Consider the following 72089-nt stretch of genomic DNA (forward strand, 5'->3'; position numbering starts at 1 on the left):
TTTGGAATGATGCTATTAAATTCTAATCTAATCATATTAGGGGCAGAGGAGGAATTGCTCTCCTTGTCAACCCCAAGAGGGGGAATCACATTACTGATAATGGTGTTTCTCCTTGCTAGAGAGCTGTCTGGTTTATTATGAAACATGATAGTAATATGGTTGGATTTTGTTCTATATATGCCTCCAATGATCCTAAAGAGAGAGCTTCTCTCTAGAATTGGTTGACTACTCTCCCTAATATCCCCTAGTTATTTGGTGGGGATTTTAATATGATTGATTCTCAAAGTGATAAAGTGGGGGGCAACCCTTTTTATTGGAAAGATAACAAAAAATCTCACTGGCTCAAGTTTATTAATTCTAAAAATCTCTTCGATCCTCTTGCTAGCAATAAATATTTTAGCCCAGGAATTTGGCACACTTGGTGCAATTTCTAGCAAGGCCACTCACAGATCTATTCCAAATTGGACCACTTTTATGGCAATAAGGATTCTCTCTCCTTTCTTCCTGATAGCCAAGGAAATATTGTCCTTGTTTAGGCTACTGCTCTTTCTAACCACCATCCCATTTTCACTCGTATCAATTTTAACTTTGCTCCAGTTTGTAATAAGGCTTCCTATCATAAATTTATTTTGAATACCAAGCTTCTTCTGGATGAGGATGTTCTTGTTGCCATCCAGATTATTAGGAACATTAATAATGTTAACCTCATTGGGCATTCCATGATTGATAGATGGAAGGCTAATCTTCCTACTTGGAAATGTCTCCCCCAGACTACCAGTCAAAAGAAGGCTAAGGACTATAGGTTCATCGAAAAATGTCTTTGTTCTGATATGTAAATTGTTGAAAATAATGTTCAGGCTGATTCTTCCAATCTTGATCTTATGTCTCAGGTTATATCTGCTAAGGATGCTCTAAGAAAGCACCAACAAACCAAAATTCAAGGAGCTAAGGTTAGGTCTCGGGCCCATTGGTTTTAGCATGGGGACCGTGGTTCCAAATTCTTCTTTAATCTTCTTAAACAAAAGCATGTCAAAGAATCTTTTGAAAAGCTTTCAATTTACAACCAGGAAGTGTCGGATCCTATTGTCATTAATCAGGCTTTTGCTGATTATTATAGAAATCTTTTCACTTCTGAAGATTCGTTGGATGCAAAGGACTTTAGAAATAAATGTAAGCCTCTTATTCCCAAAAGGTTGAATCTTGATGATATTTCCAGCTTATCCAAAAATATCTCCCTGGATGAGATTGAAGTTGCTATCAAAGCCCTTAAGGATGACAAGGCCCTAGGTCTTGATGGGCTCCCTATTGAATTTCACAAGGTTAATATCAGTTGGATTAGCAAAGATATGCATGATTTGTATACTGAGGCCATATCCTTGGACTCCTTGGGCTTTGAGATTAATAGTGGTATTATTGAACTCCTTCCCAAAGATGGGGATAAAGCTCTTATTAAAAATTGGAGGCCTATCACTCTCCTCGATGTCTCTTATAAAATCTTAGCCAATATTTTAGCCCTCTAGCTCATGCACATTCTTCCCAAGTTTGTGTGCTACTCAGACTGGCTTCATTAAGGGTAGATACATCTTGGAGAACTTTATTACTGGTTGGGAAGCTATGGAAAGGGCTAAGTGTTCTCATTAGACTTCTGCTATGCTCCTTCTCGACTTTGAGAAAGCTTATGATATGGTCGAATGGAAATTTATCCTTATGATGCTGGAAGCTTTTAGTTTCCCCCCTTATTTCTGCAATGCTGTTTAGATTCTACTTAAAGATGTCTTTGCTCAAGTGGAAATCAATGGTTCTTGCTCCGATCCCTTTCCTCTTGGCCGGTCCATCAAGCAAGGCTATCCTTTGGCCCCTACTTTATTTTTTATTGCTGATGAAGCTTTGTTTTATATCCTTAGAGATAACATGTTGTCCCTTGAAGTTAGAGGGCTCTATCTTCCCAATAATGATGAGCTCATAAACAGTCATTTTGTTGATGATACTGCTTTATTTTTTGAGATCAGTAATAAGATTTTTAAAGCTTTGCAAACTAAGTTGGATTTGTTCTGTACCATTTCTGGTGTTTGTATCTCCCAAGCCAAGTCCATCTTCTTGGGATGGGATGAGCAGCCCCCTAACTGGCTCACTCAGTATAACTTCCAATGGGGAGGCCCTAGTAAGATTGTCAAGTACCTTGGTATTCCTTGTTTTGTTGAACCCTCTCTTAAAGATATGTGGTCTTGGATTAAGGAAAAAAATGATAAGAAGCTTAACAAATGGCATAACATGTCTTTATCTCTTGCTGGTAGAATCCAGGTTTGCCAAAAGATGTTGTCTTCTTATAGTATTTATTCTTCTTCTGCTTGGATGTTCAATAATTACCAAATTTTAGAAATACAGAAGGCTGTCAGACTTTTTTTATAGTCTAATGGTAAAGGTAATAGAAAGATGCATGCAGTCAAGTGGGACTGGTGTCATACTAAAAAAATCCTTGGGGGGCTAGGACTTAAAGAACTTAAGATTCAAGGTATTGCCCTATCTACCAAATGGATCTTTCACTCTCTAGAGGGTAATAATCCTTGGAAGGTGGCTGTTAGACATAACATTGAGAGAGGTTGTCCTAAAAAAGCTAGAACTTGGAAAAATCTCCCCTTTTGTGATCTTATTGTTGGTAACTTCTTGGTTATTGTTCAAGGCTCTATTGTTTTCAAATCTATCTGGAGAGCTTAGGATCATGTTTGGAAATTTATCACCAATAAGGAGTTTCATAGTGACATGCAACTCCATGGGGAAAGGTCCATTTGGTGGAACTTACACCTGAATGGTAAGCCCCTAACCCTCTCCTAAGGATGCTCTACCAGATTGTGGGTTAGAAAAGGTATTTCCCAGCTGGTTGACATCTTCGAGTAGGATAAACTCATTCAATGGGATGAGCTCAAAACTAAGTTTAATATCCCTGATTCTCACAAGAAGACTTATAATATGATTTCTCAAGCTTCTAAAAACCTTCCTTCTGTTTATCATGTGGATTCCCATAGACACTTAAAATGTAAGTGGTTGAATGGGATCATCATGGCTAACCTCAAAACCAAAAACATATACAGGATTATTGATATTATTCATCACATTAACACGGTATGGTATTCCTCTCTTGATGCCAAGGTCTGGAAAAATTACCTTGATATTCTTTGGAAAAGCCCTGTTGAGCCTAAAATTAGATGTTTTAAATGGTTAGTTCTACTTGATACATTCCCCATTAAAAAAGATGGTCATAATGCTGACATTTGTAACTTATGCAGGCTGCCCGAAACTAGTAGACACATTCTTTTTTATTGTTTATTTGCTAAAGAGATCCAGAATATGTTTGGTATCTTTTTATCCTATTAATGTGAATATTCTTGATATTGTTACTAGTCATATCAATGGTCTTAATAAGGATGCCAATTTTTTTTGGAATATGTTGTCCTCTAACATCCTCTAGAAGATCTAGAAGTGCAAGAATGAGGAAAGGTATCAAGGTAAGCCGAGAGTTATTACTAATTTTTTTTGAAAACTCACACATTTTGAAATCTTTCTGCAAGTCCATACCACCATGATGATTGAAAAAGAGAAGCTGAGAAGATTTCTTAAGGACGGGCCCGCCACCTCCTTCTTCTACGAGTTAAAGCATGGCTTCGAGTGGACGAGAACCCTTGATGATCTCCATATTTTTGAACAAACCTACAAAAGATTGAACAAAGAAATCAGGAAAAATGTCAATACTAGGAAGGAGGAGTTGTTTATGTTGACTCAGATCTAGGAGCGCAAAAGTATTGTGTGGATGGAAGGCTCGCTTGGGTGGACTGCTTGGGTTGATACCCACTATGATGTCCTACATTAGCTTTTCAGTTACTTCTTTTTGAGTTGTTTGTAATTATGATACTTTGATCTCAGGTTGAGGCTTTGCCTCTTTGTTGCTACTCAGTGAACTTTTTGTAATATTTTTGATCTCTCTATAGTTAATATTTATAAAAAAAAAAGAGTTCAATTATTTAATTTAATGAAAATTTTATAAAGAAAATTCAACATTTAATTGTATTTAATTAATTGAGAAATTAATTAAATATTCTAATTAATTTTAAAAGATTTTATTAAAGTTATAATTTTGGCATATTTATATTATTTTAATTTAATAATAATTTATTTAGGAGTTCCATTATAATAATAAAATCTAAATAATATTATTAGTTGAATTAATAAATATATTATTAAAAACGTCTCATGATCTAATTAAAGAGAGATAGAATTGATTTAATAAAGTTTATTTTAATTAAAGTACAAAATTTGGTACATGAAATTAAAATATAATAAAGTAATTAAGAAAAGTGGTTCACGTGATTGCACAATTGAAGCCCTAATTTGGGAAAAAACTCTTTATTAGAAAATTAGAGTTCATTTCTCCATACTAAGGTCTTGAGGAGCCATTTTCCGAAAAGAGGGTTTTGAAGGAAAAAGGGAATCGCTTGCGAATTTTGTGCGTTCATTGTTTTAGCATCAGATCCAGGTAGAATCTCGTGATTTTTATGCAATAGATTCGTTCTTAAATATATTTGTCTTCTCTATGTTTGATTGAAATCGTTCCAAACTATATTCGGGTTGAAACCCTTTTGTATGAATTTGGTTGTTCTTCATTTTCAAAAACCTCTATAAATAAATTGAAATTAGAAACCCTTGTTTATTAACTTGGAGATTCATATTTGAAATTGTTAAAATCGCGACAAGGGTTTCAGAAAGATTACTAGAAGTTAAATTGACAGATTTGATAGGTTGTGTTTGTTTTCATATCAAATCTATTACGAAAATTATCATATATATGTGTGTGTGTGTGTGTGTGTGTATATGTGTGTGTGTGTGTGTGTGTGTGTATATATATATATATATATATATATATATATATATATATGTATATATATATATATATATATGTATATATATATATATATATATGTATATATATATATATATATGTATATATATATATATATATATGTATATATATATATATATATATGTATATATATATATATATATATACACATTTGTATACATATCTATCTATCTATCTATATATATATATATATATATATATATATATATATATATATATATATATATATATATATATATATATATATATATATGTATGTACTTGTTGCGTTAACATCAATACCTGCTGCTGATGCAACATTACTTTATTGCGGCAACCATTAAGGCCAGGCTAGCGAGCCTTTAAACTCGTTTTTTTTTTTTTTTAATTTAAAAAAAAATTAATTTAATAAATGTGTAAAATATAGTTTTTATTAATTAATTTAATTAATATGTTTTAAATTATGTTTAATAAATGTTATTAAATATAGTTTTGTTAATTAATTTAATTAGTATGTTTTAAATTATACTTAATTAATTAAATTAATATTAGATGTTATTTAATATTTTTAAATAAACTTTTATTAGATTTTTAAGTAATGATTATGGTTATTAATAATTTGATAATAATTTAATAATTATTATTTAATTTGATTTATAGTTTTAATAAAGACATTGATTTTGTGAGTTAGTGTCAATTGTGTGTTCGGATTTAAAAAGGGAAAAAGGGTTCAATTATAAGAGATAAATCTATAAACTTTGTTAAGTCAAAAACTTATAACGAAATGTAAACTTGAACCTTACTGTTAAATCAAAACTGTATGTTTTCAAAACCAAACAAAAACTATGAAATTGCACTGCCAATTGTATGATTTCTTTTGTGTTGGGTTGGGGGTTGACTTTCAATATTGACCAGTTCAGGATGTTTACCAGAGGCTTTGGGGTTTTGTTTTGTGAGGATGTTTTGTATACGGTCTTTTATACTTGACCATGGTGATGTGTCACATGTTTTCTATGTTGAGTTTCGATCATTGTTTGTTAATGTTTTTCAATTGCTTGTATAGAACTGAGGTGAATAGTGTGTTTTCTTGATGTAACCTTTGAGTTTTCAATTGGTTTTCTTTTGGATGCTTTCTAGTTTATTGTATAGAACTGAGGTGAATGGTGTGACTTTCTTGTTGTAACCTTTGAGTTTTCAATCAGTTATTTTCTAGTGCTTTCCAAATGCTTGCATAGGACTGAGGCGATGATTGTGATTTGTCTTATGGTGCTTTCCAGTTGCTTGTATAGGATTGAGGTGAATGTTATGATTTGTCTTTAGGTGGTTTTTAGTCACTTGTAAAGGATTGAGATGAATATTGTGTTTTATCTATAGGTGCTCTCCAATCACTTGTAAAGGGCCGAGGTGAAAATTATGATCTTTGAGTTGTACCTTTTATGAGCCTAGGGTAGGTAATCTATGTGTACATTGGGAAGTGGCTTGCAATGGAGGTCTGAGCCCAAAGTGGTTGCTTGGGTAAACCATTGTAAGTTGTTTTAATAAGCGATAACATTTCATTAAATGAGTTTAAAATAACCAATAAGAGTCATTATTTTTCCTCGCCTATGCATTGAGTGCTAGTACAAGCTAGGATGGGAGTAGAGAGGATGCTTGGTTGTGACCGTGCTTCATTAGTATGCCTTGTCTATACGAAAGGATACTGGTGTGGCATAGAAACACTAGGGGGTCGGAGTCTAGGGTGGTTGCAAGGGTAACCGTAGAGTTGGCTCATGCAATGACACTTGCCCACTTACATAGTAGATTTCCTACATGTCTTTGTTGCCTATGAGATTAGAGGATACTTGTGTCTTTATATCCTTTGAGATAGTTTGCTTTTAGGTGTTTCTTTGACCTAGATGTTGGTTATGACTTGTGGTTTGATATCCGTTTGGGACTTGAGTTTATCTCCTCAGCATAGTGGGAGTGGGCCATTTAGGTTACCATGAGGTTGGGTAGTAGTGCATTTTTCTTATGCCATTTAGATCCAACAGCTGGATGTTGTTGTTGGATGTTCTTGTGTAGTTGTTCCTTTCTATCTGATCTTATACTTTTATTGGATGATTATACTCTATTGTATTGTATTTGATTTCAGAGATCTTACGAGATGATGCATTTATTTTATGATGAATATTCTTTGAGCTTTTCATACCTTGTGACTTGTACCATGGATGATTATGCATTTTGTTTATGCCAAGTGACATCCTTTGTAATTGTATATTATTTAATTAGATTTATACTTGTGATTATTCCATGATGTGGTTAGATTTAATATTAATTAAACTTAAATGTGATTCAATATCATGGGACCCTTAAGAGATGTAATATGTTTTATGATGGTTGTATGCATGTGAGTTATTGCTTCCACTATAGTATCTCTTGTTGCTTATTATCTTTCAAAAAAAAATTGTTTGACAAACTTAGTGAAACTTTAGGTTAATTTATTTTGGGTTCCTTGGTGGAGCACTACACTTGGTGTTTGTTCACCACAACCTTCACTTGAAGCTAAATAAAGATCAAGGTAGGAATTTTATTTTCTTGCAGTCAATTGAAGATGTGTTTCATTTGTTAGCAAAGACCAATTTCTACATAGAAAAAACTTGGAAGTATTGAGGATAACTTCCCAATTGATCTTGACAAGATACATCCACAAATTGAGTGGACTGTTGTGGCTCAAAGAGATTATAATGAAGTTGATAATAATGTCATTGAGCTTAAAGATCTTGAAATCATGGAAGAGGCCAAGTTTTCTCAAAGTGTTCTTGAAGGACTTAGGGACTTTCTAGAAGAAGAATCAACAAGGCCTCATGCTAACTAGCATGCCATTACTTACTTTTGAGTTTTCTGAACATTGTACTTAAACTATATGTTGACTTTGTACAAAGTCACAAACTATATTGTAATTGACATTTTGACAATTGTCTTTATTTAGTTATCTTTTATGTTATTATGATTTGTTTTGTACAATCAAATCAACAATATCTATATAACTAACGGAAATCTCCTCTATAATTTATTAGTTGAACTCTACATTTTATTTGCTCTGAAAATATCTATGATGTAGAAATGCTCCTTAATTTTAAAAGAAAAGTTACTTTTTATAGTTGAAGTTTTTACATTTTTTTAAAATCCAATTTTTTCCCAATTTTTTCAAAAAATCTTACTCTGCTAGTTTGCCACTTTTTTCCAAAATAATTTATATTTCTATAATTTATTCAATAAAGAGCGCATGAAACAAGTTTTAAACTCTTAAAAATCTCTAAATTATTAGAGGCAATTTGTATTAGTTTAAAAGAAATTTATACACATAATTGCAACAGATATATTTGTATGTTGATTATATAGTTTACAATAGGCGAAAAATAGAGGAATTGCATTGCAAGATAACCCCAAAAAAGTGGGTTGCTGAAATGGAAAAACATTTAATTTGTCTTCTTCATTCGATGTAGGTTTTGTTTACACCCAAATAAAAAAGATTGCATGGTTGAAGGATTTTTAAGTTACGTTCAAGAAAATTTATATCAATTTTTAAAAAAAAGAATACACAAATCATTTAGTATCTAGAAAGATTGGAAACTAAAGATTCTTTGGGCACACATGGGTAAACTATTTGCACACCTAGGAAGGGGCAAAGACATAATGTGTAACTCTTAACATGAATGTTGATGGTATTCCTTTGGGGGAGTATCATAAGCATTTGAGAGACTGTTAACATGATTGACATGTTGCATTCATGATTATGTTTGTCATTGATGTCAACATAGTATTGTTTCTATTAAAACTGCCAAAGTAGCGAACATGGAACGAGGTCGTGTGGACTGTGTATTGATGATCAGGTCAAGCATAGTTAAAGATGTATTCTACATTGTGTCTTGGTTTTATGGACAAGTGCGCGAATAGGGAATCGAAGACATACGAAAGTTATTCATGAATTACAAAAGACAATAAGCATATAGAGTACCTGATAAGTGGTTTATGATGATAGGATTGTATCTCTTAACTGGGATAGAATTGAGATGAGCGCAGTTAGACAGTGACAATAGACAACTTGATGATGTCATCAGTGAGTGTGCATAGTCAGAAGTCGCACATATGAAAAGTTGTAAAGACTGTGAGGCGACAATGCTGTGTAATTGTAAAATAATTGTATTATTTTAATGAGGTCCTATTATTATTAATTGGGAAAGCATCAAGGCCAACTCCATGAATTATTTTGAAGATATGGTATAAAGGAACCTTATTTTCCTTGTGGTGAATTGTGCAATTGAGAGTATAAAGTGTGAATTGTGAAGTTGATAAATGCATGTAGGTGATCCAAAGGATTATTTGGATGCAAAGTTGGTGACCTAGTATTGGAATTAGAAGAGGTTTTGGTCTAGTCAAGAGGACAAAGGAGTTTGAGTTATTTCATTTCTATTATTTTGTAAGGAATAATTTATAGATCAGTTGGATAGTGAGTTCAATGATCTTGCCCTTGAAGTTGTTTGGACAGTGGGTCCATTTGCCTTCTACAACTCTTAACAGGTTTGGGATCTCCTAACAGGGATTCAAAGTCTCCTAACAAGGATTGATATGTATTGAGTGTATTAAATTGGCTCCTAATAGAGTCCATCTTACAAGAAAGTTTTTTATTAATATATCATTTTGTGGGTACCATTCCCATCGGGGTTTTCCCTCTGATAAAGGGTTTCCCTAGTTAACATATCTGGTGTTATTGTGTATGTATATATTTTTATGGTTGTTGATTATATTGTTTACATGGTTAAGGATTAATAAAGTTGATAAATATTTTAATAGTAGGATAATTGATTCACTCCCCCTGCCCCCCCACCCCCGTAGTTATCTTGGTGGACTTTACTTTCTAACAATTGGTATCAGAGCCTCAGGTCCTCGAAGAAAAAACTTAATAGCTTAAGGAGATCAATGGCGGATTAGTTCAGAAAAGAAAGTCCTAAATGTGATACAACTAATTTTGATATTCAGAAGATGGAGTTCCTTGGTGAGATATCAAAATCATGTACAGAACAAAACATTGAGTTTCCAGATTCTAAATATTTTTGTTGTATACAAAAGAATAAACCTACTAATGCAAGCCCAAGTAAAGACAGATCTACATCCGAAGGAGACACGAAGATCGAAGAAGGAATTGCTTTGCTTATGAAAAGAGTCAGAAGGTATGAAAATTTTCATTTGTTGGACATCTAAAGAATTTGGTCATTTTTTTATCCAGATGTCCTATAAGAGAGTAAGGAAAACTAAAAAGAATTCGCTTTCTAGTGATGATGAAGAATTTAAAACATGGAAAGATTCTTGAATGACAATGATGATAAAGATAATGAGCTTGAATTGGTTGAGAAAGAGGAAGTATTAGAAAAAACAACTTTAGTAACTATTATTGATGATTATAATGAAGAGGCTTATCCGAAGACAATCAAGAGAATGTTGAAGTTTTCTTTGAGACTAACAATGATTTGCAGAATGATATTCAAATTGTTGATCAATGAGAAGAACCAAGATTTGAACCTGGAGAAGAAGTAAGAATTGTAACATCAACACCTAAAGCGAACAAGAATTTGACAAAGAATCACCCTCCTGATCAGATTATTGGAAGCAAAGATAAAGGAGTTATAACAAGAAACAAAGTACATGAAGAATTGTGTTTGATTTCTCAAGTTGAACCAAAGAGTGTAGATGAAGCATGCAAGGATGATCATTGGATTCAAGCAATGAAGGAAGAACAAAATCAGATTGTGAAGAATGAAACATGGGAATTGGTTCCTAGACCTAAAGACAAGAATTTTATAGGAACTAAATGAGTTTTCAGAAATAAGATGAATGAACAAGGTGAGGTTGTGAGGAATAAAGCAAGATTGGTATGCAAAGGATATTCAGAGCAAGAAAGCATAGATTATGAAGAGACATTTGCCCATGTTGCCAAATTTGAAGTAGTTAGAATGTTCTTGGCTTATGCAGAAAATAAGAAGTTTAAAGTGTATTAGATGGATGTAAAGTCAACATTTCTGAATGGAGAACTTGAAGAAGTCTCCATTGAGCAGCCTGAAGGATTTCCTTTGACAGAAGTAAAGGACATGGTATGCAGATTGAAGAAAGCATTGTATGGTCTAAAGCAAACACCTAAAACCCAGTGCGCAAGGTAGGATAAGTATTTGACAAAGTTGGAATTTGCTAAAGGTACGACAAATAACAATTTGTATTTGAAAGAAATTGAGAATGGACTGTTGATTATTGTAATATTTGTGGATGGCATAATCTTTGGAGGTAATGGTGAAATAAGTGACAAATTTGCTAATGAAATGAAGAATGAATTTGAGATGAGTATGATTGGTGAGATGAAATTTTTCTTAGGTTTATAGATTGTACAGAATAGTGATGGTATTTTCCTATCACAAACTAAGTATCTAAATGACTTGTTGAAAAGATTTGGCTTGAAAATTTGTAAGCCTGTTGGTACACCCATGATAACTGGTCGCAAGTTATCTAACAAAGATGAGACACCTACTATAAGCAGAAGAAGTACAAATCTATGATTGGAGATTTGCAATATTTGACTCACACCAAACCAGATATAACAAATGTAGTTGGTATAGTAGCAAGATTTCAAACAGATCCTAGAGAACCACATTATGCAACAGTAAAGAGAATATTCATATATTTGAAGGGTACACCTAATTTTGGATTGTGGTATGACAGATCAAATGATTTTACTTTGTGTGCATATATTGATGCAGATTGGGTAGGTAGTATGGATGACAAAAAGAGCAACAGTGATGGAGCATTTTTCCTTGGAGGAAGATTGGTTTAAGCAAGAAACAAGATTGTATTTCACAGAGTACAATAGAAGCAAGGTATGTAGCAACAACAAACAATTGTAACAAGATTGTGTGGATGAAACAGATGCTAAAGAGCATTGGGATATGAATAAGATGTTGAAGAGCATTGGGATATGAATCTCAAAACTTGTTATCATACATTGTGATAACGTAAGTACACTGTGTATGTCTAAGAATCATGTGTTGCATTCTAAGACTAAGCATATGTCTATTAAGTATCATATTTTGAGAGAGAGTTAAAGAGAGAGATAAGATTAGAATATGTGACTACAAAAGAATAGATTGCAGATATATTTACAAAGCCTTTTCCTAAAGATACATTTGAGTATTTGCAAGGTATGCTTGGGATTATGCCATTGCCTATTTTTGAGTAGATGATGCAAAAAAAAAATGCATTAGTCTAGCGGTACAAAGCACCATTGTTTATTGATGCTTCCTATATGGGGGAGTATTTGTGATGAGCAGAGTCAACAAGGACTCTTGATAGTTGGTATAGAACAATGTCTTTGGACACTTGAGCTAATTGAAGACTTGGAGTAGATGATTGATATAATTAAGCCTCTATCATTGATGTCAACGGGGGAGATGATAAAATGAAAAACATCTTCTAGTAGTATGTGGGAGATGTGTGTATGGGGGATAATTGTTCATGGATTTATTGATGTCAATGGGGAGAAGTGTGAAAATTGATGTCCATCCATGAGGAAACATAGAGGAAGAGTTGTCCCTACGAACTTGAATGTGAACAACCAATGTCGATTCTAAGAATGAGAAAGCACAAACAAAACAATGTTCCAATGAGTTTTAGATTCGATTGATGAAAATGATTTGAAAAGAAGAGAATAGCAACAAAAGAAACAGAGTTTGATATGGTACTCTCATCTATGTTGCCATCAATGCCAAATGGGAAAATTGTTAGCATGAATATTGATGGTATTCATTTGGAGGAGCATCCTAAGTATTAGAGAGACTGTTAACATGATTGACATGTTGCATTCATAACTGTATTTGTCATTGATGTCAACATAACATTGTTTCTATAAAAATTGGCATAGTAGATAGAGAACGGAGTTATATAGACTGTGTATTGATGATTAGGTCAAGCGCAATTGAGGATGTATCCTACATTGTGTCCTGATTCTATGGACAAGCACGCGTATAGGGAATCAAAGACATGTCGAAGTTATTCATGAATTACAAAAGACAGTAAGAAAATCGAGTACCTGATAAGTGGTTTCTAATGATTGGATTGTATCTCTTAACTGGGATAGAATCAAGATTAGCACAGTTAGACAGTGATTGTAAACAACCTGATGATGTCATCAGTAAGTGCACAAAATAAAAAATCGCACATGTAAAAACTTGTAAAGTCTATGACTCGACAGTGTTGTGTAATTGTAAAATAATTGTATCATTTTGATGAGGTGCTTTTATAATTAATTGGGAAAGCATCAAGGCTGACTCAAGGAATTATTTTGAAGATATGGTATAAAGGAAAGTTATTTTCCTTGTGAATTGTGCAATTGAGAGTATAAAGTGCGAATTGTACAAATGATATGCAAAACTGATAGATGTGTGTAAGCGATCCAAGAGATTATTTGAAATCAAAGTTGATGCTCTGGTATTGAGATCAAAAGAGGTTTTGGTCCAATCAAGAGGACAAAGAAGTTTGAGTTATTTCATTTCTATTATTCTGCAAGGAATAATACACAAATCAATTGGATAGTGAATTAGATGATCTTGCCCCTCAAGTTGTTTGGACAGTGGGTCCATTTGCTTCTACAACTCCTAACAAAGTCGGGATCTCCTCACATGAATTCAAAGTCTCCTAATAGGGACTAATATGTACTGAATGTATTTCATTGACCCCTAACAAAATCCATCCTCTTACAATGAACTTTTATATTAGCACATCATTGGGTACCATCCCCACCGGAGTTTTTCCTCTGATTAAGCGTTTCCCTAGTTATCATATCTGGTGTTATTGTGTATGGATATCTTCTTATGGTTGTTAATTATATTGTTCACATAGTTAAGGATAATAAGGTTGATCAAAGTTTTAATAGTAGGATAACTGATTCATCTCCCCGCCCTCCCCCCATCCCTCCCTCCCAGTTATCTTGGTGGACTTTACTTTCTAACAGTAACTATGTATCCAATAACTCCAATGTACAAGCTTTTATTCCAAAAAAACAAATAAGATTGTACTACATAACTTTTGTTTGATTGCTAGCTTCTGTTCAACATTACTGTTTTTGAAGTCCATCATTTGATCATGTTCCACATAACAAATTTCATATGGTGTTCATATATTACTCCTTGATCTGCGAAGTGTAGAATAGTAAAATGAAGCCAAATCACTGTTTTGATACCATTGTCATTCAATCCTTTGATGCTCTTTCAGTCATAAGTAGTTACAATATTGTACTGTTAAGATATGTATATATATATATATATATATATATATATTGATAGTTCATACCTGGTCATAGGACAATCTCTGTAAATTATGTTTGTGCTTTAAAAATATGGGAGAACATAAAAAGTCTACAAGCATTCATCATTTCAAAGAGGAACAATCTCAGGAACACATTTGCATGCTCAGAACTGATACGAACCTAGTTGAGTGAACAAAAAAATGCATTTCAGAACCAATAAATCAAGACAGATAAGCAAAACTATTATATGATTGATGATATGTAAAGTAGTGTATTGTAAGCTTATTATCCGGCTCCAACTGCCAACAAATACAGAAAGCTATCCTTAAGCTGCCAGAAGATTTGAAGGCTTGGACCCCTCAAGTGTGATAGAAAGCTACATCTTTACATCTACTGATCTACATATAGTACACTGCTTCTAGTCAACATCATACAGAATCACCATTTGATATCTTCCAGGTTTAGCCATTGACACTTCCATACTCATCTATTTTCTCCATTTCGGTTTGGATGATGATAGCTTCCTCATATTGAAGGAAATACTTCTCAATTTTCTATTCAAGGGCCATCACAAATTCACTCAACAATTTACAAAATTTCACGTGCCAGCAGTTCCATTAAATCAAGCATCAACAGAATCATTTAAGGGTGTTGAAGAGTTCAATCAGTCAACTGGCTTCTTCCACTTCCATTCGGCAAATGGGAACTGCTGAGTACTCTGTCTGGAAGAATTTGTATAACCACTCCGAGGGTTGTTGCATTCACACCTGTGGCAAGCTAAATTCTTTTTATAATTTATATAACCACACCTGCACATGAATGGGCTTACATCAGTATGTATTCGTTGCAATATTAACAAGAATTAACTGTGCTGAGAATAAGCAAAGTTTGTTGATTCAGTGCCATATAGAAGGGTAAAAAATTAGCCAGCATCTCGTGCACCACACATGAAATAATTCATAACTTGAAACCACATTGAGAAACTTACCCCGGGCATTCCCATTCCCCTTGATGCAGCTTTGGTTTAGGTCGAATCTCATCACATTGTAGGCATTGACTATTTTTGGCAAAGTTCATGAAATCACACCTATAAATTTTGTGCAATGAATAAGCTAAAATCAGTTAGAAGGCACAAAAGGATACTTCCATGAACCACCAAAACCAAAGCCCAGAAAAGGACTGACCTTGGGCATTGCCAATCTCCTCTCAGCTTTGCAATATCATCGCGTCCCAACTTTTTTCGAGGAAAAGGTTGAGATTTTTTCACTTTGGATGCGGGCCCCACAAAGGTAGGCTTGGGGAGATCTGGATCAAGTGGAGTTGCAGATAATTCAACTACCTGCTTTAATAATTTACGAGCAGATGCTTTCACATTTTTTCTCATTTGTATCTTGTGTTTAGAAGAACCAATCAGAGGATGGTATGCACAAGTCATTAAAACCTGCATCACATCTACTGTGCGTGCAGTGTCCTCTCTGCGTGGCATTACATAAGCCTGCTCACAGGAAGCTCTTAGAGTGCATGCACTACACACCTGATGAGGTGAGAACAAAATGATAAGGTCTACCATTAATGCTAGCCAAAAGGCCAATAGTTGTAGCACATTTAATAAAAATAACGAAGACAATACCTAAACAAAAATGGTGTTCCACTGATAAGGAAGTTGATTTAACTGTATTAGGAACTCTAATAAGTGTCTAAAGAATAATGGAGTTTCCTTGATAAGAAAGCTGATTTAACTGTAATAGGAACTCTAATAAGTTGACTTACATCCCCTTCATTCAGATTAACATATGCTCTCAGGCGCTTCGCAGAATTAACAACCTTTCCATCTAAACTAGGGCAACCAGAACCAACAATAACCTGAATATCTCGTCGTGACAGGGACCTGCAGAAAGAGCATCACTTACTGATTTTAATATATACATATATGAAATCAAAGGGTGTAAACATAATCAAACTTGATAAGAGATAAAATTAAAGCATTGCTACACAAATCCAAATGTATCAACTTTGAGTCTGATCCAGTGAAAACTCAGTGTATGAAAAAATCTTTTTCATTATCATCGAAGACAATACTAAATTCAAATTCCAAACATATTATGCAAACACATCCCAAATCCTTGATCAGCTCAGACCCATTGCACTTTGCAATGTGATGTACATGATTATCTCAGAGGCTATGGCTTCAATACTGAGATTGTTTTTGAACAGCGTCATTTCTGAAGAGCAAAGTGGGTTCCTGAAGGACAGACAAATCTTAGACAGCATTGTCATTGCTTATCAGGCCATTCATTCAGTCCATTGTAGAAAAAGCAATGGGATGACCACTAAGCTGGATATGAACAAGGCTTATGACAAGTTCCTTTGGGATACTTCCCTCATGGTGAAGAGGAAGTTTGCTTTTGCGAGTCTTGGTGCAGATGATTTGAAGTTGCATTTCTTCTCCCACTTTTGCAGTCCTTGTGAATGGTGTTCTCACTGATTTCATTAATGCCAAAAGAGAACTACATCAAGGAGACCCACTGTCCCCTTTTCTTTTCCTCATCGTAGCAGAAGTTCTGAGCAGATATTTCAAAAAGGGGGTTACGGAAGGCAACCTTGATGGGCTTGGAAGAAGTGAAGAGAAGCTTTTTATGGAGAGGATGTGATGAGCCGTTCAAATATATTTAGTTAAATAAGACAATGTTTGCAGGCCGAATGTGCAGGGTCGTTTGGGAATTAGAAAGTGCAAGGATATGAATCAGGCATTGGGAATTGGATTACTGTGGAGAGTCTATCATGACAAAGATAAGTTGTGAAGCCAAGTCAGACAGACTAAGTATTTGATGAACAATGTCGACAATTTGTTCACTTGTAAGCTGACTGGAGGTTCAAGTATTTGAAATTTTCTGCGAAACTAGTGCAATTTCTTGAGTCCGGATATGAACTGGAGATGGGGCAGAGGTGACAAGGCTAAATTTTGGAGAACCAATGGATAGAAGATGGGGCTTTCAATGAGCACCAATGTTTTGTCCCCCTGATGACACATTTTGAGGAAGTTGAGGGGACTCGGGTTGAGGACTACATTGTCAGGCTCCCTCCAAACAGGTATTGGAAAAGGCTGAAAGCAACTATTGCTGAATTACGATTTGCATGTGATGAGATTCAGGAGAGATTGGCCAAGTGGCTTCTGGTGGGGGGAGGTGAATGAGGACAGTGGTATGGAGATGGTCAAGGACACTTTATCAAATATTTCTCTAATGCTGGCTCCAAAGGAAATCCAATGATCTGGAACAAGTTCTGCAAAACCAAGATAAATACTTTTTTATGGATAGCTTGGAAAATAAGAGCCCTAAATTGGGATAGACTTCAGGTATTGTGCAAGAAAGGCCCTTCCAGATGTGTTGTATAAATTTTGAGAGGAAAACAGTGATCACCTTTTCCTTCATTGCAAGGTCGAATGGCAGATTTGGAGCCATTTCTGGGCTAAATGGGGATTCAAGTGGGGTGGTGATTCAGAAAAATGTGGCCAAACTTTTGGAGTTGTGGGATGCCAATTTCGCTAGTTTGGGCCTAAACGTAATATAGAATGTGGCTGCGGCAATCATTGTGGAGAATCTTTGGCTTGAAAGGAACCCTCAATTAAGGCAAAGAGATGATTGGATATGGGATAGGGTGGTTAACACCATTAAAGCATTTGGAGAGATTCATAAGAAAGATGATTAGAATGTAGAGGAAGGAGAATTGGGCTGGACAGACTCGTGGACCAATTTTAGGGGCTCCATGATGGCTCCCTCTCTGACGAAAGGCAGCAATAAGACATACAAGTAGGAAAAGCCGGAGCATAGGTGGGTGAAGCTGAAATCCAATGGAGCTGCTAAAGGGAATCCTGGAAAAGCTGCAGGTGGCAGAGTTTTAAAGATGCATGGGGGAAGCTGCTAGGTCTATATGCTCAGGACTTCAAAATGGACACTAACAACTTGGCTGAGGTTAGGGCCCTGCTGTGGAGATTAATGATACTAGAGAAAACAGGTGGAGAAAGCTCTGGATTGATGGGAATTCCAAATTAGCCATTAGGGCCTTAAAAGGGGGTGCAGTTGAAAAATGGAGATTGTAAATTATCTTAGATGAAGCTAAAAGTCTAACTGGTGCTCTGAAGGAGGTTGAACTTTCTCAGATTAGGAGAATGGGTAACAGAATCACTGATTGCACAGTTAATGAAGGAGTCTTTCTCAAGAAATTCTCAGGTATGTACTCCACAAGGTTGGAGGGGTTCCCATGGCATCCTTGTTGTTGATGGCCAAGGGCATTGCTGCATTAGCCCCCCATTAATCGGGCTTGGATTTCGTCTTTTTCCTCCCTGTTGATGGGCTCTGTGTAGTGTTGTTTGTGCTGGCAGCATTGGTTCTTTCAACTTCTTTCTTGCTGCTTGGTTGTTTATAGTCTGTGGCACTCAGTTTTTTTGACCTATGTAGGGTTTTTCCCCTGGCTTCTTGTTTATACATAAAAGAAACATATTATGCAATCATATAATGTGGAGTTTAACAAGCCAGGAGCAGTCAAAGAAGACTACTAATAGTTCAATATCAATAAATAATTAATGTTATTAAAAATAGATTTAATACGATGCCAAATTTAATTTAATAATTCAAATGAAAAGAAAGCACCCTAATACATTGCTTGGTGATGAATCACACAACAATCAGAAAGTTCAAGGCATCAAAAAGCTACATAAACTTCTAAAGTTCCTTCTAGTTTTTTCTTTAGTAACTATTGACTCACTGACAGCTCCTTCATGACTTTCAAAATTGTGATTATCCAGCAGTAAAATTAAAAAATCAGACAGTTCAAGGCATCAAAAAGCTACATAAAATTGTAAAGTTCCTTCTAGTTTTTTTCTTAAATACCTATTGACACAATGACAAATCCTTCACGATTTTTAAGATTATAATCCCCCAGCAGTAAAATTTGGCTTTGTTTTCTGCACAAGAAAAGATGCTTTTGTTTTCTGTTTCTGGAATCCAATTCTGAAACATAATTTTTTTTCTAGAACATTTCTAGAATCAAATTTTGAACTTTTAAATTATCCAACTCGCGAACTATATCTGAGCTCATGTTTATTTGAAGCTTCTTCTCTTGCCTCAGCCACTGGCCCTCAATTAGGCATAAATAAAATTTCCCCAAACTCCATAGCAATGCACCCCCATGAGAGCAGAGATAGGTAGAGATGTCTAGACATCACCATAAGGACATCTTGATCTTAATTACTGGAACAAGAAAGCACAAATATGAGTTCCCACAAAAGGCAGGGGGAGGTTTGAAAATCCAAGATTAGAGTAGTTTGTGGTGGTGTGGACATCATGCAAATACAACTGTAGTGCACTTGCCAAATATTTATACTCAAATTGTAATGTCCCCATTTTTAGCAGGTTCCTGCAATTGGCCAGGTTAGTTCACCATCGCAACCCTCGTGAGTTGACAGTGGGATTTGAGGGTCTCAATTGTGTGGTTATAGGCTTTCCAACAACGTGTGGTGTGTTTGGCTTCGTTTGAGGGACTTACTATTTATAGTAAGTCAATCTGTTGGTTCCAATGAGCTCTGTTGAGTTAGAGGAGTTGGAGGATGCTCTCAGTTTTTATTTCGGGCTTTTGGTTTGAGCTCCAAGAATCTTGGAGGGGGAGTCTATTTATAGTAAGTCACCCGATTAGGTTCATTCATCATCTCTCATCATTAGGATCACTTTGGTGTTGTCAAATTTCGATTCCAATGCTTTTTCAACTATTTTCACAAGACGGGTGAATTATTATTATTCATCTAAATACGCTGAGGTTGCTATTTTTGTTGGTTTTTTTTATGGTCGCCTCAGTATCATAGCTCGTTGGAATCGAGACGAAAAGTTTTAAATAATGGGAACAAGAAACAGTGGCCTCACATGTCAGAATTTTAAGTTGTGGTGGAAAAGGTCATTTTCAGAGCCAAAAGCAATTAATAAATTAGTTTATAATAACAATTATATTTTAATGTTGTATGTGGGAAGCTTCCTAAGTGAAGTTCATTTGGGAAACTTTGTGCCATTTGGAGATTATAAATATGAGCCCATTTGATGAGTAAAACATCCAATTGATTATTTGCTTTTGTTGCCTGTGAAGAGTTTCTGTGTTTGCAGATTTATTTGCTCTTGCTGAAGTATAAGGGTTTGGAATTAAAAAGTGCCCGGTAATTCACAGCTAAGGTATTGCGAATTAGTTCTGAAAATTGTTTGAATTAAATTATAGTATTTCCCAACTGTTATTATTGTACCTAAGAATTTCATTGTGGCTAGAGAACTTGTGATTTAGAATGCCATTATTGTCTACTGTTTGGCATGGTTATAACAGGAATGTACTGTAGCTGTCATCCCTGTATTTTGCAGTGATTTCAGACTTTGTAGAAGGCTGCAAACAATTATTGGAGGGCAGCAATCAGGTTTTAGAGCACCTGTGATTGTTCTGAGAGGCGGTTGGGTATCATTGGAGGCTGTCGTCCCTTTCCTAAGACAACATTAGGCATCAATACAGGCCTGGAAGCAACAATCAAAGACCTGCAATCATTAATTAGTTGCCTGCGAACTCAATTTGGGTACTGTGTTTCATGTGAAAATCTCATATTTATTGCAATCAGTGTTGAAGAATGTTGGATTAATCACAGGTTCCACACTATGTAATTTTAAATGTCCATTGAGTTCATATAAATAATGTTGCAATAGCATTTTGATTTCAGAACTGGTTGATTAATGAATTGTTAAAATTTAGCATTGTCTTTTCTTTACCAATATTTATATTCAAATATTCAAAACAAGGAATGTCCCTTTAACACTATAGCTCAAAGGGAGTTGGCATAAAGTGGGAATGTTTGCCAAGTGTTTGACAAATTGTCAAACTATTAATTTAGTACAAGAAATTGGTGTTATAAAGTTATAGCCAGCAAAGGGTTATTACAGTGGTATCAAAGCTTACTTGCAAAGTGTTTGATGAAATGTCAAACTGAATTATAAAAGAATTTGGTGTTTGTTAAAGTTATAACTAGTTGGGGTTATTACACAAACGAAGTAAATATGTTCACTCTACAACACAAAAAATTACTCTTAAAGGTAGGACAACACTTTATAACTTTAATTGGTGTTTTAAAGCATAAAGTTGTTGAATTTATACGGATTGTATGCAGATGTAATTGCATTGTCATTTTGGTATATGCTTTTCAAATGCATTAATCTCCTCTTATATATATATATATATATATATATATATATATATATATATATTTTTATATTTATTGTGAATGACACATGGATATACATGTCTCCTCATGAGACATGTCTATCCATTGTAATTAATAAAATAACAAATTATATAATATCTCATTTATTAAATATATATAATTAATATACATACATACATACATATATCTGCTAAAATCTCATAGGTTTAACCAGCTGAAGCTACCAAACATCAACACTCCCTCTTAGCTAGGGAGGATAACCAAGAATATGAACAACATATTACCTCAATGTAAAAAAAGATATCTGGAATGTCAACTCATTTGACTTCCTAGTTTATTGAATGCCAACTCATTTGGCAAATGTCAACTCATTTAACATTTGAAAGTCAACCCATTTGACTTTGAATATCAACTCATTTGATATATGAATGTCAACTCATTTGACTTTGAATATCAACTCATTTGGTATTTAAATGTTAATAGAATTTACTATTTAAAGGTTGGATAGCACTTTAAAAATTCCTTTGGTATTTTGATACACATGAAGTTTTGTACAGAAGTGCCTTTAAATTTGGATTTCTATTTTATCGAGGTTTATTTCAATGTAAGGAGAAAAGCATATAACTTGGCCTTGCAAAGTTTACAAGAGCAACTTTTCTATTTTTTTTTTTAGTTGAATTTTATTGAAACAAGTAGAAAGGGATTAATAAAGTGAAGTGTGTGCATCTAAGGAGTTTATTCTTAATTTTTTCCTGGTATTTGAGACTTCATAATTGGAAATATAAGGGCTACTGTAATTAGGTGAAATATTATTGAAATCCAATAACCTATTCTTCTTTCTATTAATCATGAACATACACATCATATAATGCTTGTATTCTCAAAGCCATCCATGCTACACCGAACATGGCTCTCAAGGATTTTGAAACTCGTATTATGGAAGTCCACACTTCGAGAGAAGGAAGAGGACTAGTGTATAGAAAATCAAAATGGATAGCCAAGCAAATAGTTCATGAGTTTGTGGTTCTTGGGAATTATAACCTTATGAGGATCATAAGACAGCTTAATAGAGCAATATGTGCAGCACATCATGGATGATTGTCCCAATAATGAGTTTGAGGAGGCGAAATCTGGGAACTCGTGAATTCAGCCTGAGTGAGACACCTTTATGAGGTATACGAGGCAACTTGTTTGATTTCTTGGTGTAAGAACTATTTTCGGAGAAAAGCTTTCAACAAATATGTGTTTCTGTTTGGTTAAGATATAATACATGGGGAATGTTGGAATATCACATCTTAGTATAGTAAATATAGGTTAGATAATTTTATATAACAAATAATTGTTAATATAAAAATAATAGAAATGTTTGCTATGTGGTCGTTAGTTGGATAGAGAAACTTTGTACAGGAAAGCAATTTATATTTTCAGGAAATTGAAGGGTTTTGATGTTGTTTCTTCTCATTCCAAGCATTTTGAAACTGATCTTTCTGAAGAAGGGGGACTCCAAAGCTGATTAAAAGACAAGGAACATCAAGTGAAAGGGTTAGACTCTTGCTCTAGCTTCTGTATGTGGGTTTTCCATGAAGTTATGATCGTCTACAGACTACAGGTGTAGAAGCTCATTATTCATGTTGTATGGGTTTCAATAAGTCCCTGAGAAAAAAAATACACTTGAAAAAGACTGGAAAATAATGGCCTGGGGAATTTTTACTCACTATTCTGGAATTTTTTTTTCATTCACCAATTTCTTAAGGTGTATCTCTATGTTACAGTCCATTTGACAATGTTTGCTACTGCTGTACTAAACTTGTTTTTCATATGTTCTTGCTTTAAGGAATGACAAATTGAGCTGATCAAGCAATTTGAGCTAGGATTTCAGCATATAGATGTGCTTGTTTGATTGGCATAATCATTCTGTGCTTGAGAATTGTTCAAAAACTACCTATGCTACTGCTGTACTAAACTTGTTTTTCTTATGTTCTTGCTTTAAGGAATGACAAATTGAGCTGATCAAGCAATTTGAGCCAGGATTTCAGCGTATAGATGTGCTTGTTTGATTGGCATAATCATTCTGTGCTTGAGAATTGTTCAAAAACTACCTATAACATTTTACAGATCACGATTACTTCCAGCAGTCCCTTTGCCACATCCCCATTGTGGCAACGGGCCTGAATGGTACATTTATAATTTTCAAATTTAACAAACATTTTGGCAGAAACTCATCCCATTTTCTCTTTCTGGTTAGAGCACTTTGCATATGTGCATATGTATTACTTAATCAGCTCTTAATATGTCACATTCTTCTACAAGTTTCGTTACTGTGTCACTTCCAGCAGTCCCCTTACCACATCCCCATTGTGGCAATGGGCCTCAATGGTACATTTATAATTTTCAAATTTAACAAACATTTTGGCAGAAACTCATCCCATTTTCTCTTTCTGGTTAGAGCACTTTGCATATGTGCATAGGTATTACTTAATCAGCTCTTAATGTGTCACATTCTTCTACAAGTTTCCTAGAATTATACCTAAACGAAGCACTTCCATATTCGTCTTCTTGAAATAAAGCAGGAGTTCTATATACAAAGTTCCTAATGCTCATTATTGTGATTTTACAATATTTTTGTTTACCAACATTTAATTAACTGAACCTCACTGAACTCAATCTTTGATCAGACTAAAAAACAACTTAAGCGAAAAGGGGAAGAAAATAGAAGATAAATAAAAAGAGAGATGGCAACAGAACTTATCTTGGGAAAACCATTTCGAGAAAAAGATTCAGCCTCAATTCAGATCTCAATATATTAACTTTGAACCCCTGTACCACAGGAATGCCTCCCCCATGAGAATCCCCACATTTCGAAGACAGAATTGTCTCCAAGACAAGGGGATTTGGAAAGGATATCCCCTCACTGCCCCAACACTTGTGCTGCCATCCTTGAGAAGTCTCCCTCTTAAAGGAGGCGATTTTGGAACCCAAGGGACATTGGAATGTCTTAGGGACTCCTAGGAGTATCTTGACCATCTCAAGGAGGCTTGTCTCCCTCAACCAATCAACCAAATAAGTTGTTCAAAATATATATATTAGAACTCCATGCTGAGGGCAGAACCCTGAGGCCTGTGGACCACATCCAAACCCCAGAAAATCTATAAATCTGCCATCTGGCCTCATTTCAAATTAAAAAAACAAATCAACAAGAAGCTGATAGCAATGAGTGTGAGTGAGAGCAGCAAGCCTGCAAGTGTAAGGTAAAACAGCGAGAGTGAAAAGCAAGAGGGTTGATGATAGGTAAGAAGAGGAGTGATGTCAAGTTGCCAACTCAAAGGACTGAAACCAGCATTTTTTAAGAAAAGGTAGGATTCTAAGATTTTTTTTTTTTTTAATAATTCCAAGATTTATGTTCATAGAATCCACAGAAATGGTTGTAGGTTGTCATTTATGTTGAAAGGATCCATAGAAGTGGTTACCTGTTGTCATTTATGCTCATAAAATCCATAGTCATAGTCATAGCAGCAAAAATCATTTGGAGAAAATTTGCCAAACCAAAAGTATAAGATTTTTCAAGAACTCCAAAAAAGTCCGATTTAAAAAAGAAAGCAAAAAAATGTGGGGAAAAAAACTACTTTTTCAAAATTTAAGGGCATTTCCACAGCATAGAGATATAGGCAGCAAATAAAATAGAGTTAAAGCCATGAAATGCAGAAAAAAGATTTGTTGTTTGAATTGGTATGGCTGATTGCATTACATTGCACAAAGCATAAAAGAATTGTTGTTTGAATTTGTATGGCTGATTACATTGCATTGCACAAAGCATACTTCATAGTGCATATGATAATTAGATGGTTTATAGTTGACAAAATCTCAATTACAATATAGTTTGATGAAGTCACCCTATAAACTAAGTACAAAATTCCAAAAACATCAAATGAAGCAGATGACTCTTTCTACTACAGATAGAGCTATGCTAGAAGGCTGCATGTCTTGATGGAGCTCCTAGTGCACAGCCTCTCCTAAGTCATCCAACCTCATGACTATCCCAGTTGTCCTCCAAGATCTCGAAATCCTCAAGTTCAAGAAAGTCATTAAAAAGCTAGTTTTCCTTTTCTAAACAGACATCATAAATTACAAAACAGGAATCAACTAATTCATATTTATGATTTAATAGTACTCATCATTTCTAGAACTATGTTAAGAGTGAAAGTTGAATTATATGACAAAGGAAGAAATTGCAAAATTCAACTTAATTGGTTTTGAACCAAATAGCTCAAAATAGTGTAGTAGGAAATGCTTTTGAAACAAAAAATATTACATCTCAAAAGATCATAAATGATATTGAAATGTCATTGATAACTATTTTAGCAGATTTCTTTCCATTAGATAATAAAGATCTACAAGAACAAACGAAGAGAGAAACAATTTGAGCCACAACTTTAGCTACTACTAGATAAATTTCCCTTAATTTTTGCATATAAGAGGTGTTGATGTGAGTTCTGTGCCACTGCAACAAACAGGGTGAAACACTTAATGTTCTAGTATGAAACACCAAAAATATTAAACCCTCTCTTGAATAAGAAAGATCATATGCTAACAATGTATATGGATTGTGTGATCAAATGATACAGCCCCAGTGTTCCTTCTTATTGTGGACTCAACCTCTTCCAACCAAACAAATTGCAAAGGGAAAGGGTCTACAGAATTTAATCTAATTCTAGAATGAAGAGATTATGGTTATCTTTATGACTCTACTAGACTTAGTTTGGCCATTGAAAACAACTAGGCTGGAGTGTTCTACTAAGGTAAAGGTAAGATGTTCAAACTATTGCCATTCCACTAACACCATGCATAGATGCATATCAATGCGCAAGCAATAATCAAAAGAAAGCTTGTGAATATGCCATTCGACCACGCAAGGCAAACTTACAATCAGCAAGCAACTAGTGATTTGGTCTAAGCAAGTTCACTAAAGAAGCATCCAAAATATCTTCCATTCAATTGAATACTACTTCTAACGAACATGAAACAAAAGCCAAATCTAAGTGAGGAAATGCAAAAACCATGCAATATTCTACTGCAACATAAGTAAATCCACCATGAAGACCAACAATGAATTAGCAATTACTTTTACAGCATTATAGCAACAATTTCTCCAAGTCTCTTCTTTTAAAAATGAGAGGAGTGGGGTTTATATAGGAGCCCCAATTACAACGAACAATCGGGATTGATTAAAAACCAATGGCTTAGATTAATCCTTGACAAACCCAAATTAGGGCAACCGCAAATAGTCAACAAAAACAATGCACCAACATGTGGGTCAATGGGAGAATTACATTGATTTGAAATACATATCCACTTGAAATGCACTCTAAATGTACACTTGGAGTAATCTGATTGGAGGAGGGTAAGTACATGCCACTTTAGCATGATTATTTAATCCTTGTCTCAATTCCATCTTTCAACTTCACCTCCTTTAGGAAACCTCCCCATTGAACCCATCCCTGAACTTGGTCCTAATACCTTGACTTCCTAAAAACTATTTGTCTCTCCATGTTTATCATAAACTTGCAAATTTTTATGTCCTTAGATGTTTGATGATGACAATCTTTCTCATTTGTCAACTTTTCCTTGCATAATTAGATAATCTTCGTGGAGTGAAGTCATTTCCCACTGTTTGGGGCTTCATTGATACCTTTATCCGTTACTTCCTTGGCGTAGAATCCTTTAGCCTTGAACCCTTTTATGTATAGGGACTTCTTGAGGGGAAAATTGACTCTCCTAAGGACAAATTGGAGTCCCTATCAACTTGTCCTTGAATTGAATTTTGTTTGATCATTATAAAAAAATGATGGCAACAGGGACAAGTTGATATCCTTGTAAGATAGTCCTTATTCTTCAAGCACTTAACCAAGTGGAAAGTCGACTTTTATAGGGACGCGTGAATGTCTTTGCAGCCTAGTCCCTCTTTTGCACACCTTAGTCTTTGAGTGGAAGATCGACTTGTCTAGGGACACATGAATGCCCTTGTATCCTTGTCCCTATTCACATTCCTATGCTGACCTTGGCGTTGGAATCAACCTTGCATATGGAGAGACTTTAACTTCAAACATCCCTTGGCTTACTTGCTTGATCATTATCATCATGTTACACCTCCATTGCAGAAGTCTTGTACCCTTTGTACTTTACACCTCCAATTCCTTCTTTTGCTCGAGTTTCTTTGCCCTTATATCTTTGATATTGCATCAGCCTCTTCTTGTCCTTGTGCAACCTCCTTATGTCCTCGTGCTAATTAATTCTTTGAAGGAACTTGTCCTCTTCATCATCTTTGAATTCCTCTTATCCTTTAACTTGTCCATGGACTCCTTGTTTTAAATCCAGACTTGTTCTCATGGCTGTCCTTGATGAAGGATTGATTGATCTTGAATCATCTAAGGCTTCCTCTTTTTCCTTGTTGGGGAATTATCCATGTTGTAATTGCATTGTTGAACCCTCCTTTCCTCATCCACTTCCCTGCATCATCTTGAAGTATTGTCCTCCTTTGAAATCAGTCGCTTTGGTTAATACTCCTCCATTGCTATCCTGGGCCTTGAGCCTGAACTTGTCCTCCACCTTTTGCTTACTTCCTTGTAACTATCCCCGCCTTCTATCCGAGGGCGATCCTGTTTGAAGCTAGAAGCCAGCATGGTATAAGGAAATCCAATTCAGTAACTAACTTCAGATATCCTATTCCCTTGATTTCATCATTAATTTGGATTTCATGACTTGGAAAAAATCAAGCACGAAGGCTGCAAATGAAATCTAGAACCAGATATAAAACCTTGAAATTCTGAGGACAAGTATGACAATTGAGTCTGAGGACTTGTCGGAAGATAAGTTTGACAACAATTAAGAGCATAAATCTAGTCCTTTGTTGCTATAATGTTTGAAAGAATCAGAAATTTAAAGTCACGAAATTTGTGAAATGTTTTGAGGATACATTTCTGAAGAAAAAGTTTGAGGACTAGATCTGCAAACAAGCTGTAACCAGATTGTTAAGGCACTAAAATCATGACTAAAAAAACTCCTTCAAATTCCCCAAAACAAGAATCAGACCATTTCATTATGTATAAATTCTGATTTTTCTGAAGACGTCCTGCAACCAGTTCACCTGGCTTTCTTTTCTATCTGAAAATGAAGGGACTCTTACCTCAAATGCCTCTTTTTGACTCTGCAAAGTATTTGACTGGGGATTAAATTGATTTTAATTTTTTTCTGACTTTTGCTTCAATTCTGCCCAGGGTCAGCAGACTTTTGCTTCAATTCTGCCTATGCCTTGAAGGATGATTGGCTAGCTTTGATTTTTTCTCTTGCAACATCTTGCCTATGGCATCATTGACTTCATATTGCCACCTCCAATGATAGCTGCCTTGATACTTGACTGTAGGCGCACTTATCTCAGATTGCCTCTTGCTAGCTTTTTTTTTTATTACTTCCACCACCATTCCAAATCGCCTGGCTCTCTTTGCTCTTCTTTGACCTTGGGGTTGGGTAAACTTATCTTATTTTATTTCTTGCTGCTGCTGTTAGACTTTTTTAAGGAGTTTTCCGTATGAATTGTACGCACACAGCCAATGTAAGCTAACAGTTTTTTGCCTCTCAAAGGCTTGGGTTTGTGCAAATTGGTTTTCACCTCATTTCTCTTGAATTTTGCTGAATTTATTTTCAAATCCACAATCCTTGTGACATTCATTGTTAATACAAGCCCAGCCTGAGCGGAAACTTAAACTAATCAAATTCATGTCATTTTATTTCCAGCTTAGTGGAAATTCAAGCTTGGCAAGGTGAGCTTCCATTGAATTTTGATCTTCCACTTTAAACTTGTTTCATGTCTTCAAAAGGGCATTCAATCATCTTACGGACAGAGGGGATTCCCTTTAAAAAAGCATTTTCTTGTTCTTCTTGTCCCACCAAGGGTAAACTCGCTTCATGTAGGGATAATCAGATTCTTATAAATTTGCCTTGTCTTCCATATTCATCTCTTAAGGGACATTCGATACTCATAGGGACAGCTGGTGTCCTTGCCAATTCACCAGATTCACTCCAAATGGGGAAAACCGACCCATTCAAGGACTTGTCCTTGATTGCCTCAGTCAAAGTCTGAGGGGAAAATCGCTGTGTACAGGGATAGATCAAATTCCCACACTTTATTTTCTTATTGATTCACATTATCTTCAAAGGGGAAAATCAACCTATATATGGACTAGTGGAGATTTCATGGGTACAAGGACATCTTGGAGTCCTTATTCTTCAAGTTGAGAACATTGTCTTTCAAGGACAAAATGGAAATCTCACAAGGCCAAGGTCAAGTGGAAAAATTGCATCCTCTAAGGACTTCCCCCAATTCAGGCCCAAAAATATTCAAGCACTGAACTAGTGAAAAAACTACCTTCACAAGGACAAAGGGAAACTCCTTTTCCACAAGGACTTTCCACTCCACTCTCCAAGAAGGTGCATTCTCATGGAGTGAAGAGGTGCAACAAGCTTTTGAAAGGCTTCAAGTATGAGCTCTTCCACATTTTGGCAATTCTTGATTTCTGATTACTATGTGAGTTAGAAGTGATGCTTCTGGAGAAGGTGTTGGAGCAGTGTTAATGCAAAACAAACATCCTAAAGCTTTTGAAAGTAGAAACTAAAACCAACTGAAAAAAATTATTCCATATATGATAAGGAAATGCTAGCAATCATGCATGCCCTAGAAAAATTCATGACAATACCTAGATTGTGGGAGGTTCATTGTAAAAACCAATCCTACTAGCCTAAGATTCTTCCTAAACCAGAAGGATTTAGATGATAGACAACAAAATTGGGCGAGCAAATTGCAAGCCTATATTTTGACATCAAGTACATTAAAGGGGAAAACAATGTTGTAGTTGATGCCCTTCCATAAAGTTCCCACTTATGCTTCATGATGGATGTCTCCACTGAATAGAAAAAATCTATAATTGCAGATTTTGCTAAGGACACATTATCAAATGATATATTAGAAGGAAAGATACAAGATGAAAAGTACCAAGTATTAAATGATCTCATCCTCTATGAGAATAGAATTTATATGAGAGATTATGAAAGCTTATCATGACAACCCTTTGGTAGGACAAGGGTACTACAAAACTTACAAACATATTAGGAAGAGATTCTCGTGGAAGAGACTCGAGGGAGACATTCTTAAACATATTAGAGAATGCATGGTGTGTCAAAGGAATAAGGAAGAACATACATATCCAACTGGCCTCCTTCAACCCCTCCATGTTACCTAACCTAAAATGGAAAAATATTTTCATGGATTTCATAAAGACTTCCGAAGGTGCAAAGTAAAGAGAGTATATACATTGCGGTGGAATTGTTTGACCAAGTATGCACATTTCATTGAGCTCCTCAAGTAGCAAATATTTTCTTCAAAGAAAGTTTCAAGCTTCATGGTCTACCCAAATAAAACAACAGTGATAGGGCAGAAAATTCCTGTGTTCTAGCAAGAACTTTTCAAACTAGAAGGAACAAAACTCACTACAAGTATAAGTTCTCCCCCACAAACTGATGGGCAGATGGAGATTGGCAATAAATGGTTAAAGGGATATCTAAAGAAACTATATCACTTGAAAGAAAAATGCATGGAACAAATTGTTATGCCTCAAGGAATATTGCTATAACACTACCCATCACATGTCAATGGGAACGAGCCCCTTTGAAGGGTATGAGGCAACCTCATTTGAAGAAATAATCCTCATTGAAAGTTGCATGCCAAAAGCTAAAAACTTAGTGCAACAAAATACATTATGAAGAGAGTTAAAGCTAATTTGCACCAAGAAAACATCAATCAAGGTAAGCTTGCACCAAGCAAACACAAATCAAGGTAAGCAATTCCATTGTTTCCAATTTGAGTATTGTTTCCCAAATTAAGTAAACTTTATTGTATTTCTATTTAACATGACGTTCTCATACATTTAGTCTATTTGAATTCGGTAGAAATGGTTGCATAACAAGAAGGCCAATCAACCTTTTGAGTTCACAAGAGGTACCTAACATCAAGTATGCATCCATAGGGGATTAGGCCTTGTGCGTTGGAAGGCGTAAGAGTGATCTTGGGCGTGGTGGAGGGACATAGTCTAAATACTTTTATCAAGCATACCACCCATCATGGGTTAAGCCTCGTGAGCTAGGAGGTTGCTTAGTGCTCCGAGGCTTGATCAAGAAGGATGGAGTGCCTTCAAGGTGGACTAAGGGACAAAGTCGGCCATTTGCAAAGTTTCAATCTAATTCCTAATATGGTTATGATAAGAATATGCTTTGAATAATTATAAAAGCCATCTATTATATATGCATTTACATGTTGTTGGATTCCTAACCCTTACCAAAATAGTTGGCCTCATGGATTACATTTCAAATGTTCACTAACATAATTGCAAGACCTAAACTAGGATTTATCTTATTAAAGACATTTCAATTGTTAAATTTATAATCTTAACTATAACTATATTACATTTCTTATTTTTATTGAACTTGTTGTTTTAGGGAAAAATATAAGAATATCCCCAAAGGGTACATAACTTTTGTGTATCCTCTACTTTTGCCTTCATGCATCCTGAATTAAGAAAAATGAAAGTGAAGTCCTTGTTTGACAAATTTTTAAAAAGAAAAGGTTTCTATTTGTTTATCCTCTGCTTTTGCACTTCGTGTGACCTAAAGTAAGGAAAAACAAAAAGGAAATCTTTGTGTCTTAGTGTTATGGTGAATTGATGTTGTATTAAACAACAGAGATGAAGATTGACAAAGACAGAGTTTCTAAAAGAAATAATTGTGAACTAAAGAAAAAAATAGAAACTACCTAATAAACTAAAGACTAACTAAGTTGACCATTAAAAAAACATTACAATATTCTAATACCCTTCCTTATATATCATCATTAACTTCAATGTTTTTTGGTCACAAATTCTTTACGACATTCTACAGTTGTTGAGACCCTCCTTGGATCTACAAAACGTTAATAACCAAGAGGCCATCCAATACGATGTTTGGTAAGAAAGGTATTATTCCCTGTAGCCAAAGACACCGAGATAACACTGAAACTACAATTCTAAGAAAAATTGCCAAAGCCTTTTGCAGATGAGCACTACACCCCAAAATAGACTGCAAGATGATTCACTAAGAACTTTTGTAGATGAGCACTATGACTTAAAAGAACTAGCAACAAGTCACAATTTTTAAGGTGAATATTTGAGTAAAAACAAAAACCAGAACCCAAAACATGGATCAAAGAACAAAAAGCTTCCATTTTGAAGCAAAAACAATAAAACACAACAAATAATTTTGATAAAAAAATATATTAAAATTCAACAAATAAATTTTGAGGAAAAAATTATTAAAATCCAATAGATAAGGGGAAAAATCATGAAAACCCTCTTAAAAAGTTTTTAAGGGAAAAAATTATGAAAACCCATCAAAACATTTATAAGGGAAAAAATTTATGAAAACCCATAGATAATTGTTGAGAAAAGAATTATGAAAATCCAATAGATAATTTTTCAACAAGAAAAAATGGGGTTCACCACTTAGTGCAATGGCTATAAGGTAGTGGTGGTGTTGTCCCCACCTAGGTTTAGACCTCCATTGGGCCATTGTGATCATGAACCCATGCCTTCGCTGATCCAATGTGCTCGCGAGATTAGGCCTCATGTTTGTGATAAGAGGGTGAGGCCCCCCAATTTGTGACATCACTGGTTCATAGCACTAGATCAAAAGCATTTCACGTAGACGCAAAGAGCATATTGTGTCAAGGTCACCAATCATGTTAAAAAGTTTACCAATCACTTAATTCAAAAAAAATTGATAAAAACAAATTATTATTTTTGAAGGGAAAATTTATGAAAACCCATCCAAAACATTTAAGGGGAAAAATATGAAAACCCATCAGATAAACCTTTATGCGACAAAACACAAGACTTCATGTGGTAAAATAGCACATGCAAGAACATACAACTTACAAAATGCACACGTAAGCAATATGCAACTCACAAAATGCATGTGCAAGAACATGCAACAAACATGTAAGTACAAGCAACCTTCGAAAATTAGAGACTTTTGCTCAAACCAAAAAATGCAAGATCAAAATCCTCAACCAAACTCGCAATTTATAGCAACATTCTATGAAGACAAACTACAAAATTTTCACTAAATACCTCTAGTTTATTTTTATTTTAAAAAATCAAAAAGCAAATCTCTAGAATAAGATCCAGAAATTCCATCAACCTATTCTAATACCAAGTTTTGGTAAATTAATATTATATTAAACAAAGGAGATGGAAGATCCTTATATAGATTTACATAGACAATGTTTTTAGAAACAGGAAATACTGAGAGAGTGAGGATGAATCACTATTCCACAAACTTTTTCCCAACTATGGATATCTTTAACAATCTTCAAGCATGCATATAAGATAAAACTGAAAAGTAAACATAACAGTAACACAATGCAACTCATAACACCATTATTTGTTAACTAGGGGAACCTTGGCTAAGGGAAAACCTCGATGGGGATGTTACCCACAAAATGATCCACTAAACAAAAGTATCTTGTGAAAGATATTGACCGTGTTAGGAGGCGATTACATTTGTATAGTGTGTATGTCCTTGTTAGAGGACTAGACCTTGTTAGAAACCTCAACCCTGTTAGGAGTTGGTATTACAATTACAAATGTAGCAAGCTGAGCCCACTGCTCAAACATGCGCATACAATAATCCAATCTTTGTACAAAATGGATGGATACAAAAACCTTTCTAACTGTGCTGATATCTTCAATATTTGAGTTGTCTTTTGTAGGTCTCTTCACAAAACTTTGCATTTATTGTCTTTGCTCTGCTATAACATAAAGCTTGCATCATACAATAATCATAATACAATAACATAGTCATCACACAACTTCGCATACAAAACCCTTTCCTTTATACCCAATTGTACCATCCAATCGGCCTTCAACCTTCTTGCACACTTCCCAAAACATAAAATCACTTCATGCTAAGTTAAGGTTAACATTTAGGATGTTGCCCAATAATAGCTAAGTAATTATTTTGGTCAACCAAAATAATTCTTTAACACAATTAATCATTCTCTCAACTCTGTCCCAATCTATCTGTGCAAACATGTAACCAATAATTCGTTGATATTGTTGTCTGTACAAGTCATAATGACTTGCCCTCTTAGATATAGAATCCTCTAACCCTGTACTACCTTTTGACAAGTGTGTATGTGCCAAAATATTGTCAATGAAGTGCGCTAACCAAAAAGGTGTCTCTGCTAGTAGTTAATCTTCATATCACTTGGACAATTTTCTAAGTCTTCATACCAAAAACATGTCTTCATATCTTGTTGATTTAATATAGGTTATATGTTGTCATAAATGAAAAAACTAAAGTATATCTGTACTATCCTCTTAGCCAAATTGCCAACAATCTCCACCTTTGGCATTGATGGCAACATATAGGGAAAATTGGCTAAGTCCCAAAAATCTCCAAAATTACAAAATTTGAAAAGTTCTTCACATGACTATACAAAATTTCAAAATGTGGATCATTTACATTTATATTCCATCTTTTACACTATACCCCACCTTAGTTTATGCTCTACCTTATATCTCCTTATGCATACATACAATTTTCCATACATACTACATACACTCCACCTTTGACATCAATGACAAAGGTGAGTCAAAAACTATATATAGGTCAAAATTTTGAATCTACCTCCCATTTACCATGTTAATGGACTGGTTAACAATGCAATGCAATCAACAAAGTTGCTCTAATACTAATTGTTAAATATACGAAATACCGAGAGAAAGGGGGAGGGGTGAATTAGTATTCCACAACTTTTGCCCAACTATGGAAATCTTTAACAATGTTCAAGTGTGCATATAAGATAAACCTGAAAAGAAAACATAACAATAACACAATGCAACTCATAACACCATTATTTGTTAACCAAGGAAACCTAAGCCAAGGGAAAACCCCAGTAGGGATGGTACCCACAAAATGATCCACTAAACAAAAGTATCTTGGGAAAGATATTGACCCTCTTAGGAGTTTACTACATCCATATAGTGTATTTGTCCTTGTTAGAGGACTAGGCCTTGTTAGAAGCCTCAACCTTGTTAGGAGTTGGTATAACAATTACAAATGTAGCAGGTTGAGCCCACTGCTCAAACATGCATACACAATAATACAATCTTTATACAAAAGGTATAGATACAAAAGCCTTTATGACTATACTGATATATTCAATATTTGATTTGTTATTGGTAGCTCTCTTCACAAAACTTTGCATGTATTGTCTTTGCTCTGCTATAACATAAAGTTTGCATCATACAATAATCATAATACAATGACATAGTCATCACACAACTTCGCATACAAAATTCTTTCCTTTATACCCAATTGTACCATCAAGTCAACCTTCAACCTTCTTGCACGCTTCCCAAAACATAAAATCACTTCATGCTAGGTTAGGGTTAACATCTAGGATGTCGTTCCATAATAGTTAATTAATTATTTTGGTCAACCAAAATTATTCCTTAACACAATTAATCATTCTCTCAATTCTGTCTTGTTCTGTCTGTGCAAACCTGTAACTAATAAATCGTTGATATCTCTATCAGTAAAAGTCATAATGACTTGCACTCTCAAATTTAGAATCCTCGTACCCTTTACTACCTTCTGTCAAGTGCAGGTGTGCCAAAATGCTGTCAGTGAAGTGCGCTAACCAAAAAGGTGTCTCTAATGGCAATTAACCTTCATATCACTTAGACAATTTTCTAGGACTTCGTACCAAAAACATCTCTTCATATCTTGCTGACTTTTCATATAGGTTATATGTTGCCATAAATGACAACACTAAAGCATATCCATACTATCCTCTTAGCCAAATTGCCAACAAATGTTTCTAAAAGAAACAATAGACAATGCTTTTGAAAGAAACAATCATGAATTAAAGACTAAGATGACAACTAAACAAACATTACAAGGTTTTGGAAGTGCATTAACCAAAAAGGTGTCTCTACTAGCAATTAATCTTCATATCACTTAGACAATTTTCTAAGTCTTCATACCAAAAACATGTCTTCATATCTTGCTGACTTAATATAGGTTATAAGTTGCCATAAATGACAACACTAAAGCATATCCATACTATCCTCTTAGCCAAATTGCCAACAAATGTTTCTAAAAGAAACAATCGTGAACTAAAGATGAAAAACAGAAACTACCTAATAAACTAACGACTCACTAAGACGACCATTAATCAAACATTACAATTTTCTAATACTTAGTCCCTTGTATTATGCATAGTAAGAATTTTAATTTGAAACCATAAACTTATAAATTTTAAGTTGTTTCTACTGCTTCTGAACCTGGCTGATTATGACCTACTCCTTCAATTTCATCTTTCAAAACAGTATTTCCTTCCCAAATCACAATAAACTAACAAATTTGACCTCCCATGCTATCGAGTATTTTCGTTGCTTTCCAAACTTATAATTGAGCAACAATCCTAATGAATTTTGACATGCATTTTGCATCAGTTGAGCAGGAGTTACCTTTCGAACAGGCGTGGTCTTTGAAAAGGCCTGCATCTTTCTGATTTTGTGGAAACAGAAAAGCAGATTTCAATTATTGTCCAGAACAGTAAATTTCTCTTAGGGAAGTCCATTTTATACCCAGTTGCAGCAGGAACTGAGCAATTACTACTGTTAGGTACTGTAAGAGATAATGTAAATGGAAGATTGGATGCAGCAAAAGGAATTTGAGCTTCTGCATTGTGTGTCTATAGATTGTGAAGTGGAGCCCATTTGATCATAAGAATGTAATAATTTCCCATTAAAAAGGAAGAATCAAAACGAGTACCATAAAAGGTTCCAAACTGTAAAATTATACCCAAAGATGGAATCATCTTTGGAATTGAATCTATCATTCTCTTCTTCTTTGCTGCATCTGGATAAAACAGAATCTGCAAAAACATGATTGCTTTCCTTTACAACAGCTGGATGTAAATGTAACTCTGGACGGTTGTCCTCATCATGATTCCTATGCTATCCAAATTGAGAAAAAAAATGAAACAGCAGTCAACTAATCACCAAGGGTTGCAAGATCTTGCATTGCTGTTATAACATTTAAAGGTATTTTATACAAATATATAGATTATTTACCATTGTAACAAAGAAGGAATCAAATGCATTCAAGTTTACATAAGTAAAATATATATCATATTGAGAATCAGTATAGCAAGTTAAATAATGACGATAATCATACACTAGAACAGCTTTACTCACCGCACGCATTCAGTTTCAACAGACAACAGCCTTCCATTGGAGTCTAAAATTCCAAAATATATGTTGGAAATATTAATCTTCACTTGGATGTATTTAATTGGGATATTCCAAGGATCCCTAAATGTAGTTTGTCCTATTGTACACATGTGGAGGACATGTCATTACTTGTCCTTTAGTCCACATGTGAGGACAACTCATTTTTATAATTCCTTTATTAAGGAATTTAGTTTATCCTCCTTAAGAGGATTGCGACACTTTGCACACACCTATTATGAATGTGGCATTCATAGAAATGGGAGTTACACATGCTAACACATGCAACTCCTTTCTCATCTCTTTAAAAGAGATGCTCCTCTCTCTTTCTTCTTTACACATCACTTTGATGTTATTGTATTGAGCTATTTTGCTCCACCTCTCTCTCTCTCTCTTCTCTAGGCATTTGCCTTCATTCATAATACTCACAAGGGGTTTTCTTTGCTTTCCCCTTATAAATCTTTGTCTCCATTGTTGAACTATCTTGGTGTATGCTCTTGGATTTTGCTTATCTCATGGTAACATTGTTTCACACTTAACTTACTTGGATTGTTTTCGTTCCTTGCTCTATTTTATCGTTTCTTACAATATACAACAGAAAAACATTAAAAATATGAAGCAGCTTAATAGGAGTCTCGATAAATGAAATTCTGCATTAATACAAATCTTATGGACATGCTACAAGCTCTGGGAGAGTTTAAGGACTGATCACAGACATTGAAATAATTACAGGATAATGTACATAAATAGCTTTTGAACCTTGTTAGTACTTTTTGGCTGATTTAGATATATATATGTGTTGAATATGTTGTCATTAATGTCAAAGGTTCATGATCAAGGTCCTATAAATTTTGGAGGATTGCTCAAAGTAATGGGGAATTCGAATGAGCTGGCAGGTTGTCTGGTTGACCTGCCTGGTTGTCTAATTGAGCTACTTGCTTGCTTGCTTGGGTTAGTTGGGTCTGTTTAAGCTGCCTATTTGTCTACTTCACCTGCTGACGTGTGTCAGGTCAACTTGTCATGACACCTGCTATGTCACCATTGAATATTCCAGAAGCGTGATTTATTTAAACAAGTGGAGTCAAATTAATATTCATTTGGTGCAATAAGACATCATGGATGACTTCAGAATTTAATAATTATGTGGTAACTGTGTCAGATTTTTGTAACACCTCTACTTAAAAATTGACTTGAGCGCACATGAGTGGAGATGGCTTCACATCTCTATAATGCCTTGCCTTGTATTAATAAGCAGTTGTAACTGCTTCCAAACTTAGGATTGATGTGGTTCACCTCCCTGGAATTAACTATGCATTAAATATTCTTAACGCCTGGGCACTGAAATTCATTAAGAGCAGAAATACGTGATTATAAAAAAAAAATACTTTGTTTCTTTTTTAAGGAAAGGATACTTTTAATTTTCATGAGGAGCAAAGTTTTTAAGGGAAGCATGATGAATCACGTACAGGTGTGGGGGTTGATGGTAATGGAGACAGCATGCATTTTGTAGTGAGCAGTGTCAATTACTCACTGATGACTGGAATAAAAGAAGGTGAGTAGCTGTACAGTAAAAGGAAAAATGTTATACAAGAAGAAATCATGGAACAGGTGTGATAACTTTTCTTCAGAATTGTAACTTCGTAAAGGAATTTTAGATAGACTTCGGAGAGCCGATAAGAGTTTTTTCTTGGGTTTTAAAGTTTTTTTATGTGCTGACGAAGACATATAAGTTGAGTATTAGAAAAAGCCAACTATTGGTCTCATGCAAACCAGCATTTTTGGGAGATTATATCCAGTGACGTTTTGAAATGAAGAGCTGTGTATTTTCATTGGTGCTATGTGTATTAGTAGATGCCTGAGTTTTTGGCATATTTGGTATAAAAGGACAGAAATCACAGAGGAAGTTGGTATATTGAAGGTGTGTATTACGTTTTTGAATGCAGCTCTTAAGGGATATATTATTATACTTGGAGCTGTGTGTCTGGTGAGTGGTGATTGTATTGAGTAGGCTATGTGTTCCAGTGTATTTGTGAGTTGGTGCTCAAACTGAAGTTGGTGCCCTGACTGACTGGAGGCAGTGCTCCAGTTGTTTGGAATTGGTGCTTCGACGAGAGTTGGTGCTTGCTTATGTAATCTGAGTTGGTGCCCATTTTGTTAATGAAAGCTATCATGTACCTGGTTTTTTAACCAAAAGGGTTTTCCACAAAAACATTGGTGTTGCATCTTAATGGTTGCTCTCTTTATGTTTTATATGGTTTGATGCATTTAAAAGTTTTAATGTTCTGAAATACTGATTCAAACCACATTCCTGATGCCCCACCTCTCTCAGTATTTCTTGTGTACTCTTCAATTTGTTGCAGCTCATAAATAGCCTAAGAAATGTTAGTTTCCAAGGAAATAGGTTTCAGCTCCATATCTTGTAATGTAGATTATGGCCATGTCTCCAATAGAACTTGTGGCATGTTTATTACCCTTTTTCTTATGAAGTTCTCATTAGACACTTTTCCATTTTTCATGTTTCTCTGATCACTGATAACTTTGCAGTGCCAATGAACAAACTAAAAGCTCAACACTGCATTTTTGTTTAAGGACTGACCTAATCCTGTATCTTGATATTCATCCTCATACGTGCATGATCTTATTTTTGTTAGAGTTATCCTTTTAGCAATTATACTTATCTATGAAGTTTTAGTCTCAAGGTAATAGCAGGCAGTTATGAGACAGTAACCTAGATACAAAGAAATGTGACCATTACCAAGGCTGTGATGGATATATACAAGTGATTTGTGCCTTACTGTGTTTCCAAATATTATGACTGGGGCTTAATTTTTGTTCCAAACTGCATAGAAGGAGATACAAATTATTGCATTCAAATTGTGTAAGGAAACTCAAGTGCAGAAACAGCTTCCTACACTTATCCCTTAAGGAGAGTATTGCGCAAATTCCTATTAAATCCTTACAATTTCAGATTCGATATTATGTAAACAATAATATTGCAATCAACCATGAATACAAAAAATAAATAGAGAAAGAAAATACATAAACACAAAGATATGCCGGTGGGGCTTTTGGTAAAACAACCCCACCCCTCCAAAACCTGCACAATGTATTATCTTCAACAAAAAGTTACAACACACTTGCAATGCAAGTTCTTTCAGGACATGGAAGACAAATCCAATAACAACATATACTACCAACAATACAACTTTTCTCCCACTCTTATCTACAACCCTAAAAACGCTTATATCATGCGCTTTCCATTTTAGGGCAACTTCCAAAGAACAATTGTATTAGGGTTTTTACCATTCTCCAGAAAAGTAGGAACCCAAAAAAAATTTGGGCCGATGCTGCAAATCCCGCGCACTAGATGGAGACTCAAGTGTACAGTACTCAATGATCAATTGCCACATGTCTTCATGTCTTCACCCATCATCATATCTTCCAAAGATAGCTCTTACGCATCCTAGGAATCCATCATGACCGTTTCAGCCATGATCTCCTTACACACAATTCAGGATGCCGACACATACAAGTGGAATGACACATCAACATGCCAACTAAACATGTAGACTCACACTTAATTACATTATTTGCAAAAAATACATTTACAAAACAAATAATAAGAATAGGAATTATCCAAGGTTGAGACACCTTATTCCTAACAAATTGTAGTTTATGTGATTTGTTCCATTGAAGCCTTAGTTCTGAATCTCTATCAATTTTATATGCATACACTTTGTTTGTTGCTTGTGCATGATTGTGAGTAAATCTGCTTGTTTCAAACATCCAAAAAGTACCTGAATCTCTATCAAATTTTTCGTTAGTTACTCTGGTTCGCTGGTATGGCCTCTGGACCAGGTTTGAGTTCAAACCAGTACCTGGTTCGAGTCCAATTCACCAAAAATTCGATCACGGTTCAATTTTCAGCAACATGGTTCGAACTAGTCCCAAGTAAAAACGAACTTGAGCGAATTGGCCATAAACAAATCAAATTTGCAGTGACCTGTGTCGAACTAGGCCCCATGGACAGCGTTTAAGTCATTTTTTGGGACATTTTTGTAATTTTGAGTTCCTAAACCCTAAAAAGTGAATGTAAATGGCTTATGTTGGCTTCTAACACTCATTTGTGGTGTGCAAATAGGTTAGTTTGTCTTGAGCATGAGCAAATAGGTGGTCTTAGCTCTCCTGTCGAGTCAATTAATGTTGAAGAACTAGAGGAGGAGGAGGAGAAGAAGATGATGATGAAGAAGAAGATGTATATTAATACATTTTTAATCCATTAGTTGAGACTTGAACTTGAAACAATGATACTAGAACTTGCTGTTATGATTCATGAATCATGATTTAATTTTAATGTTTTGAATCTTTGATGTTCAACTTGAAATATATGATGGTATGATCACGATTCATGATGCTATGATTACAAGTTTAAAGTTTATGTCTATGATGTTTTAGTTGTTTAAATGATTAAATCATATGATTGTATGATACTATGTAACATTTTAATTTTAACTTATGCTTCTGGGCTTCATAAATATGTACATATATATTTTTTACATGTTTTTATCCGAACGAACCCAAACCCCTTTCTAGAATATTGTTGTACCAGCGAATTGGTTCTTCGAACTCGCACTTTGATTTGAACTCGAACCAGTAACTAAGATTTTTTCTATACATACACTTTGTTTGTTGTCCATGATTGTGAGTAAATCTGCTTGTTTCAAAAACTCAAAAAGAAACCACCAAACAGTAAACTCCAAATTCAAACTAACAAACCTTGAAGCCAAAATATCATACTCCAAACCTGGCATGCAAAATTCTAAAGGCCAGACATGACGCCCTAAATATAAAATTTAACCGCACCAATGAAATCCAAATGTCACTAGAACCCATAAATATTAGTAAATGAATATGTCTCGCCGCCAAAAGAAGCTTAAGATTAGGATAATGGTGTACCCTTAAGCAAACTGGTTCTTCTAGTTTGGTTAAGAATCATTTCAAGATTCTTGATTTGGTTGTTCATCTTATTAACATAGATGGAAAAATCGCCGAGTACTCGGCGAGTTTCAAACACTTAACAAGTTTTACAGCTCGGCAAGTTTTTCGCCACTTAACTCACAAAACAAAAAACTTGGCTGGAGACCAAAAAATGGCCGATTACTCACTGAGTAATCGGCAGTTTTTTTACAAAAAACTCGTGGTTTGCCTAGCCTGCGGCCTATGATGACTTAAAAGGGCAAAAAGTCATTTTTTTCTCATTGTTTGTTGCATTTGTGTTCTCTAGAGCCTTGAGGTGTGGAGAGAAGAAGGTTTCGAGGCATTCTTAGCTAATTGCAAGTGATTCAAGGCAGATTTGAGTGGATTTTAAAGGATTCTAACCGATTTCAGAAAACAAATTTCTTTCAAGGTATATTCATTTTATCATAGTTTGAAAACTTTTTATAGTTTTAACAAATGTTCTATTGTTTTTGTTGTTGTTTGTAAATGATTTCAAATCATTTAAAAGCATTTTAACTCTATGTTTGAATCATTTGAAAGTCATTAAGCTCTATGTTTCACAATTTTTTTTTAGTAATATGTAAGATTTTCTAAAAACAAACCCTAATTGTTCTAACTTTGTTTATTCATTTTTCTATAAATTTATGTGTAGGGCAGCAGTCAAGCATTAAAAAAAATGACAAACCCGCAAGAAAAGTGGCCACAAACACCATGCCCATCTGAATATATAGGCACTCGGCCTAAAAGTGCAAGAGATAAGGCATGGCGGTATGCCTATGAAACTTCAAATGATGTTGGGAAGGTGATATGCATTCCATGTGAAAGACTTATTTTTGGAGGCATAAACCGCTTCAAATACCACCTTGCAGGCATAAAGAAACATGATTCAAATTCTTATCTCAAGGTAATTGAAGAAGAAAACAAGATTCATCAATGAACTACTTGCAGTTGTTGAAGAGAAAAAATTGAATAGGGAGAGAGCGAAATTAGCTATGAGGGCAGCCATAGTTGAATCTCAAGGAGCTCCTTTTGATATGCAAGAAGAAGAAGAAGCACTTGAGAACATACTAGGATCTCTTCGTGGCCCACGTATCTGCAAACAAAATGCCTCTTTTGCCGGTTCCACTTCTTCTACAGGTCCTAGTTCTTCATCACCATCCGCATCAGGGATAGAGAGTTATTTTGTGCTCAGGAACACAGCTGGATCACAACCATCATTAGAGGGCACTGGATGGTTCAAGGAGGTGCAAGCAAACTAATATTGCAGCAGTTGATTTTTGGTTTTTCAACAATATCTCAATGTATACGGCTGATAGTCCCTATTGGGTCAATATGGTGAATGCAATTTCAATATCAAGCAAAAGGTACAAGCTACCTAATCGCAAGGATATGAGTGGAAGGTTAGTATTTTATTATTTAGTAATTCTAAATAATTGTGATTCACTTCAATTCATTGTTATATTTTAAACCTTAATTGTTATTTCCTATTTTTCACTAACACTTTACTACACCTAAATTTTGTAGGTTGCTTGACAATGCGGTTGGTAGGGCAAGAGTACTGATAGACGACCAAAAGAAAGAGTGGAAGAAGTATGGCTGCACCATTTTATCTGATGGGTGGGCAAATGGAAGAAGTAGAACTATTATTAATTTCTTGGTTGTTTGCAAAGATGATGTGGTGTTTTGGAAATCTGTTGGCGCCTCCAACAAAGTGAAAAATGCACACACATTGGCTTTAATGTTGGAGAATGTTGTCATGGAGGTGGAAGTAGAGAATGTGGTGCAAATAATCACAGATAATGCAGCAGCATATGTGGCAGCAGGTAAATTTAATTTTTTATGTTCAATATGAATCATGAATCTAATGCTATGGTATTATTCAATTTAGATTTGATGTAAATACTAAATATGGAAAGTTTGTAACTAATTATTGATTTTTTGCTAATCTTTTAGGTAGAATCCTCCAAGAGAGGCATCCCACACTTTTTTGGTCACCTTGTGTTTTGGAGGACATAGGAAAACTTGATTGGGTGAGTCCAGTTGTGGAAGATGCTAGGCGAGTCACCAAATATATCTATAATCACCCATGGGTTCTCAGTTTGATGAGTAAGACCACTAAAGATAAAGATTTGGTGAGACCCGCTATGACAAGGTTTGCAACGATGTTCTTGACGTTGCAAAGTATTCTTGACCACATATTGGCTCTGAAACAAATGTTTGTGTGTGCTGATTGGGTTGCTTCATCTTACTCAAAGAAGCCCGAAGGAGAGGCTATGGCACAGATAGTCTTTGATGATAATTTTTTTGCAAAGGCTAAGGAGATTGTGGAGGTAACTTCAAGAATCAAAACATTATATTTTTAGTTGATTCAAGTTTCATTACTATGTTATTAACTAATTTGTAATTTTCAAATTTCAAAAGTAGATGTCTATGCCCCCGGTTAGAGTCTTGCGCATATGTGATGGGCAGCAATCCCCAATGGGAGGTCTTTATGAGGCCATGCATAGGGCCAAAGAGGCTGTTAGAAATTACTATCATGGGGACAAACTCATATTTGACCCCATTTGGCAAATAATTGATAGGAGGTGGAACAATATGCTCCACCAACCCATTCATGCAACAGGCTACTTCCTCAACCCCATATTCAGGTACTAAGATTGTCCTTGAAGTTGAGATTTTACTAAGACTTTATTTTACTTTACTTTTTAAGGTTGTGTAGTAAGACTTGATATCATTTTCTATTTGTTTTAGGGCTGATGATTCCTACTCAAATCCTAATGGAGAGGTCATGGAAGGTCTCTCTAAATGCACTGAGAGAATGATATCCAATGAAGCGGAGAGAGACCTTATTGTGACCGAACAACAAGTCTATGTGGAATCGAGAGGTAATTTGTTCTCTTCTATGCTAGCAAAGAGAGCAAGATCTACTCAAGCACCAAGTAAAGCGTCAAATTTTAAAACTTTTGCAAATTGATAAGTTGTGTTTCTGATTATCTTTTTCCATTGCTTTATAACTTTTTATATTTTGTTTTGCAGATTCTGGTTGAGCAAGTTGGGGTGGCAATACCCCCAATTTAAAGAATTTTGCTCTCAGAGTCCTATGCCAACCTTGTAGCTCATCCCATTGTGAGTGCAATTGGAGCTTATTTGAGTCCATCCACACAAAGAAAAGAAACAGAATGACTCAAAAACGACTTAATGACCTTGTTTATGTGCACTATAATCTTAAGTTGCGCAAAAAAAAGGCACAGAGTTCAGCACTACCTGGTCCACTTGATCTAGATGAGATAGATCCTTATTCTGATTGGACAACACAGGAGCCAGGTCCATTGTTTACACCAAATGAGATCACTGATTTGGAGAGGCAGGCCATGGAGGGGGATGCTGGCACTGATTTTCATTTCACAATGGATGACATTGAGGACAAGGAAGATGATGATTCAAGCTCAGAGGACAAGGCATTACCAGTGCCACATATAGGAGGAAATACATCCTCTTCCAGGATGCCGAGCCAGTCAGTAGGGACGTCGAGCGAGGAGGCACAACCACAGAGTTCACAGTCACGCAGCTCACGCCCTATCCCAGTGTAGGGCACTTCTTCAAGGATTAGACCCCCTCGCTTTCCTGCTAGCGCAGCTGGAAAGAGGAAAATGTGATTGTATTGATGTATTTAGACTTTTAGTATTTACTTCTAGTTTGACAAATTGAAACTATTTACTATTTTGCTTCCTGCCATGAGCATTCCGCATGAGAATGCAATTTTGTACGCACTATGCATTTATATATATCTAAACTCTGCTTGTTTCTTTTGTATTCTCTTTAATTAACTTATTAGATGCATCTTCTCCTTAAATTTTGCAAAATAAATGTATTTTTAATTAAATTTCAGCGGTTTTTTTAGGTTCCCGAGTTTTTTTTTAAATCGTGGAGTTTTTCCCGATTAAACTTTTGGGGGGGCTTGGCAAGTTTTTGCCTTTGGCAAGTTTTCCAACTATTCATCATTCTTATCAATTCAATCTAATTATATCAGATGTTAAATCAAATGAGCTTATGCATTATATCATCATGGTGTTATATGTAAATAAATATATATTTTAATGTTACATGAAATGAGCTTATGCGAGAAATCATCGGGCTTACTTGTTTTGGTCACCCAAGGTTCCGTGCAACCTAGCCCAACACCCATTTTGGGGCGAGTTAAGGCGAGGCTAGTCCCTGGAGATGGACCAACCAGCCCACAAGCTAGGCCCATCAAGTCAACCCAGACCTCGAATTGAGCCCAAGATGAATAAGGAATAAACCCACCACCCAAGCCAACTCTGCTGGCATTGGAATTATATGATGGAGACCTGTGTTCACATATCCATGAGAAATGTTTAAATATACCATTATTGACTGGTGAATCCGATAAATAACCATGCAAGGCATACAAATTTGAATGTTAGAATAAGGCTAGTTAGTCTGTCCAATTCCACCAAATGTAAATCTGCTTCACTAAAATAATTGAATGCAAAATCAAGTAAATTACCATAGCCAATTTGTTTAAAATATATAAATGTTGACGGTGAATGAAATGAATTACAATATTCAGCAGGGCACCCAATCCAATAAGAACAGGTGCAAGTCCTAAATGAATTTGGCAGAGAAAATTGTACGTTCTAAAAATATACAAATATCAAAAATTAAACCATACTTAATTCCATTGAGAAAGCATTTAAGCCAGAAGAATCCCAAAAGTGATTTTCCCAATAAAAAAAAATTTAAGAGAAAAATAGAGAAGATAAGTGATATCTAGTCATTTTTTTACCTAAAAATGTCGAAGCGTTCGTGCCCAAATCGTCGACAAGCACTTCTGAGAGCCTTCAAAACCTTCTTATCCTCTTTGCTCCCATCACGCACATCATCAACAACATCATCCGCATTGTCATCCTCTTCGATGGCATTGAAATAACTCCCCTTCGCCAGGCGGTCCACCAGATCAATCCACTCTGCCCATGGATGATACACTTCCACTTGTCTCCGCAAAACCCCTGCCTTATCATTTTCTTGTTTCATGCTCTGTGCACATTCTGCTGAATCAATCGCTATACCTCTTTCAGGATCCTTCCTCTCACTCTGGTTAATTGTGTTTAAGACAGAGCTAAGTCTGGGGCCCAACCCTTCAAATTGATTGAGTCTGTAAGAAAATTGGCAGTTGGTATGAAAGAAGGAACGGAATTGTTCAGGGAGATGAAAGCGTGAAGTGAGAGAGATAGTACCAGAGTGGAGATACAGAAATCTGGCAAAACCCATCCCATGGAGAAAACCAATTTTAGGAGATTTCAAAATAGGTTTTTCAGTATCTACAAATAGTCCTGGAGATGATGTAGCCGTGAGTAGCGCCTCTCTTCAATGGTGAATAGTGTTAGTGTGGGTATTTTAATTTATCAAAATTCCTCCTTTCATTCATTTCTTTTTTATTTCTTCTAATTTAGAATCAATTATAATATTTTATGAATATATGTTAATCAAAAAGTAGAATTAATAAAAATGGCGCTCTGCTCTGTTTTGTGAAAAATCGAACCTTTCCCTACCTGCGAAGTCTTGAAGAAAATTCTTGCGAAAACATGGAAACGCAAGAGGACTCGGGTCGATTTGGCAGCAGAAGAAACCACAAAGCACATATGATCAGAGATATTTAGTAAACACAGCAAATAGATTTGATATTTTTAAAAATGATGCAGAGGAACCTCGCAGCTAGAGATGTTGCAGGGGCAATAAAGACCATGAGATTTATGTCCAAAATCCTTCTCTGCAGAACTCTCTGATCAGCTCTGAGGTATACAAAAATTCGATTCACCAGATATTTTTGGTAGATCAACTAGATAATCAAATTCGTATTTTTAATTTAATGAGATATGCTCACCCGGAGAGATACAAGGCTATGGTTTCAGATCCAACTCAACCGGTTTCACCCCAGGCAGGAATTTTTTCACCCAAATCTGCCTCTCCAGGATCCTACATCCCCCCTCATCGTAGAATCCATAAGTCATGTTATCCTATGAACCCTAGCCCATCTCCTAGGTCATCTCTGCGCTGTGCAAAGGATGAACCTGTCAAAATTTCAAGCATAGCTATCGAATCCTCATAGGACAAATGCTTAAAGAAAGGCATTTTTGCTATATGGAATGGTCCACAGGGAGATTTCCCTTTGTTGCTCGACTGGCTGGAGGAGTCTTGCGAGAGCCAGGTAAGTATTTCCACTTTCTCAGATAACACACTTTTTTTGCAATGTTTAGATGTGTCTATCAAAAAAGAGTTTTTATTATGGTTTGAATGTTTTTTTAATGGTCATTGTGTTAAATTTATAGATTGGTCACATAATTTTAAATTAGAAAATTTAGATTGCAAGTTGCCCTCTTGGTTTGTCCTGCCATCCCTCCCTCCGAAGCTTTGTCATGAAGACATTATTAAAGCCATAGGGTCGGAGGTAGGAAAGGTCAGAGGTATTGATGCTTCTTTCTAGTGTTGTAACAATGTCAAGGTGTTAATTAGTATGAAGTTTAATCACCCATTGGAATTTAATAAAAAATTTATAACTAGTAAAACATCTTATGATATCAAGTTTTAGACATATAAAAAGAAAATAGTTGACATTTAAAGATTTGATGAATTTCATAAAATCATGCCCAAGATCCTCCCCCTTACCTTGGATATCAGCAGTTAATTTTCTTGGTTGAGAGCAATGAAGAACAAAATACTGGAAGATCAGATCTCTCCAACAGGATTCCAAAATCAGGTCAATCAAAAAGAAAGGACAGTTCATAAAGTTTCAGACAAGGTTTTACCTAATAACAGAAGACTTAAATCTGTTATAGTTTCTACTCCTAAAAAGGACTCAGATCTGGGGTTGGAAGGAAATCGCTCTAAGAGACAGAGAGGAAAAAAGAAAAAGGATGCAGTGGAACATGACAAGGAGAATTATAAGTCTAATCCCTCAACAAAACAGTTGGTAATTAGAGACAAAGATTCCCCAAAAAGGAGTGTAACAATGTCCACTATAATCATAAACCAAGATCCAAAGCAAGACACAGAAATACTTGAGGTTCCTGCAGAGTACAAAGGAAGTAGTAATATGGAAGATGGAAATGAAGAGAGTCATTGGGAAACAAAAACTATAAAGGGGTCTCCTGCACATATGTATCAGAAGGAGCTTGAAGAGAATAAGGAAAATGAACGACAAGAAGAGATACAAAATAGCACTACAGAATCAGTGAAGTATCAAGACACGGATGAAGCAGAAAATAGCATGTTTTTCTCTTCACCCAAGGGTAGGATAGAAAAAGCAGTTTCAAGAACAAAAAAATAGGAACATCAGCAGTTAAATACTGAAATACTCCCTGAAGTAGAGTTAACCACTCTGATACTTGATAGAACCAAAAGAACTTCAAAATTTTGGCAAACTCCAGATGGGCTTCCCTTCTCGCCTTTCAGCCTAGTGGAGGTTCAGTCACAAACATGGATTGATGGCAAGAGTCCAAAAGCCTCGATTGTAAAATACATTCAGAACTTTTTAAATGAGGATCTAGAATTTAAACCAGAGACTGAAGTGTTAGAGGTTGAAGATAACAGGCTTGAGCAATTAGCAGAGGAGCTCATTCAAGTCTTTAACTTTGATAACCTAGATAAGAGTACTACATCTCAAAAAGAGAAGATGATATAAAAAATTATCAAATTGGGAGGAGATGACTATACAGCTGAGGATCTCCAAAGGGATATCATAGAAATCCAGATGAAGGACAGTGTAATGAAGCAAGACAAACAGAGTGGGATTAAATCAAAAGGCAAGCAGGAAATGGATAGGACAAACATGGGAGAGTCGACAGAAATAGAGAATAAAGAATTTGAGGAGGACAGTCTCGGGAATAAGATTTGCAAGGAATTGGAAATGGAAGAGTTTGACAGAATAGAGGAAGGTGTTGCATTAACAGAACAAGAACTGGGTATTTTTCAGCAAGAGCTTGGTATACAAATGAATCAAGAAGGTATAACCTTTCCAAATTATGGCAAGCCTAAAGGAAAAAGCGGTAGGAGATCTCTGAAGGAACTACGTGAAATTGAAGGCCTAGCTAGAGAACAGAGGAAAATTGATGAGCTTCTTAACATAGGGAACGGGAAGTGCCTTCCTAAGGTAGTATGAGGATAACATCTTGGAATGCTAGGGGCCTTAATGCTCCTAGTAAAAAAAGGTTATTTAAAACAATATTTAAAAAACTTTAATTCAGAAATAATTTTAATCCAAGAAACAAAAATTAATAAGGTAGAAGGAGCTAAATTTAGTAAGATGTTGGGGTTGTGGGGTTCAATCTTCATAGAGACAATAGGTGCTTCGGGTGGCTTAGGAATTATTTGGAACTCAAGGAAAGTAACACTAACATATCTAGTAAATAATAATAATTGGTTGTGTGTCAGTATACAGAGCCTAAAATCAGATATGAAATTCATTCTTATCAATGTGTATGGTCCTAACAGTATTATAGGGAAAAAAATTGTTTGGGATGAATTAAGTACGATTATTTCAAAGCACAAAGATAGTCCGATTATATTAGGAGGTGATTTTAATTCGATTCTGAGTTTAGATGAGAAAGTAGGGGGTATTGAACACCTGTCGCTCTCATCTATAGAATTCAAAATATGGATTGACAAACTTAGTTTATTAGAAATTCCATCAAGTAATGGAATATTTACGTGGAATAATAGAAGAAAGGATAAAGATTATATTGCAGAAAAGTTAGATAGATTCTTTATTGTAGGTAATCTCTCTTCCTATAACAAGGATTTTCAATCCTCCATTCTGCCCTTTGCAGGATCAGATCATTTCTCTATTTGTTTGGAGATTTCAGAACCATCTAAACCTCCCAGAAATCCTTTTAAGTGTGAGAAGATGTGGTTTCAAGATCCGAGATTTCTGGAATTGGTGAAGACATGGTGGACTCAAGCAAATTTCGTTGGGTCCAAAATGTTCATTTTCGTTTCCAAACTCAAATTACTAAAAGAAAATATTTTGAGGTGGAACAGAGAACACTTCAACAATATTTTTAAAGAAAAATTGGAAACTGAAGAAAAACTGAAAAACCTGAATCAGGAAATTATAAAATATGGTATGAATTATGAGAAATACACTTTAGAAAAAGATCTCCTCATGAAACAAGAAGCCATTTTATCCAAAGAAGAAACATTCTGGAGACAAAAATCTAGAGAGAAATGGCTGGATGAGGGAGATCGAAAGACAAAGTTTTTTCATAATTCAACTATTATGGACCAATCTCTAAAGAAAATTACTAATATCTTGACTCCGCAGGATTTACGCACAGAAAACCCACTTGAAATAGCAGACATGATAGTCTCTCATTTTAAGAATTTACTTAATAATTATGAAGGGTCTAATAAGGAGGCACGGTCCCGAATGCTCAAATTTATTCCAAAATTGGTCACTGCAAAAGATAACAAAAATCTAAATAAACCAATAACTCTGGAAGAGGTAAGGATTGTGGTCTTTAATATGAGTCCAGATAAATCTCCAGGCCCTGATGGGTTTCAAGCCTTCTTTTTTCAAAAATCTTGGGATATACTAGGGGAAGATTTATGGAGAGCAATTGAAGTGTCAAGGAATGGTGGATCCTTACTGGCTGAAATCAACTATTCCTTCTTCACACTCATCCCTAAGAAGGACTGCCCGGAACATCCTGGAGACTTCCGTCCTATAGCCCTATGCAACTCTATATATAAAATATTTTCAAAAGTTATAGCTAATAGACTCAAGGTCATCATGCCAAAATTGATTTCTGAAGAACAAACAAGCTTTGTTCCAGGAAGATCTAATTTGGATGGTATAATCATAATTCAGGAAGTCATCCACTCGGCTATCATAGATAAAGAAGCATGTATGTTAATGAAGTTAGACATACAAAAGGCTTATGATATGGTCAATTGGCGTTTTCTCTATAAAGTCTTAGAAGCATTTGGTTTTTCTCAACAATGGGTAAACCTAATATTTAAATTTATTTCTACTCCGAAGATTTCGGTTCTCATAAATGGGACGCCTGAAGGTTTTTTTGATATTTCCAAGGGTATTAGACAGGGAGACCCACTATCTCCCTCTCCCTTCATTCTAATGGCTGAAGCTTTCGGGAGAGTAGTCTCCTTCGCTTATCAGGAAAGGAAGATCTCTGGTATTTCGGTTACCAGGAATCTTCCTAATATTACACACCAACAGTATGTAGATGACACCATTTTACCTGGCAAGAGCTCCGTCCAAGAGGCCATGGGTTTTAAAAGCATAATTTAGAAATACATGGATGCTTCAGGTCAGAAGGTTAATAAAGAAAAATCTAAAATTTTCTTCCTAAACACTGCTCTTGAAATGGAAAATAGGATATGTGGAATTTTGGGTTACAAAAAGGGAATGTTCCCATGCAAATATTTGGGTATCTCCTTGGAAAAGAACTCGAGGTACACCAAAGTTTGGATGGACACGATCGATAAGGTGGATAAGTGGATTGGTAGCTAGAAGAATAAGTGGCTCTCTAAGGCTGGGAAGATTACCAAGATTCGAGCAGTCCTTTCAGCCACTCCAATTTTTCCCATGGCATGTCTTCCTCTCAATAATTGGATGTCCAAGAATTTTGAATCAAAACTTAGAAATTTCTTGTGGAAGGATAAGGAAAATGACAAGAAACTTGCTCTTATTAAGTGGGACAATCTATGCAAACCCAAGGAATGTGGGGGTTTAGGAATTAAGAAACCGTAATGGCAAAATGAGGCTTTAGGAGCTAAACTTGTATGGAGGCTATACCAAGAAAATGAACACAAATGGGCCAAAATTTTGTATTATAAATATCTAGATCCAACGAACCCAGAATCGGTGTTCAGGATGGAAAAATTACCTAAAGGGTCGAAGTGTTGGAATTTCATGTCAAAATGCTGGGAAATCATTAGCAAATATCTAACTTGGGATGTGGCAGCAGGGAATAAAGCCTTGTTCTGGGAAGATTCTTGGGATGGGCAACCTCCTATTCATTCATCCCCCAACTTAGAGAACCTTATTACTAAGTTGAAATCATTGTGGGGTAATAAGGTAAAAGACTATAAAGTTAAAGAGATGTCGGATGGAGAATTGCGATGGAGATGGCGCTCTATCGATGATTTAGAACTTGAATCGGATTCAGTTGCAGCCTTTGAAAAGATCATCTCGAATAGGAAAATTAAACAATCTGAAAGGTCGGATAACCTCATCTGGGTTGGATCAAAGGATGTAATTTACAGTGTGAAGCTTGGGTATCAATCTATTATTCATTCGTAGCAGTGGAACTATGTGGAGATCCCTTTAAAATTGTGTTGGGATCTAGCTTTCCTTCCCAAGGCGGGTTTCTTTTTATGGATGGCCCTTCAGAATAGAGTTCTGATCGCGGACAGATTAGCTAGATTTGGTATAATGGGTCCCAATTGGTGTGTCATGTGTAAACAAAGCAATGAAGATGTAGACCATCTCTTCCTAAATTGCCCTTTTGCTCAAAATTGCTGGGAATGGATTAAATCCTAACTTAAGTGGTCAACCCCCTTTCAAAATTCCCTTAAGGGGCTCCTTATCTCCTGGCCCACACATTTGGTTTGTGGGGTATACAGCAAACTTTGGAATATTTTCCCATCCCTAGTGGCATGGGAACTATGGAAAGAAAGAAATCATCGTATTTTCCAAAATAAAGAGTGGAATTTAGACAGTTTTCTGCTAAAACTTGAAGTATCTATAATAGAAGTTATGAATGCTAATCTAAGGAAATCATCTCATGAAGAAGGCTCTTTCTCATTTTGGGATGGTATAATGAAGAAACAATGGTCCAATTTGATCAACCCTCCACTGGTATATGCAGCCAGCAATAAGGAGGCAAGGGCCAACTATAAATGGGCTCCTCCTCCCCCAGGATGGCATAAACTGAATTTCGATGGTGTTGCGAGAGGGAATCCCGGTATAGCTGGTGTAGGTTGTATCATCAATAATGAGGATAGTCGGTGGATAGCAAAGTTAGCCTCTCCTCTTCCTCTAGTTTCAAATAATGTGGCAGAATTTGAAGCGTTGGGGAAAGGTCTGCAACTCTATCATAATTTAGGTCTTTCTAAAGTCGTCATCGAAGGTGATTCTCAAGTAGTCCTGAATGCCATTAGAAAAAAAAGACTCCTAATTGGGCCTTGAATTCAAGACTCCAAGAAATATTGCTATTATTGGAAAATTTTGAGGATATCCTGATCATCCACATTTACCAAGAAGGCAATACGATAGCTGACGGACTTGCAAACAGGGGTGTTGATGGAGAATCGCTCTTGATATACAACTTAGAGTCTCCTCCTCCTTTGTAGTTCCTAGAGAGTTTTTCATATATATTCACTCATATTTTCTATTATAAATATGTATATACAGATATAAATGCATATTTACATAAGTATGCATACACATATAGATATATATATATATATATATATATATATATATATATGTCTGTATATATAGATATAGATATTCTTAGATATTACCAGAATTTGTATTTATAAATATTCGAAATTATGTATATTTAAATATAATATCTAATAATTAAGTAAGAAAGAAAAAGATAGAAAGGAGAATAATTTAAGATACATTTGAATATTTCATTCTTTAATCCTTATTATTAGTATTCTATAAAACCTATAATTATTAAAATTACTAATAGTATAATTATTAAAAATACTAATATGAGGAGGTGGTCTGATTTAGTATAAAGACTATACCTAGTAAGTATCGCATTAGGCATATCTAATTTGGTTAGATAAAGAGATTATCTACCAAATTGAGCCTTATCCTAACCCACCATTTATTTGGTATTGTTGTTTCGTGCTTTCCAGTTGTCATCCAGATTAAGATCTTGTCAATTGCTATCATTACAAATTTAGGTTCCAAGAAGATATCATAATTAGCTATGATTATGAGATTAGGCTGGAGGGAGTTTGGAATATGCCACTTGGCTCATGAAGTACAGATTCTGCAATATGTGATCAGATACTCAATGTTAAATGTGAGCAGCTGAGGTCATTGCCAAACTGAAGCTTTATTCTCGGTTAAGGGTCACATAGGATAGGCCAAATAATGATGGGTTTCCTTTGTTAAATGGAAATGAAGTTTTGAGCGGGATCATTGATTGAGAGTGATAGATTTTTACCGCCTTTGTGTGATTGTTGGTTGTTACGATGGAAACTAATGTGAATGTCTATCATGTGATAGAGAACATGACGATGGCCTTTCTCGGGAAGGTAAAATCAGAAAGATGGAGTCATCTCCTGAGAAATGCAGACGATATGACACGTTTTGTTGTGAGTAGGGCGATAGGGGAAGATGCTTTTAACTATAGGGCGACCTGGAGAACCAATAGTTCTATAATTGGATCATTCATTGGGGTGATGGTAAGGGCGAAGATTGATAGAGAAGAGATTGTTAGGCTTTGTGTAGACATTTTCAATCCTATCTGGAGGAGAGGGTTAGAGAAGGTTGTTCTCAGTATTGATGACAAGGGCAGAATCCCTTACCCTGAGAAATACATGGGCCTTCCCCTGGGTGCGGAGGAGTTAAGGACTGCCCCTCGACGGCAGTGTCTAATGGTTAGGGATAATCTGGCCTTTTTTAGGGCATGGCCATGAATGGAAGCTAGTGTGAATTTCCTTCTGGGTTGGCATGGGATTAGGGCAGAAGAGAATCTGGAGTGGGTGGTCAAGTACATCAATATGTTTAAATCATATGTGAGCTCGGGAGTAGTTTTTAACGACCTCAATGCCTTGGAATTCTGCATCCTCAACGCAGAAAAATTGAGTAGACTCAAGGTCGATTATGTACTCCCTGCCAACGTGGTCATGGATGACCCGGACTCTATTCCAAAGGTGATTATGGTCTCATGGAAATAGTAGAATATGTTTATAAGTTTTGGTTTCCAGCATTAGACTATTGTTTTGCTCCTAGATAATCAGGGCTTATATAATAGGCCTACAGGTTTGCTTAGGGTTCTTATATCTGTTTAATACAGGGTGATATGTTTATCTCTGTTATAGCAACATATAGTATTGTATTATAAATATTTGACAATATAGTATTGTACTGTAAATATCTGACAATAGAAATATATTTCTAAATGGTTTGGTGTTATGAAGGACCAGAACTTTAGCCCTGCATAATTAGATAATTTAAGGAAGAGATTTAAGAAATATAGTGGCTGGTACAACAATATCTATTTAAGGAATGCTCTGTCAGTGATAGTTACATAACAGAGATGGGATGTGTTATCAAGAAATGGTATTTTCTCTTTTAAGTAAACAAAGGAATTTGATCTTTATTTGTATAGCCGGGAACCTTGATGGTGTGTCCCAGAATCTCTTTAGAGTGTCATTGTATGCTATCTCTGTTTGCTCCAAGGAGTCAAGACTCTGGTTTTCTTTCCTTATTTGATTCAAGGATGTTGGGTCGATATATAATGTTGTAGACTTTCAGTTACTAGCTTTGACTAGATTGCATTAGATGGGAAGTTTCGTTAATTCTTAATAAGGTTTGAAGATTTGTCAGGAAGATTATGAAATCTGAGTGTATGGTTAATTTTAATGTACATTGCCGTTTGGTGTTTTTATATTTACACTTAAACATTGTGAATACCCGGGCTTCCTTCTCGGTCTGTTAAACTATCTCGGATCTAAACTGATAATCCTAATTTTACAGAATAGGGGATTCGTAGTAAGATCTGCCTTAGTGACATAATATTGATTTCAAGATATTAGTGAATAATCTCGTGACCAAAAATTATATTCGTTCCATTGTATGTAGACCTAATCATGACTATTTTGATAGATCTGAGGGGCTGGCATTTTTAGGAATAGCTCACATTCAGGATGTATATAAGGTAGAAGTTGGTTAATGTGTAGACTGAAAAGACAAAAATTAAAGATCGACCCTTGACTTATAAGGGATTTAAGAGTACTGGTCTTTGTCTAAATTCGTTGTTCATAGAACACTCATGTTTGATAAATATCTCCAATTTAGTTTAAACAAAGGATCAATTAATTAATCAGTTTGATTAATAGACTATAATAAGATCTGATAAATAGACTGCTTAATAATAATTCTAGGTTTTATAAGGATAATAATATTTATGTTTCTATTGAAAATATTTTCATTTGCATACTAACCATCCTTGTGTCTTGAAGAAAGATTTTCTAGACAGGTATCTGACATTGGATCTTTCCACTTTTAGACAGAAGGAAATTACTCTGAGACAAATTTCCATGGGAATGCCCATATGTATTTTTATGTAATTTTTTGTAAATTCATGTAATTTATGAGATCCGGGGTATTGCCCCTATGGAAATGTAATAATATAGGACATTAGTCCCGGGCAAGACTGGAGGTTTTCTTCTTCGTTCTTTCCTACTAGTGCCCATTTGAACAGAGTAACGCATTGTATCTTTTATTTTACCTTTATTTTAATATAAGATCCAAGGCCTTGGCCATTTATCGATCAAAAAATAAATAAAAAATTATATTATTTTAAAATTAAAATAATTTTAATCTCAAAGTTTTTGAAATTAATGTAAGTATGTATATATATTCTATGTTTTTAATATCTTTTATGGGACGAAATTATGTCTAATGTAAGTATGTATATATATTCTATATTTTTTAATATCTTTTATGGGAAGAAATTATGTCTAAATTGTAAATAGAATATGATATATTGCATAAGTATTTTACACCATCTGTAATGACATTACGAGCATGTTTCAAGATTAACTAAGATTATATGCATCAAGCTTATATAGCATTATTTGGATTTCTTCACCATATTTGTCCATGTGGGATTATGGGAGGAAAGAAATTGTAAGTTATTTTAAGGTAAAAAGATGAATTGAGAGGTATTATACATGTTGTTAATAGTATAATATTATTGTGTTGTTCAAAGTGGTCTAGTTCACCGACTAGGATGATGAAATTAGGTGAAGATGTTTTGGGTTAAAAATATATTCCTATGTTGGAAGTTGGGGAGAGAAAAGTAAGACTAGCAAAGCTTAGTGTGCTTAGTCTCCTAAAGCCAATTGGTTTCAACTAAAATTTAATGGAGCATCTGGAAGTAATCTTGAAGTGTCTTGTCCCCATTTCAATTAGTATCTTAATAATAATTAAATATAACAAATTATTTAATAACTAATGATAAAAAAAGTAAAGCATTAAAATTAATAATAATGCTAAATAAATAAATAAAAATATTAAAATAGATAGTTAAATAAATTTAAAAATATAACATAATATTTCAATATCATATATTATACTATATTTTTTAATAAATAATAAATATTAAAATGTACACAAATATACATATCTTATCAGAATATAAATATTATATTTATATTAGGTATATAATTATTTGGTGAGTATATATATTCATTTCAAATATGAAATATGTGTGTGATTCAAAAATATCATAGTATAAAATTGAACAATGAAATATAAAATTATAGTTACCATACACGTGCACGCACACACGTCTATATGTATATATATGGGAATGAACTAGTAATCATGGGGGGGGGGGGTCCAATAACCATGACTTTTTTGTCATGTTGACCCTTTCAATTAATAATATTAAAGGATTCCAAAAAATGATAACACATGTACCAATATTTGACCATGCATGTACTAATAACTAATCATTTTTTAGCTATTTTAGTTGGTGATTGGCTCATTTGTGTACCATTGTTGGTGTTGGTGTAAATAATTATTTACTATTTACACTTACTTAAGTTTACTTAGGTTAATGCATTATTTTAATATTTATTTATTAGTCACCTAGAGTATGTGCACTCTTGTGAGTTGTCATGTTGACAACACAGGAGTTCACACCTCTTTTATGCACATGATATCAGAGCTTGAAATTTTTTTCTTCACATAGTTGTTTGAGACCATCTTCTTGCTTCAACACCTCACCTTGAATCCAGAGTATCATAGAAATTGGGAGCGTCTAGAACCAAATCTGACCTCGCCATTGCATCTGGAATGTTGATTCGATGAAAATCGGCTATAAAGTTGCCTACCCTAGGCCAAAGTCGATTGCAAGGCAATTTTTTTTTGCAAACCGGTACTTGAAGGACTGATTTGCAAAATTGGTATGATCATTTCAGATTTGTACATTTAATTTTTAGATCTGCATTTTTTTTATCTACATCTCTACTATTTTTTTCGGATTTGCATTATTTTCCAAAAAAAATTTGGCCATAGGAGAAATTTTTTGCAGGTGAAGTTGGTGCTTGCTGGTGCAAATTAGATATTTGCATCACATTCAGAAGGTCAAAAAACCCCCAAATCAGATTTTGTTTCATCCAAATTGGACATCTGAGGCAAAATCTAGAGCCATTTGATTTTTCGAGGCGCGATGACGGGCAATTCAAAAAAAAAATAGCAACAACAATTTTCAAATAGCTATATCTCCCTCATATGGACTCCTTTTTGCGAGCAATTTTTTTGTTTTGGGTTAGGATTTCGTGATCTATACATTGGTGCAAGTGGTTTGAGATCTATGTTCCTGGATTTTTCTACAACTTGCAAATCCTAATTTTTACCACTTCAAATGCTTAGTATGGGCTCATCTGAACACATAGTGATGTATCAGGACATGATATGATATATTGATCATACTCCTTTTTGGTTTGCAGTTGTGCTTGTGTTTGAGTTCTTTTTTCTTGGGTGAATTTTTCCCTAAGAAAAATTCTTACATGGTATCAGAGCTATACCAAATTCTTATAGTTGGGATATTTTGCAATGACTAATGGGACATTTAACCACAAGTGTTGCATTTTTTAGTAAATGACTATACATGGCAAGTATCATGTGATGCTTTGAAATGATCCTTTTTGTACCACTTTGTGTTCGATGGTCTCTACAAAGAATTCATGAATACCTACAAGATAAAAGCTTACCTTCAAGATAAAAGCTTACCTTCAAGCAGTTAGACACAACAATTGTTAGGGTGTGCAATAACCATAACCTTTTTGTCATGTTTACCCTTCAATTACCAATAGTAAAGTATCCCCAAAAATGATAACAAATGTGCCAATACTTAATCGTGCATGTACTAATAATCGACCACTTCTTAGCTATTTTAGTTGGTAATTGGCTCATTTGTGCACCACTTTTGGGATATTTTGTGATGACTAATTAGACAGTTAGCCACAAGTGTTGCATTTTTGAGTGAGTGACTATTGGTGCAAGAATATAATGGGTATCGTGCAACACTTTAAATTGGCCCTTTTTTTACCACTTTTTGTTTGATGGTCTCTATAGAGAATTTGGGAATACCTATAAGCTAAAATCTTAGCTTTAAGTAGTTAACTCTCATAAGGAGACATACCAAAAAAACTGTGAAAATTTGATAATGTCATTTAGGATCTACAGGTGCATGAAGTTAGGTTATGTTGTTACTAGATCTTTTCCCTTGTATAAAATGTATGTCTATCAAAATATAATATAATAAACAAATAATGAAAAATAAAACTATTGTTATAGTAACATAAGTAATAGAAACTAAAAAGTCGTGACTTTAAGAAAAGTAGTGACTTTCTCCTCATTGTATAGGTATGTAGAAATGATGGGAGTCTAGAATTAAATGCATGGTGGGGAATCACTTTCAATGTTTTATACAATAAACATTTACTAAACTATTGAATTGCCATTTTTTGTAGATACAATTAGCACTTCATAACTATCTAATTGGTAATCGTATTCAAACTAGGGAAGGATAAGAATGGATGAAAAGGGAATAGAATGATCAATTAGTAAACACAATAAAAATAAATAAACAACTATAACCCTAGTACAATCAATAATCCTTATACATATTGACTCCTTATATAATAGCAATCATGATAGGAGGATTCAAAGACAAGATTCTCGGGGATTAGTTCATTGTTTGGGAGGTCTTACTAATTCTTAAGAGATTATTAATAATAGATAGCATCCACATTGTCAAACCCATTCAAATTAATAATTGATAGAATAATTATAATTAGGAGCTATTAATCTAATTAAGGAGTTATATTTGGAGTGTGCAAAATTTATAGTGCAATAAGGTTGCAAGTCACATAGGGGAAAATTGATATTTGATACAAGTGTTTGAACAATGTTTTGGTTTTGATATTTTGAAACACTTCATATATCTATTTAAGAGTTGTAGTACATATATAGATAGAGAGATAGAGAGAATTGAAGATTAACTTATAAAGATAAGAATAAAGATATTGAATATGCAAGGGTCCAAGTGCATAGTTGTATAGATAGAAAAAGAGTTAAAGGTTAGCTTACAAATATAATAACATACATATTATCACTCTTTGTGTGTGTGTGTGTGTGTGTGTGTGTGTGTGTGAGAGAGAGAGAGAGAGAGAGAGAGAGAGAGAGAGAGAGAGAGAGAGAGAGAGAGAGAGAAATAAAAATAAGGGTAGATACATTATAGTTTTAACAACTAAAATGTATATGTTTGTGTGTAATATAAATCATTGGGGAGAAGGAAAACATAATCAATTTCATAAATGATATTACTAATCAAAGTCCTCATTGATAATTTAAAGGTAAATTTATTAAGGTACTAGTTAGATACATTACATGGAGCTTCTTGAGTAGGTTATGTAGCTCATCCTTGGGGTAGAGCAATACTTGCTAAGTTGATCAAATCTTTAGAAGAGGACACACATGTTATAGAAATTATTAAGGCCTTAGTAGAAGTTGTAAAGAATTGGGAGTTAAGAAGGTGGAAATAGAAGGGGACTCAATCTAGTTGTTAGTTGTTAGTGTTCTCATTGCATGATCAACCCCAAATTGGAGATTGAATTCAATCTTGAGAAAAGCAAGGGAACTTCTTAAGTTTTTCTAGCTTGTCCCCATTAATCACATCTATCAAGATGAAAATGAAATTGAAGATTAAATGACACATTTTAGAATAGATGTTTTAGAGATCAAATGTTTTTGGCATACCAGTAAATCTACACTTTAATATAATTATTGAATATGTTTGAAGTATTCAAAATAAAAAGTGGATTCTTATGAGGGTGATAGCCAATGAATTGATGAATATAGACTAGATGTTGAGAGGGGGTGAATCAACATGAACAAAAATCTCACTTGAGTAAACAACTAACTTCAATATTCACCATATAATATATTAAGCCAACAATAAACTTAAATAGAAACATGTAAACAACAATATCTTTGTACATAGAAAATCCAAACTGGGAAAACCATGATGATCAACACTTGCCTACAAAGATAATTCACTTATGTATATAGTCTCATTACAATGATTATAAGAGCTCATTTCTCCAAAATTGCAACCATAGGCTCCCTATAATGCAACATTGCATACATATAGGAGCTCGTTTCTCTATACTTGAAAATAGAGGCTTACTAGAAAAGTACCAAGATACTACAAAGAACTTGTACATCCAAGACTCACTTTCTTAGAGACAAGGTACATACAAATCTCCACAATAAATAAAGATAAATTATCTTGATAATGCAACTAATTTTCACAACATTTTACTATCTTTTCTTCTCTACCACTACCACAAAATAATATCTTCATAAACTAAAACTTGCTCTTCTAAAACTTTGCTTTTTTATATATCCATTAGTTCACCTACAATACACTCTTTTACTTTTTCCAAATAACATATTACACTTATATATAAGATAGATCATTTAAGTTTACAACAAGGTAAACCATGTCAAAATCATATTACAACTAAGTTACAAGTTAGCCATAAAAACAATAATTAATAAGGTCTCATGCTAGAAGCATCTAGACCAAAACATAGATTATACTTAACAATGACCTAGTCAAATAAGAGATCAAATTTAAGTTTACATAGGTCACACATACCAAAAACCCATCCAAATAATAAATAGACATTAAATTCAATACCCAGATTAATCATATGAAGTGTGATCCACTCTAGGAGAAAGAGGAACCTCCACGCACATGGTGAGATCCATACACCATGTCAAATAATTATTTTTTCCAGCAATCCATATTATAAGTTGTTACAACACATTTTTGGACTAGACAATAAATTAATCATAACTAAGTCACTTGGTAATGCTATTTCTAGATCACCAAGAATGGTTTTAAGGTCACCATAAATAGTTTTTGGATCATCTTAAAACGCCACATCCAAGACTAGAAATTGAACAATTCAAATAACATTTTCATATCTTCAACCTTGATTTTTGGAGCACAAACCTTCTATTTAATAAAGTTGAATAATTGGCATCTCCAACTACATAACTCTATTATTGAACCTTTAACATCTAGATAAAACCATTGACTTGCGAACCAAAGAAAATAAATTTTCAAATTACTCTACATTTCGGGGTTAGGGTTGACCTTATACCTCAAAGAGAATTTAAGGAGATATTTGATCCTTTCAATTGCAACTCCAAGGTAATTATATCTAAATAAATCAATGCAATCCAAAAGATAAAGGAGCACTAATGCTAACAAAGATCTAAAGATTATAGAATTAGAGAAAGAACATAAGATCCTTAAAACCCTAATGTAGTGACAGCTATGAAACACAATTAAGACTATGGGTATGAAAATTAAACATGCTGAAATGAATAAAGAAAATAAATGACTAACCTTGAAAAGTGGATGGAATATTAGATCTAATTTCCTTCCCTCTATACTACTTTGAACAATGAACAAATCTTGTTTAAAACTTGAAATTGTGAGATTTACAAAACCCAAAAGTCATTTGACTCTAAGTAAGAGTTGACCTGCAAGGGCAATGTCAATCTAGGTCAAGGTCAATCTATGGGGTTAGGAATGGAATACAACCCTAACCTTCTATGTCAAATCCCAAAACTAATTTTAGATCTTTGAAGTTCTGCGAAAAGGGTATATGAATCTGTGCTCTATTATGCCTTATGAGTTCTATAACATGCAATAAAAATGCTTTTGTTTTATTTATAAGGGGGTTTGTCTCGGTAAAAGATGGAAATAATTACAATGTTGGAAATGTAAAGTATATTAGAAAATTCACCTTACAATAGTAGGATTCCTCAATCAAATGTAATAAGCTCACTTTGCAAAGTTGATTTGGATCAAGAGGGCATGAATGTAGAAGAAGGATGAATTTCAAGATCATCTCTTGATGACGAGCTCCACTGTCACCAATGGAGGAACCTAGATCTTGAATGGTTGTGGCATGAGCAAGGAAGATAGATGACGAATCCCCTAAATTAACTCCTTTGAAGCTCCTTGAAAGCACCTTGAATATCGATCCCTAAAAGTGACAGGGATAAAAACATTAATTTAAATTGGTTAAGTGTAGGGTGGCGTCAAGGTTGCAAAGGGGCCATTATTGTTTTAGTGTTGATCTTGATTTTCATTGTAATGGGGAAGAAGATCTACTACTCAAAAGAAAAACCCACTGCCAATAGAAAGACAATGCCGATGAAAAGCCCTCTTTCAACCAAGGGTTTCTCAAGTGGTCGTGTACACGAATCCTTGTAGGATAGAAACACAACTTACATTATCAAAGTGGGCATGGATTTGGAAAATTTTGACTCCACAGGAGATGTTAAGAAGATCTAAAACTCATATTTGTGGTGTGAGATCCTTCTTTGGGTAAAAGTCCAAGAGCATAATGGGGCACAATGCTCATTGGGTTTAAAAATTGAGACGCTAGCTGAAGAAGTCAGACCACTACTGAATAAGTGTAGTAGATGAGGTTCACCATTATTATCATTTTTTTATGTCCAAAAATTGTATACAATACATTAGGTCTTATACTGCTACTGTCATTGCCATAAAGAATATCTTTGAGATGATATACAAATTAGGGTTTCCTAGGATGTGAATTGCTAACACTAGGGGCATTTTAACATCATTGGTTATGCTTTATGATAGCCTCCACTTCCATTTGAGCCAACATGGATACTTATATATCAAGCTAATCATATAAAACTCTAGTAATCATCAGGCCAGGATTGTTCTTTTATTAAGACATGATGTTCTTTAGCAACGAATATCATTGGAAAGTGAGTGATATGAGATTTGAAGTACTTTACCAGTGATGGCATTTATGGTTCCATAAATGGTCTTCTATAAAATCATGTTGTTAATGGAATTGCCATTGAATTTCATATTATAGCATAATCTCCACCTAGACCTTACAAGTTTCAATCCCAAGAAGCTCCCCCCAAGTGTCCATTGGTAACTTCTCAAGCAGAAAACTAGCGACAATCAAGTAGAGGGTAAGGCTACTAAAGAATACACATTACTACCAAGAAGTAGAGCATCTCTTGTCCCTAAGGTCTAGATTCATCTTCACTTGTTTGTTTAAATATTTGTGTAAATTGGGGTGTTGTTATAAGTTTTACATCTTAGACATCAAGAAATAACTTTCTGGTCTATATCCAATATCTACTATAAATATCTGATGTAGTTTGTAACAACTTTACATTTACAGAAGCTACTCAGTTTATCTATCCATATGACATTCTATGGGTTATATTTTATTCATTCTATAAATCAAGTTATTTGTATTATGATCAGTCTACAACCCAACAAAATTCTACTAGTGTCTATTTTTAGAATTACTAGTTTATTCCAACCCATCAATTTTCTTGTCTTTGAACCGATAATACAATCTAATTCATAATTTTTCCACAATCCATTTTGGATTCAATTTTGGCTATCTTTGTATTCACTTTTGTTTGTCATTAATCATTTTTATGCTTGCACTTCTTCATCCTGATGATAGATCATAGAGTGTGAGCTGTAATGTTGTTTCAAAATAGATAAACACAATTGAATCTAGAGGCTCAAAATTATAATGCAATCTAATATCAAACAATGTTATACATCCAAGATATTGAAAAAATAATGACAAACTACTTTGGATCATGTAGCCAAAATCTAGTAACAATATCTCATGTTTTATGATAGTATATAATAATGAACATTGCCCACCATCATCTGTTTTGTGTAGCTTATAAGTAATAGGTAGCTTAGCATGGATCGACCATGTTGGTGATACTACATATGTTATTATTAGTTGTATTATTTACACTCTAATAAGGAGCTCAAAATACTTTTTTTTTCTGTTTAGCATTATGTAATCATGGCTTCGCATAGGGAAAAGTTGAATGATTTTTTTTAGCATGACATTGCAATCTTAACCATTAATCTATTATTTATCGAGGGAAATTTTACATATTATACCTTTTAGTGGTTCTCAGCATGATTCCTTACAAATTATTTATCTTACATGTGCAACAAAATATCATATTTTGCTAAAAAAAAATCTCTACAAAATACCAACAACAAGCTCTAAGAAATGCAAAGATCCGATCCAACATGTACCTATCCATATTTTTACCTAATTCATATGATAAGGAGTTAGCGGGGCATTAGAATTTGGATCTTGTTATTGGTTGCTTGGTAATGTTTGTGCACAATTTTAAAACACACAGTATGAGTGGATAACCAACATTTTGATATGTATGGTAGTTTATTATGTGTTGGTTATGCTCAATAAATGTTTAAGTTCTTGCAACATAGTAGTCAATCTCAATGTCTTCCAATTTTCTCTTATATAATGGAATTTTCTGATATTACTTATTTTCTAATGCAACTTCTAACAACCTTCTAGTTTGGCTATTGGATGCGATTATAAGTAATGATCACTTTTTTGAACAAAAAAAATTGTTGTAAATTTTACTATTCCATGCATAAAATTGCTAAGAAATAAGGAGGAGGTTTGATTGAGGCAAAGGCAGAGAGAGATTACACAACTTCTTTAGACTAGCCAAGAAGAAACTACTTGAATTTGGCTATGTAGAAAAGTCAAAGTTAGTTCATATATGTTCTTATCTCATGCTAGGAATTATCAATAATAGCCTACACAAGTTTTAAGAACGAATTGGAAAAGCAAGAGAAAGATCTAATTTTAAGGAATCTTAGAGATGTTGTTTGTTGGATGGATAATTTTTATTTTGTGCACTAACATGAACCTTTTTGGATCCTCTAAGGTGGACCAAATAATAAGAGAGAACAACATCATAGCTTCCTATAAAATCATTAAACTCTTCTATGAGCTTTTGGTTGTTTACCTCCCTACCTAGAGATTAGTAATTTTTACTAAATTTTGCATCCCAAATCTGTGTAGATAACTATGTCTATTAATTTTTTCATTAAAAAATTATATGTTTTGGTTGACTAGATTAGTTGTGATCATATCACCACATTAAGAGTTGGATTACTTTCCAATTTGTAAGATCTCTCTTGAATGCAAAAATATTTTTATTTTTGTAGTTCTCCTAGAGGGTTTTGGCAAGTATGATTTTAGTGTTTATTGAAATAAGATTACAACATTTTGGGTCTATTTTAGTTGGACTATCAATTATTTTAAGAATAGTTTGGGAAGGTTTTTAATCTTCTGTGGCTATTTATACCTTGTTTGTGTGTCTTATCTCTATGTCCCATCATGTTCCTAGAAGCTCAAAAAATTGAATGAATATTATTGATTTTTTTTAGTGGTTTAATGATACATTGACTATATAAGAATGACTTATGACTTACTTCAATAGCCCAGTACAAGATATATGTGTTATTGACAGAAGTGTGGGTGATTTTGATGCAAACTTCCATTACCTTTAGAGGATCTATCTGCAACTCCTCAATTACTAATGATTAATTTGTTCCCCATGCTACTGTAGATGTTTAGAAAATAAATTTAAAAATTACTAGCAATATCATATTTAGAATAAGGATGTTAATTGTCATTGTTTCTGAATTAATCTATGAGAAATTTTTCTATCAATGTTTTACATCATACATTATCATGATTAAAATGTTTCATAATACATTGGTATAATTGAATTTAGAAACAATAGTAATAAATATTAATTGCATTATATAGATCTACTATTCATTAAAAAGGTAAATTAATACATATCCTAGTTTAAATTACATGATTACACATAATGAACATTCAAAAGTAAGGCAAATAACACATATTCAAGGTAATTACAAGTAAACTAGTCTCAAAATGCTTCTATTTTCTATAATTAAATTTAAGAAAATTGATGTTTTTGAATGAGAACATGTGAAAAATAATTGCATCAGCATTTTACAACATCTTTTGTACTCTATCATTTCAGATAATACTTTGTGATACAACATCTGGACAACAAAGACTTAGGGGAAGCAAACAATTTCTTAAAGATGGATCGTTGATGAAAATACTTTCACAAAATCTAACAAAAAATTATGAAGAACACACAATAAGAATTGGAAAAATATAACATCGTTAAAGTTACAATATTTTCCTTATAAATTTTGATGCAAGTTCAAGCGCAATAGTCATTTTTTAACAATCAAAATGAGCACATCTCTAATGCATATTAGTTACCACTTTATAAGTAACAGACCATGTTATATATCCAAATTTTGTGTGTAGAAAGATAAATGTGACATCACTTTTTGTTTTTCCATCATATATGTAATTGTACTAAGTTTCAATTGATTCACATTATGGTTTGTACATCTATTTTTATAAGATAGAAATTAAGGTATTATGTAATAGGCAAATGAATACATGAAATATAGTTCTATTGTCTTTTCCAACATAAAAAAGATAACATCACTTCAAATTTTGAAGTTTAGTTGTCCACATTTTTCTACTTGCTTACATAACATTATAATATTTTTGTACAGTCTCTCATAATTTCATATAGGAGTTTTGAAAAATGACCTATTTATAAATTATTATTGTGACATAATTTGTCCACTCTTCTTCAAACTACTTCTCAAATCACAATATCTTACCACCAAAAGCATTACACAACAGGAAGGAACTTCAACACTTGCATCCCTTGTTTTCTATTATTACCTTTAGAGAGAGTGTGTAATTTTCATTTGTGTATAAGCTAAACTTGTATTATAAATTGTCATTGACCGTCTATACATGAGGAAATAGTAAGTAAAGTGGTGACTTTGTTCATGTACAAGATGATGACATTTTGATATGTTAAAAATGGGGTGTGTGTGTGTGTGTGTGTGTGAAACCTAGGAAGGGATTTTATTTTCTTACTCATATATGATTGTTTATGGATTGGTGTAGAATATTGGGTAATAGGGACAAATAAGTTTTATTTTTATGACCTATCTACCACAAGCATAATTATGGTTTGGCCAAAGTGATGGTTTCATTCATTTGGTACTACTAGATTCTTATGGTTATTTTATCCATTTCATATTATTGTGTGGTTTTTTCATTATTATTTTAATAGTTATGGTTTGTATGATAGTTAGTCATGTTAGTTCTAGTTTTCTAGGTTCGTTGGGGGAGGATCTAACACTAAACCTTTCATGTTGAGTTCAAGGAGCTAACAACTCTAAGGATCTAATGACTCTATGGATGAGTGGTAAAATATATTAGACCTTATTCATACTCTTTAGCACAATCCAAGGGTAAGGAGCTAGAAACTATGCATGGTAAGTCTATTTGATTTATATGATGCATTGACCCTTTGACGGTCTTTTGGTATCCTTATTAAATTGATGTGTCAAATTTTGATCATGTTATGCTATCCCATGTATGAGGGAATTATTCTACATATTATTCTATATAAGATATGATTATTTTCATTATGGTTGTTGTATACAAGAAAACCTAACCTGTCGTGTAAACAAGCAAATGTTAGTTGTAACATGTGCACACGAAAGATTAGAAACAAGTTGAAATACAACTAAAATAAGCCTGAGTTTAACAACTTATGCAACCACAAATTAAAAGTCCTCATGCAACCTCAAAGTAGCTCAACAAGGGTGCCCATGAGAGGCCTTGTTGGTGTGCTCAAGTGTGAGGGATGTGGATGTGCTCTCCCCAAACACAACTATTGAATCCCTTTATGAAAATGCAATATGAAATGAGTGAATCTAAACTAAATGAGTGGAGAATTCCTTCAAGAAATGGCTATGAGTGAGCCAATCCTCAAAGGATTCTAGGATGTGAGATGGAAAATGCAAAGAACCAAACTAGCAATGATAATCTAATATGAGATGCAAGCATAAATGCAAGAAATCTAACATCTACCAAAGGTTAGCTCTGAGCATAAAAAATCTCTAAAACCTCTAAAATTAAAATAGCATGATAACAATGCAAATGAGGGAGATGGAAAATGTTTGAGACAAGAGCCCTATTTATAGGTTTGAGAGAGGCCTTGGGGAGGTGGCATCTATGTGGCATCCACATAGGTGCCACAAAGGAGACACATGGATTAGAGGACAAAGCCATGTAAAAGTCAAAACTAGCCTTTATGGTTGAGATTCTCAAGGTTCGTGCACACATGTGTGAGCAACCTTGGGGGAAGGAGTGGAGAACAAAGATGTAAGAGGTGTAAATGAAGTGGAAGCTTTATTGGATCATGAGCTTCTCACACGTGTGAGAAAACACTTAGGAGCTAAAAGGTGTTTAGGATTAAAAAAATGGGATTAACTAATGGATAGGCTTAGAAGGATGAGAGTGATGGGTGTAGACTGGTTTTTAGGATGAGATTAGGATTAAATTAAATAAGATTTAACTTAATCACAGGATTAAAAAATTTAATAAAGTGGAGGGAATTAAATAAATTAGAATTTATTTAAAAGTAGATTTATGGAGCACTATGCATTAAATAAATTGTATACATTAAAGGGGATACATTCAAATTAAATTTAAATACATTAGGGAAATGAACCTATTTAATTAAATAAGTAGAAGAATATGACAAATATAATTAATTATAATGTCAAAGGAAATATTAAATGAATTAATATAGTGTTTAGGATAATTTTAAGTGTCTGCAGTTGTTTACTATTATATTTAGAACTTTTGTATTACATAGATTCAAGTACTTTACATGTACAAGGGCTTATTGTTGTCAAATCATCGCTTTGGTGTCTCCATATCCATGAACAACCAAATGAATATATCATGATAAATCAATCTAAAGGAAAGTAATAGAAAAAAATCTTACTCGAGGGATGAGAGCCCTTAGTATATGATGATAAATGATATGACAAAATATAGATATCTTTACATAGAGTAGACCCCTCTCCACTAGTGGTGGAAAGAACAACCTACACAATAGGCCTGACATATCTTTGCTTTAAGTGC

The 72089-nt window shown here is 34.5% G+C and overlaps 1 protein-coding gene across 1 annotated transcript; it reads right to left on the reverse strand.

The window, feature by feature from the left end:
• Positions 1 to 14447: 14447 nt before the first annotated feature.
• LOC149534182 (zinc finger protein VAR3, chloroplastic-like) lies at positions 14448 to 48224 on the reverse strand. The gene is made up of 5 exons (XM_089805221.1): positions 47641 to 48224; positions 15987 to 16104; positions 15401 to 15750; positions 15205 to 15303; positions 14448 to 15025 (listed from the first exon to the last, which is right to left on the reverse strand). Exons 1-5 carry the CDS (start codon positions 48123 to 48125, stop codon positions 14881 to 14883), a joined length of 1197 nt encoding a protein of 398 aa, XP_089661347.1. The 5' UTR covers positions 48126 to 48224; the 3' UTR covers positions 14448 to 14880.
• Positions 48225 to 72089: the final 23865 nt, after the last annotated feature.

This window comes from Cupressus sempervirens, chromosome 10 (genome assembly GCF_028749045.1).
Source record: "Cupressus sempervirens isolate cs-2001-9-10 chromosome 10, ASM2874904v1, whole genome shotgun sequence".
Lineage (NCBI taxonomy): Eukaryota > Viridiplantae > Streptophyta > Pinopsida > Cupressales > Cupressaceae > Cupressus > Cupressus sempervirens.

Excerpts from the sequence above, each read along its gene's own strand:
- LOC149534182 (XM_089805221.1), bottom strand. The coding sequence starts at position 48,125 with ATGGGTTTTGCCAGATTTCTGTATCTCCACTCTGGTACTATCTCTCTC. Across the intron at positions 16,105-47,640 it reads GAACGCTTCGACATTTTTAG|GTCCCTGTCACGACGAGATA; the intron begins GTAAAAAAATGA and ends CTCTTTCTGCAG. Across the intron at positions 15,304-15,400 it reads GGAGATTGGCAATGCCCAAG|GTGTGATTTCATGAACTTTG; the intron begins GTCAGTCCTTTT and ends CAAAATTTATAG.